At 50.8% G+C, this 69,578-nt stretch overlaps 5 protein-coding genes across 5 annotated transcripts in view; 4 read left to right on the top strand and 1 right to left on the bottom strand.

Moving 5' to 3' along the window:
- The window catches only part of KRT82 (keratin 82), an 11,961-nt gene extending 9,137 nt beyond the window's left edge, over positions 1–2,824 (top strand). The window contains exons 7-9 of the mRNA XM_006192751.3: positions 502–722; positions 952–983; positions 1,510–2,824. Coding sequence (XP_006192813.1) covers positions 502–722; positions 952–983; positions 1,510–1,730 — 474 coding nt within the window. The 3' untranslated portion in view covers positions 1,731–2,824. The remainder of the gene's footprint in view (positions 1–501; positions 723–951; positions 984–1,509) is intronic.
- Positions 2,825–10,723: 7,899 nt separating this feature from the next.
- Positions 10,724–18,300, top strand: KRT84 (keratin 84). The gene is made up of 9 exons (XM_006192749.3): positions 10,724–11,319; positions 12,527–12,735; positions 13,345–13,405; positions 13,887–13,982; positions 14,915–15,079; positions 15,203–15,328; positions 15,780–16,000; positions 16,485–16,516; positions 17,249–18,300. The coding sequence occupies exons 1-9, from the start codon at positions 10,768–10,770 to the stop codon at positions 17,539–17,541; spliced, it is 1,755 nt and encodes a 584-aa protein (XP_006192811.1). The 5' UTR covers positions 10,724–10,767; the 3' UTR covers positions 17,542–18,300.
- Positions 18,301–28,452: 10,152 nt separating this feature from the next.
- On the top strand, positions 28,453–35,368 carry LOC102507299 (keratin, type II cuticular Hb5). The gene is made up of 9 exons (XM_006192748.3): positions 28,453–28,957; positions 30,605–30,813; positions 31,381–31,441; positions 31,584–31,679; positions 32,342–32,506; positions 32,771–32,896; positions 33,313–33,533; positions 34,287–34,318; positions 34,778–35,368. Exons 1-9 carry the CDS (start codon positions 28,538–28,540, stop codon positions 34,969–34,971), a joined length of 1,524 nt encoding a protein of 507 aa, XP_006192810.1. The 5' UTR covers positions 28,453–28,537; the 3' UTR covers positions 34,972–35,368.
- Positions 35,369–36,780: 1,412 nt separating this feature from the next.
- Positions 36,781–54,218, bottom strand: LOC102507048 (keratin, type II cuticular Hb5). The gene is given in 10 exon segments (XM_006192747.3): positions 36,781–40,186; positions 40,875–40,906; positions 43,425–43,645; positions 46,900–47,025; positions 47,265–47,429; positions 48,187–48,282; positions 49,174–49,234; positions 50,705–50,814; positions 50,816–50,914; positions 53,703–54,218. Coding segments are annotated over 10 exon segments (1,485 nt in total). The 5' UTR covers positions 54,126–54,218; the 3' UTR covers positions 36,781–40,034.
- Positions 54,219–66,333: 12,115 nt separating this feature from the next.
- LOC102506783 (keratin, type II microfibrillar, component 7C) overlaps positions 66,334–69,578 on the top strand; it is a 6,761-nt gene continuing 3,516 nt past the window's right edge. The window contains exons 1-3 of the mRNA XM_006192746.3: positions 66,334–66,792; positions 68,229–68,437; positions 69,512–69,572. Coding sequence (XP_006192808.2) covers positions 66,409–66,792; positions 68,229–68,437; positions 69,512–69,572 — 654 coding nt within the window. The 5' untranslated portion in view covers positions 66,334–66,408. The remainder of the gene's footprint in view (positions 66,793–68,228; positions 68,438–69,511; positions 69,573–69,578) is intronic.

The following is a 69,578-nucleotide window of genomic DNA, read 5'->3' as shown; positions in this document are numbered from 1 at the left end:
TCTAGACAGGAGAACTGGTCCCAATCCCCCGAAGGAACTAGATGTCACAATCCTAGGGTGAAGCCCCAGCAGATTGGAATCTGGCCCATAACCATGACTGGAGGAAAACCTCAGTCTTCCGCCTGTGTCTCTCCTTTACTCTCACACAATTACACTCCCATTTTTGACATCAGTTGTATGGGGGAGTTTCCCACATCAACCAGTTCTGCAACACCAGCTGGGCGTTCTACCATTTAACTCAATTCTGACACTCTTTACCTAGAGATAGCATGAGATCCCACAGGTCAGGGGCTGCCCACTAAGTCCCACAAGACTGCTGCCACTTCAGATGCCCATCACAGGTCCAGGTGGTGCTCCTGGTGGTGCCAGGAACCGGGAGCAGAGACCAATATGATTATATATTTTTTCTGTTATCTCACAACGACCATGCTCTGCCTGTTCTGAGACTCAGTCCACGGCTCCAGGGCCCCCAGTAATGCCTTTCTCTGCTCTGCCCCCCAGCGCTGCAAACTGGAAGGCGCCATAACCGAGGCGGAGAAGCAGGGCGAGGCAGCCCTCGAAGATGCCAAGTGCAAGCTGGCGGGGCTGGAGGAGGCCCTGCAGAAGTCCAAGCAGGACATGGCCTGCCTGCTCAGGGAGTACCAGGAGGTGATGAACTCCAAGCTGGGCCTGGACATCGAGATTGCCACCTACCGGCGCCTGCTGGAGGGCGAGGAGCACAGGTGAGTCAATGATGAGCACCGGGTGTGTATATCCCCCCCGCCCTCGGGTTGCTGCTGCTGTGGCTGCTCATCCTGCTGTCCCGGAAAGCCTAAAACAGCACACAGCCTGCAGGCCCTCCTCATTGACAGGGTCCATGGTACGGGCAGATGGAGGGGGGGCCGCACGTTTCCCGGCCTCATTCTCTGATGCAGTTACCTTGTGTCTTCCTTTTCCTCTCCCCCTCCCCAGGCTGTGTGAAGGCATCGGGCCGGTGAATATCTGTGAGTAAATGAGCACTCCTCAGGGGCTCTGCGGTCTTGGGGGCTGATCAATCCAACACAGACAGAGCACCCTGCCGGGGCCCAAACCTCAGCGTGCCTGCCCCACCCAGAGGAAGAGTCCTGTCTGCTGGAGCTCCTCGGGGATGGAGAGGCTCTCCCTCGGAGCTGTCCATATGTTTGGCAGTCAGAATTAGGAGCAGATATACAGCATGATCCCGGTGCTTCAGGGCCCAGAAGCTGCCAGGAACCCTCCAGACAAGGGGATGCTTTTCTGGAGAAGGGTGTTAAAGTAGACTCAGACAAGTAGAAACAGAGAGGGTAAAACAGAAGCTAGAAGAAAGACATGTGGGGAACTTCCAGCACTTTACATGGATGGGGTGGGAGACATGGAAGTTGGTAGCTGGGGTAGGGGTGTCCTTAGAGGTGAAAGGCAGCAGGTGGGGACATGGCCTGGCTCAGATGTTTCGGAGCAATGTCCTTAGCGCCACGTGGTGCAGGGCCCTGAGCATCCCTTCCTGTTCCGCAGCCGTGAGCAGCTCCAAAGGCGCCATCCTCTACGAGCCATGTGTGGTCAGCACACCCATGTACTGTCCAGGGGGCACCAGTCTCCTCAACAGTAGTGGGGGCTGCAGCGTCGTGGGCACCGGTGAACTCTACATCCCCTGCGAGCCCCTGGGCTGTGGGAGCGGGCGGGGCTCTAGCCTGAAGCTAGGGGCTGGGGGCAGCTCCTCCTGCCACAAATGTTAGTACAGCTCCAGAGGCTGGAAGCCCAAGGGGCAGGGCACCAGCCCCCAACCTGGATGTTGCCCCCACCCACCCACCCACCAGAGTTGAAGACAGGGCTATTTCAAAATCCCACCATCCTGTACTAACCAAAGGTTTCCCTTGGGTTTACACTGGGAGCTGCCCCATAGGTATCTTCAAGCGTCGTCTTTCACTTAGGTGTGTGCAGACCCTGAGCTAGACCCTGGGGTGCGGGTGGGATGCAAAGAAAGAGAACGCATCCCCGTATCCGGGGACGGCCGGCAATCAGGCCCCAGTGTGGCCAAGAGAATGGCCGCAGCCCCCAGACACTTCTCTTCCCCATGAGAAGGCCAAATGGGCACATCACAGTTCTGCTTTGTGGATTATCCCATGGAAATTTCCCCACCACACCAGACTCCCCTACCCCCGGAGGTTCCCCACCTGTCTTACCTCTGGCTCTCATGCGCCTAAGAAAAGTAAAGTTCTTTTAACATCCACCTCATACATGCACATTTGCAAATATCAAAAAGAGACAACCCAGAATCCCATTCTGAATTCCAAAGCCAAGGGCCAGGATTTCAGGATCACTTAGGATCTGTCAGTGGTCCTCAGCTAGCACACAGAATCAAGAGTTGGTCTTTGGGCCTAGATTTATCTGCTCAGGTGTGTTGAACTTGCACTATAGAAATCCATCTTTTCCCTGAGCTCACATTGGCAGCCGATGGCTGAGAAATGCCTAGCACAAAGGCCAGGAGACATGGAATATTTCTCAACCAAGGGAGACTGACGTTGTCTGTTCAAAGGGAATCAACCCCACCCCTGCCCGTGTACATAGCCACACCTGTCCTGCTCCCTCTCGAGTTCTGCTTGCTTTGGGTCTAATATGAACATGATTTCCTGGCTACAGTGATGAGGGGCTGCCTCAGCGGACTTGGAGGCTCTGGTTCTTGGAGGGGCTGTGAGGAAGAAGGAGGTGCTCACCTGCCCCCCATCTCCCTGTAGTGCTGCATCTGCAGAAACCCAACCACCCAGGGATCCACCGTTCAGCCATGAGCCTCTGGGCTCTTCTGCCCCCAATAAACTGACTGTTCACAGGCTACAGGAATCAAGATTATTCACCCTTCTCTGTGGAGGGCAATGACGTGGAAGGAGAACCTATGAGCCGCTTTTGGGGGCTGGGGGCCAGGGGCCAGGGGAGGGGAAATGGAAGTTATTATACAAATGCAAAAACTACATATGAATGACTGGCAAGTAAATGGAATAAATGTGGATCTGTAAAGATTCCAATGAAAATCTGCCCATCCCACCCCAATAGTTGGTGAGTCACTTGCCATGTTAAAAGCCATGGGCCTCGTACCCATAAGACTCCTCACCACGTGGTCCCCTGCATATGTCCTAGGGAAAGGCCATGGGGCCCCTATCATGTCTGTACTTAGCGGCCTCCAAGCCTGGGCTTTGCTTCCCCATCCTGGACTATGTGTCCCAGGTGCTCGGTGCAGGGCCGCTGCAGGCCTGGGGAAAGCAGGGAAGATGGGTGGCTGCTTGGCCAAGGAGGAGCACCCCCATCCTCCTCTCCCTCTCAGGAGCCCCAAGACCTGGAGATGAGACTCAGTGGCAGCAGTGCCACCCTCTTGTTGCCTCACTGATTCCCCAGGACAATGCCCCCACCACAAACTCCCCCTCGGGACTCCCCTCTCCTGAGCATTGGGATGCAGCTCCCCTTCTCCCACAGCCTCGCACAGGGCATCTCTTCTGTGCCAAGCCCTGCATTAGAAGCTGGCGATGCCACGGTGACTATGACACCTTCTGAACCCCAGAGGAGCTCTCTGCCTCTCAGGGGAGTCACAAGTCATGAGAAGCAGAGAGGACAGGAGTGACAAGAAAAAGCATCTCCCGATTAGGCCCGGCAAGGGAATCAGAGACAGGTTCACAGAGGAGATTGCAAGCACAGGATCTGAACGGACAGGGGTTTCAGATTGGCAGGCAGCATAATCAAAAGAACCCACACACTCACTTTTTCATTCACTCAAAATATTTATCAAGTACCTGCCATGGGTCAGCTCTGCCCAGGGGCTGACCACACAGTAGTGAATAAGGCAGACCCAGCCAGGGCCCGCCTACCAGTGGGGACAGTAGACACAGTATCTAGAGGCCGTGGTAGGGACTGTAAACTGGTGCGGCCACTTTGGAAAACAGTGTGGCAATTCCTCAAATGTTGAACATGGAGTTACCGTATGACCCAGCAATTCCACTCCTGACTTTATACCCAAGAGAAATGAAAACACGTCCACACAAAAACTCATATGTGCATGTTCAGAGCAGCACTATTCACAATAGCCAAACGGTGGAAATAACCCAAGTGTTCATCATGGAGGAACGGATAATCAAAATTTGATCTATCTATACAATGAAATAATTTATGGCCATAAAAAGGAATGAAATGTTGATACATGCTGCAATATGGATGAACCTTGAAAACACATGGTAGATAAAAGAAATCAGACATAGGGACCACACATCCTATGATTCCATTCATGTGAAAGCTCAGAATAGGGAAATCTGTAGAGATAGAAAGCAGGTAAGTGATTGCCTAGGGCTGGAGGAAGGAGAAGATGGGGTAGGGGTGAGAGTTAAAGGTTTCTTGTTGAGGTGATGAGAATATTCTAAAAGGGACTGTGGTGATGGCTGCACGTATCTGGGAATATACTAAAACCACTGAACTGCACATTTTAAAGGAATGAATAATATGATATGTGAATTATATCTTAATATAACTGTTTTTTAAAAATGGGGCCCTGGCCTGAATCCATGCTTCTAGGGCTTACAGCCTAACCAGGAGTACAGACCTGGAATAGGAAATTACAGGTGCAAGGCTTTTTGTGAAGGACGACATAACTGAGGGGCCCACCCTGATCCCTGGGCCTCAGGAAGCTTCCTAGGAGGAGGGACAGGCAAGCTGGATCCCGAAGGCCAGCAGGACAGGGGGGACTGAAGGAAGCAGGACGGGGGCTCCAGGCTGAGGGCTGAGCAGCCACCATGATCCAGAACGCATGGCATCTGACCAGTGAGAGTTGGTGATTCTAGGGACGTACATCCACACCTGGGGAAGGAGAGGGCGGAACGAGGCCTCATGACCTCCTTCCCACTAGCCCTGTGACTCTGGACTGGGCCCTAGAGCCAGCTAAGCTCCTTGCTGATTAATAACTCAGAGCTCTGAACAGTACAGGGATGCTCTGGAGTCAGCAAAAACAGAGATTCCAACAGACCTCCCACCTCTATCCGCAAAGACGACTACCCAGAGCCCAGGAGACAGCCAGTGGAGGGAAGGAGGAGAGGGAGGGAAGATTCCCCAACTCTCGCTGCTAGGTGAGCTCAGGCATGGCAACCATCCCTTTGGGGATTCCCATTCCAGAGTGGCCTGGGCCCCGGGGGAAGGAAGGCTTGTCTGGAACAGTCCACAGGCAGACTCATCCCAATTGGGAGGGCGCCCAGCTCAGTCCTGGACGTGAGCTAGAGGCCGGAGCACGTCCCTCTGGAGCTTTCACCAGGGGACCCCCTCAGTGCTGTGCTGGGCACTCCCATTCTCCCTTGAGACCCAGGGAGGAGGCAACTCTAGGCAGGCGGGACAAAAGTGCCTCCTGGTGGTGGCCCAGCAGCTCACCTCCATTCACCTGGGCAAACATCTGAGCTTCTCCCAGGACCCGCCCCGCGCCAGGTGCTGGGATGCAGGGAGCATCAGGCCCTGGCCCTGCCCTCGGGAGGCCAAGAGAACAGCCTGTGTGAAACCAGGGCCTCAATGCATTCCGTTCCGCCTGGAGAATCCAAATTCCAGCCACTTCCAGAGCGCCCCCTAGAGGACAGGTGGGGAATGACCCCAGGAGGCCTGGGGAGGGTGAGGACCAGGAATGGAGCCCCTTGTTTCTGGGTCTGTCTCCCCAGAATGGCTCCCATTCCCTTGTCCCTCTTCTCCCCAGGAGGCCCTTCCTTGCCGCACCGCGCCCTCCCTCAGGAGCTGCTGCCTCTCCCCTAAAGGCCCTCATCTCACCCAGATCCCTCCCTCATCCCAGTCCCATCAGTGGCCCCAGGCAGACCCTCTCCTGCCACTCTCCACTTGGTGCTCGGATTGGGGGAAATGGGGGCAGAAACGGAACTGTGAGCAGAGTAGGGGAACTCAGGATCACTGAGTCTGACAGAAGGAAGCGGGCAGCGCCCAGCAGGCACCCCAGCACCGAAACGCGATGCCGGGCACACATCATCTCCCAGTGAAGGTGCAGTTTTTCGAAGCGGACTGACCTGCACACCCATAAGGAGCATCACTCCATCCCAGCAGGTGATAGCTGTGTAGGCAGGTGAGGAATTTGGGTCAAACCTGGAAAAATCATCCTGCCTGAAAGTGTGGGGATGGGCCCAAGCAAGAGGGGTGTTTTAACCTGGAAAAATCATCCTGCCTGAAAGTCTGGGGATGGGCCCAAGCAAGAGGGGTATTTTATCTCTCCTGAGAGGTGTTTAGATTCCCTCCACTCATCATTAGTCTGACAGGGCGGAGGGGTGGAGGGCCTCAGCCTCTCCCATTGTCCCCCTCCTTCTGCTAGGGGACTCCTGAGCTTCTCTTCCCACCAGGGCAGGTCCCAGCATGAACACCTCCCAGTGAGTACCTCTCTTCAGCACAAACTTGTCCCCAGGCAAAACGGAAAGCATTCTGAAGAAGGCGGCTTTTAGCAAAGCCCTCTCATCATCTGGGATTTCCCTGTCACCCTCTTTCCCTCCCACTCACTCGAACTCTGACAGCCACACATACACAGCCACAATGTGCCCAGGGTTCTCAGGCTCTGCTCAGCCAACCGAGATGGCACCCTCCCCTCCCACCCTCTCCTCCCCATGCAGATAGCATCGTGCTGTGAGCCAGCAATGGTCCTACAGTAGCGCAGTGAGGAGCTGGGGCTGGGCTCAGTCAGCAGATCTATCTCAGGATGACGACCAGACCGACTCCTAACAGGAAAAAGAAACTGTCAGAGCAGCAAAAACCCCAGCCCAGAGTTTCCAGGACAACTCCTCCCCTCTCCCCCGCCCCACCTGCCACCCCCCAAAAAATGGCTGAGGGTTGTGTTATGCACCGACTGGCAAAATAATGCCTCAGAAGTATAAATTGCTAATGGTGACAGCTCATCCCAGAATGGAGGTTACGCTTGACTGGTCTCAATTACCCCCACCCCGCCCGGCCGGTTAGGGTTGAAGAAAGCTGAGACGCAGGGCGGCCCCAGGAATCGCTGGTGAGGCAATGATGCCACAGCCACTAGAGCTGGAAGGAGGTGGGGTGCTAGGCGGGAACAGGGATGACTGCTTGCAAGTGAAAGGAGGACTATGCAAAAGAGAGGAGAAGGGGCAGAGAGAGAAAAAGAGGGAGGGAGGACAGCAGGGGAAAGAATGGCCGACAATAACCACACGAGGCTCCCCACACCATACACCCCAAACATTTGCATATGTAACCCTCACAATACTGTGCAGTAGGTATAATTCCATTTTACAGATGAGGAAACTGAGGCTTAGAGAGGTTAAACAGTTTCTCCCAGGTCATTGGTCTCACATGGAGGGTGAGTGTTTGCACAGTGATAATAAACAGCAGACTTTTACTTGGGTGTATCATTGTTTATAAGTTCTTTACAGATAAGCACCCTTTCTGTCTATACCTGGAGAGTGCCACGACCGTGCCCTGGGTGCACCACCGTCCAAGGTCACACTTGGCAGCTGGCAAAACTGGGATTGCTCCCACGTGCATTTGATTCCAAGGCTGGGTCAAGCCTTCTGTCCCCAGCCTGGCACACTCACTGGTGTCCTCCATGCCATCCCCACTGCCCTCCTCCCCACCTTCTCCTTCCCAGTCTCCTGGATCCCCTTGCCTGCCCTCAGAAGAGGAGGATGCCCTTTCCTGCAAGGGGCCAGATTCACGCCCCAGGAGCTTGGAGCTGGAGGGCAAACAGCTGGTCCCCTCTGAGCGCTTGGATTTCTATACCCCACCATCCTCAGAGCCAGAGTCTCCTCTTCCTGAAGTACCTGCAAAACCAAATTCCTCTTTTTTCTTTTCCCACACCTTGCTCCTTTCCCCTTTTCCTCCTGCTTTTAAACTTTGAAGTGTCTTCATTCATCCAACAAAACTATATAGTATGCCGCTCACCCCCGCCCCATTCTCCTATGCAGGGGACGAGGAGGAGGTAAAACACACACAACAGCGCCTGCCTCCTGGAGCTTATGTTCCAGCCTGGAAAGACAGATGAGAAATAAGCGAATTTGTGTAGGAGAGGCTCTCAGATGTTGAGAACAGTGAAGGAGAAAAGGAGAGGGGGTGGGAGATAGAGAATACGTGGGGGAGGGGGCTTCCAAATGGAAGAGAACCAAAGTACAAAGACCTGGAAGAGTTGACAGACCAGGCCATGCAGCTACTTCAAGAAAAAGAGTTCCCAGCAGAAAAAAACAGCAAGTGGGAAAATGTGTGAGCAGGAGTTTTCCTGCCTGTTTGAGGGACACATAGGAGGCCAGCGTGGCTGGAGCAGGGTGAGCAGTAGGATGGGTGGAGGGGAGTGAGGTCAGGGAAGGGGAGGGGGCAGGCTATGTAGAGTCCCACATGTCATTTACTCTGGGTGGGATGGGAAACTACTGGAGGGGTCTGAGCTTAGAAATGGCATGCCCTGCCGTGTTTTTAAAGGACCACTCTGACTGTGGTGTTAAGGAAAGACAGAAGGGGCAAAGGAGGAAGCAAGGCTACTAGCTAGGACCTAGGACACTTCAATAGACCCTGTGAGGAGTGATGGGCTTGGACCAACATGGTAGCAGTGGGATGCTGAGAGCCGGTAGAAGCCCAGATATATTTTGAAGGTAGGCTTTGCCAATGGATTGAATGTGAGATATGGGAAAAGCTGAGGAACAGGAATGGATGAATCCTAGATGTTTGGGCTGTGCAGGGATAGTGAGTCTGGCAAGTAGAAAGTATTTTGTAGGAATAATTAATCGGGAGGACAGTTCTGGATAGATTAAGGTTGAGGGGCCTAACTGATACCCAAATAGAGATACTGATCAAAGCATACATGTGGGGCACAGAAGGGATGTCTGGAATAGAGATACACCTTGGCGGTCATCAGTGGATGGGTGGTATTTAAAGTCATGACTCTGTATGATGTCACCGAGGGAACTAGCATGGATAAAGATGTAAGCAGGTACAAGGGCTAAGACCAAGGGTGCTGTGGTGTGTAGAGGCTGGAGGGGTGAGAAGAAACTGGCTAAGAAGACAAAAAAAGAAGTAGCTAGTAATGTGGAGAGAAAATTAGAAGAATGTGGTATCTGGAAACTAAAAGAACAAATTGTTTAAAAAAAAAAAAAGGGGGGAATGATCAACTATGCCAAATACTGCTTAAATGAGGGCTGAGAACAGACCACTGAATTTAGTGACATGGAGGTCACTGGCAATCTCCACAAGAAGTATTCTCTTTTTCTCCCTTTAGACATACACCTGACAGCTGGGTCTATGGAAAATAGTAGTAAACAAGGAACAGAAGGAAATGTCCTCAACTTTATTTAAAAAAAAAAAATCTGCAAGAAACTTACAACTAACATCATTAGTGAGAAATTTGAAGCTTTCCCACCAAAAATCGGGAATAAGGCAAAGATGCCCCCTTTCACCGCTACTTTTCAGCATCATGCTAGAAGTCCTAGATAATACAGTAAGATGAGAAAAGGAAATAAAATGTGTGGAGATTGGGAAGGAAGAAAATAGTGAAGACCTGGGCTGGATAGTTCCAAGCAAAAGCACACATCCTCTTCCAAGTAGAATCCCGGGCAAGCATCCAGTCAAACACAAGCCCCCAGGCACAGACAGGTAGGGCAAACCATGTCCGGGTTTGGCCACGACAGGGTCAACACCTGTCTCTGGGTCCTGAAATATCTGCACTGTTGGTGACAATGATGACGATGCCCAGTGGCTGAGAACTTCTCATTTTCTACCCAGATGCTTATTGCTTTGTGTCTCTCTGTCCTAACCAAAGATTCACCAGTTATGTGAGGATCTTGCACAGACAGGACTATACATGAGCCCTAATGTGTTCTGGGGGCTCAAAATCATGCGGTTAACTTTCCACACAGATCCATGGCCAAATTATTGGCAAGTTTTGGTCTCAAATTATGCCACAAAATGTTGACTGGTGGAAGTCCTCATGGTTAATCTTTCCCCACCACCATGAGAGCCTACCTTTTTTTATCTCTGTACCTTCAGCATCAAGCACCTAACCTGAGACAGAGGAGGCATCTGGTTAATTGTTGAATGAATGAGTGAATGAATGAATGAATCTCCTTTAAGTGTTTCAAGTCAGACATGTATCTACACTAAACCAAAGGAGTTTCACTGAAGATCCAACACTTATGTAAACAGTCAACCCAGATCATGGAGGACAGATAAAACACTGCAAAAGGTTTTTGGACTGTTTAATCCATCGATGGGGATATAACAAACTGTATTCTCACCTGATCATTTCTTACTTGGAGCTCTGTAGATCCTGCCTCTCTTCCACACATCCTTCATTGTTTAGGGGCTTGTATCTCTACAGATATATCCTTTGCAAGCTTCTTGCTGGAGCTGGTTCCATCCTAACTTTCTGGTGGTTAGCCACCCTTGCAGCAAAAGTCTATTGGATTTATGACCAAAGCAAATTAATGTCCCCATAATGGCAATTATGGTGGACTTGCGGGGAAAAAATAGGACCATAATGTTTATGTGTTGATGTGTTTTTAATATTTATAGATTTGGTGTTGTGGGCCTGATCCTGAGGAGAATAGGTGTGTCTGAGATTAGCTAATTATAAAGGAGGTTATAAGCATGAAGAATTTTTGCTAACTACCCAAGCTCATAAATGCTTCCAAATGGCTTTTTTCATTTTTATGGGGCCCGTCCTCAGATCCACACGCACATAAAAGGGGTGAGAGGGATCCAGTCTCCTCAGAGGGACTCCGGCTCCAGCTCTGCAGTCGCCGCATTGCTCTCACCCCAGAAGCCAGCATGTCTTGCCGCTCTTACCGCGTCAGCTCCAGTCGCCGCGTGGGCAACTTCAGCTCTTGCTCAGCAATAAGCCCCCGGAACCTGAACCGCTTCCAGATCAGCTCTGTCTCCTGCAGGAGCGGGCCCAGCTTCCGAGGTCTTGGCGGCTTTGGCAGTCGGAGTGTCGTCAGCTTTGGATCGTGCTCACCCCGGATAGCAGCTGTGGGCCCTCGTCCCATCCGCTGCGGAGTTGGCTTCAGTGCTGGCAGTGGGATGGCCTTTGGTTTTGGTGATAGGAGTGGTGCTGGTCTGGGCTTTGGGCCCAGCAGTTGTTTGGGTCTGGGGTTTGGAGCCGGCAGTGGCCTTGGCTATGGCTTCGGTGGCCCTGGCTTTGGCTACCGAGTTGGAGGAGTTGGAATCCCAGCTGCCCCATCTATCACAGCAGTGACTGTTAACCAGAACCTGCTGACCCCTCTCAACCTGGAGATTGACCCCAATGCACAGAGAGTGAAGAAGGATGAGAAGGAGCAAATCAAGACCCTCAACAACAAATTTGCCTCCTTCATCGACAAGGTACCTATGACAGCTCAGTCTCTGGGTCTGGGATGATGAGAACCAAAATGCACTGAGGTGTTCTTTCCCTTTAGAAAAGCTGGTCCAGGCCTAGGGCATCGACCTTGACCCCAGATGCTTCAGGCATCAACCAAAGGCATGGCAGCATGATTTCTAGGTTGCCCTGCTGCAGAGCAAGGGCAAGCCTGAGGAGGCACTGCACAGAGGGACAGAATAAGACAGTGGTGCTGTCTTTTGGAGGAAACATCCAGCCAAATCTGAAGGCATCTGGACAAACTAAGACCTACCACCTAGTCACTTAGAAATACCTCCTGCTAGCAGTTCCACCAGGTGTGGGCTGGTACATGTTTAAAAGGTTTTATCCTTTGAGATCCTCATGCTCTCTTTGAAGTTTTCATGGTTTCTGGGACTGGGTGGCCACACCTGTTCAGGCTTAAGAAATGGAGAATGGATTGAGTAATTTTTGTACAAAACAAACAAAGAATTCCTATCTGCCCCCATGTGGGGTACCCAGGTTCAGCTGAGCTGCCTAGATGGAGGGAAATGGTAGCAAATGACCACTAGTGGTCACTGACCTTCAGGTTGATGAGGTGAATAGAGATGTGGGACTGACATCCCAGAAACCATGTCTCCACAGAGCACGGATGTTCTGATTGTGTCTGAGATTGGAAATTCACCTCTGTGAGCTTCAGTTTCTTCATCTCTGAAATGAGGCGCTGGACCAAATAGTCCCCTAGTTCTCCTCCAGCTCTATGAGTCTCAGAGAATGGGATATCTGGGGTGATGTGTATGACCTCTGACCTGAGAATTCCCACCTTGTAATGCCACATCCCACCCCAAATGTACTTTACTCTGCTCCTTATCCCCTGCCAGGGATGGCTGACATCAGTGTTTAGATGTAAGCGAACCCCATCTTGGGCAGAATCAATCTCCAACTTCCCAGTGAACAAGCCCTCACCTTTCTCAGAGGGCAAAAGGGGAAACGGTACTGACATGCTTTGGTTCAAAAGCTTCTGTCTATAACTAAGCTGGCTGAGCATGAGGAGGGGACCCCAGACTTGCTCTTCCAGGTTCTACTGAGTTAGAAGAGGAGTGAAAGTCAACAGAGGAGGGAACAAGTCACCTCTGGCCATCTGAGCAAAGGGTCGACATGTAGGTGATTGTATCGAGCACTTCAGCTGCCATGTCCTTGCCCCTGTGGATTTAGGTGCGGTTCCTGGAACAGCAGAATAAGCTCCTAGAGACCAAATGGAGCTTCCTCCAAGAGCAAAAATGTGCCAGGAGCAACCTGGAGCCCCTCTTCGAGAACTACATCACCAACATGCGGAGGCAGCTGGACATAGTGAACAGCGACCGGGCTCGGCTCGAGGCTGAGAGGAACAACATGCAGGATGTCCTTGAGGGTTTCAAGAAGAAGTGAGTAGCATCTGGAGTGTACTGACCAAGGATGGGCATGGGCTGGTCCTTAAATCAGCAGCCAAGCTCAGATGAGAGCAGCTGGAAGTGGAGAGCAGCTGGAAGCATCAGGGTGGAATGTGGGTTTCAGTCCTCAGCTGGGAGGCAGCAATGGGGCAGTGATGTGTATGGGAGGAGGAGGCCCTCAATGGGTCCTGAGGGAAAAGGAGACTTGGAATTGGGCATGATTTCTCCCTAAGCCTGCTTATTGGAATGGATAAGCTGACCCCAGGAAAAGGAGCCCTCTGGTTTTGAGACCCGCGCCCAAGTTGGGTCTTAACTTCCTCTAGAGTCAAGTGCAATGACCCTAAGGATTTTCCAGCAGAGAAGCATAACAAAGGTCCAGGTTTTCAGACACCACATGTAATTTGAGAAAGTAAAGGGGATTTGGAGAACCTGAGGGCTATTGACTCACAAAATGCGTTAAAGATGGACAGAGGGGATGAAGGCATGTGGGTGGCAATAGGGAGCCAGGCTCTGAGATGCAGCAAAGAGGTCGTGACTGGGGAGCTGGGGTAATTGGTGCTCAGTTCAGAGGAAGAACTCACCCTCTTCATCCTTGTTGTCCAGGTACGAAGAGGAGGTGGGACTCCGGGCCAATGCTGAGAATGAGTTTGTGACTCTGAAGAAGGTAAGAGAGCAAACAGGTCCAGGCAAACTTCTCCTCCAGACAGGCAAATATCCTCGAGACCCCCAGGAAACTGCCTGAGCAGCCCTGTGAATACTCACATTCAGTGGAACCCCTAAGGTCACAACAGTTTCCCTTCAAAGTTCTGACTTGGCTTCCAATTACTTAAAATTGGATCTTCATGAGAGCAGAGGTCTGAAGAGATGACATTTTAAGAGTCTTGGATTATACAGATTCTCTTTGCCTCTAAATAAGCATCGGGAAAAATTCAGCATCCCTAGGGGTTTCGTGTTGCAGGAAGGAAAAGAACAAGAGAAGAACAAGAGTCACTAAATTTCCACCCAGTGACTTTCCCATCAGTCCCAGCTGACCCGGCCCTGGGGGGATAGGCCCAATCTTCCCACCCATCTCCAGACCCTGCCAAGATGAAGAAGTTAAACAGTGTACAAGAAATGAGCATTTTCCCCTTCTCTCTTTTATGCAGGATGTGGATACAGCTTTCTTAAATAAGTCTGATCTAGAGGCAAATGCGGATGCCCTAACTCAGGATATCGACTTCCTGAAAACCCTATACATGGCGGTAAGGGCTCATCCCCTCCAAGCAGCCCCAGGAGATCAAGGCATGGCCTGGACTCCTGGGAGGCTTCACTGGACTGGCATATTTTCTAACATTTGGTACCATATGTCTTTCTTCCCACTCAAATCTATGTCCTCTCTATGTTGATCTGTCTGTAAGTGGAGAAGGTAAGGGGAGGAGGCTTGTCAGAAACCTGACTTTTGTCTATGAATAAGCTCCTTGGATCAATGATCCAACTTCTTGTTGGCCAATCCAAAGACTGGGGTCTAAGAATGTCACTTCCTATCTACTGATGAGAAGACTCTGGCAAATTGACTTGCTAGGAGATGTAAGAAAAATTGAGTCACCCTAATTAGTCAAATGAACTAGATATCTGTTGCTTCATAAGGTCTGTTTGGTCTGGATAGACCTGATCAGAGCTGTATGTCTGCCTCTGAGTGGAAAGGCTGAAAAAACTCCCTCTGGGGCCCTCACCATGCTGGCCAGTTCCCAGCTTTCCCCCTCCCTACCCTGGTTCTATTAAAGACTTGGGATGTAGGAATTCCTAGATCACTATTTTCTAAAATATTGTCAGCTCTCAATAAGCCGTGATTGGCACAGACACTGTGCAGATCATCCAAAGAAAAGTTTAAGCTTTAGCATGACTCTTACTCCCCGCCACCAAGTTCCTAGGCCCCCATGGTTTTGATAGTCACCTAAGCAAGTTAGTGGGTGTTAAAGGATGTCTCCAAGTGTATAACAAAGGTTTAAAGTCAAATCAAGCAGTTCTGGGTCACATCTTTCCCCTCCTTGATTTGGATGGTCTGCTCCTTTGCATTGCCCGGAATAAATAAGCAATGTCTCTCTCCTGACTCTGCATCCTGGGAACCCTGTGGCAGAGCCCTGACCACTGATGGGACTCTGAGCCCATCTGTCTCGCTCATCCTCCAACACAGGAAATCCAGTTGCTGCAGTCACACATCTCAGAGACATCGGTCATTGTGAAGATGGACAACAGCCGAGAACTGGACCTTGATGGGATCATCTGTGAAATCAAGACCCAGTATGAAGAGATCGCCAGGCGCAGTCGGGCTGATGCTGAGGCCTGGTACCAGACCAAGGTGGGCAGGAGGGCGCTGGGGAGGGGGTGTGGTCAGCCCCAGGAAAAGACCCATGGACAACGGAGTGGACTGTGGTCTTGACCCAACCATTGAACCCTTGGAACATCCCCTTCTCCCTTCCAGTATGAGGAGATGCGGGTGACAGCTGGCCAACACTGTGACAACCTGCGCAACACTCGGGATGAGATCAATGAGCTGACCCGCCTGATCCAGAGGCTGAAGGCAGAGATCGAGCATGCCAAGGCTCAGGTGGGCAAAGGAAAGGAAAGCCCCAGAGGGAGCAGAAGCAGGGCACCAAGATTTGAGGAGCCAGAGTTGATATGGGGGAGGCCACCAGGACCCAGAAACAGAGGAATGGAGGAATTAGTCCAGGAAGACTTCCTGGAGGAGGAAAATGTGGAAGAAAAGGAGAGTCTCCCATATAAAAGGGAAGTCCTGGGGCAGACTTACAGGGGCAGGGGAGGTAGAAAGAACAGCTTTACTCTCTGGACCCCATGGGCAACAGAAACCAATAAAGTGTAAAATCAGCCCCTGGTGACATCAAACTACAGGGTGACAATCCTGGGAAAGCAGCCGCCATGGGCTCATCACTGGCTTGGCACCAGGCTGTGTCCGCACCCACAAGGGGCAGTGTTTCTAGCTCCACCTGGGGATCCCCTAGTCCCTGCCAAAGCCCACCTGCGAACTGCCCTCCCTGCAGCGGGCCAAGCTGGAGGCCGCGGTGGCCGAGGCGGAGAAGCAGGGCGAGGCGGCCCTCAATGATGCCAAGTGCAAGCTGGCGGATCTGGAGGGCGCCCTGCAGCAGGCCAAGCAGGACATGGCGCGGCAGCTGCGCGAGTACCAGGAGCTAATGAACACCAAGCTGGCCCTGGACATCGAGATCGCCACCTACCGCAAGCTGCTGGAGGGCGAGGAGAGCCGGTGAGTGCTGTCAGCACAGCAGGAGGGAGTGGGGTCAGATCTCAAGATCTAGAAGGACTAAGTGGGGGGAGGGGCCCAGATGAAGAATTGCTAAATGAGCCATCTCTAGCGGCAACTGTACCTTTTCTGCAAACCTTACTTGGCTTGCCCTTCGCAGGGGATTAGAACATGGCTCTAGATCTGTGTCTTCTAAGTGCAAGTTTGTAGGCAGGCTGTACCAAAATCACAGGGAGTTCTGTTTGATTGGTTAGCTTGTTAAAAAAAAAAATTAGAGACTAACACACTTCCTCAAATATTTTGATTCAATAGTTTTGAGGCAGGATCGAGGAACATGCAGTTTTATAAATCTCCCCGGATACTTGTGCAGCCAGGGGTGAGAACCGCTGGTCCACCGATCCACTCAGCCAAGAAAGCCCTCCGATAGCACACAAGTTTTCAGGGAATGACACTGCTTGTGAACTGACTTGCTTCTTTCTTTCTCCAGGATCTGTGAAGGTGTTGGACCAGTAGACATATGTAAGAACCTTAAGTTTTTCCCTCTTCACATATTTCTCTCCCGGATCCCTTCGAATGTCCTTTAAACTTGGGTCCACATTGGGGCCAGGAGCCCATGGCTGGACTGGCCATGACGGCCAGGGGAGCAGGGTCCCTCTGGGCCCTGGACTCAGAGCATCCCCTTAGCTGAGGTCTCAGACGTCTCCAGATCCTGCTGAGCAATCACAGAGGTCTGCAGGGCCTGGTAGGTGAGAGAGGGTTCAAGAAGAGAGGCAGCCTTTTTGCTTTGAGAGGCCTTGTCCTTCAAGGGCAAAGAGCGGGGAAGGAATGGAAGGCCTGTGCCAGGGAGTTCCCTCCCCTCTTGATGGGAGGGGATGGGACACAGCCGAACAAAATTCCCCTGCTGCTTCTGCTGCTGCCGCTGCCAGACAAAGTATTGGTTGTACCCAAAGCACGCGGGCCTCCACTGGGCCCTGCAGGGTGGGGACATAAAGAAGGGCGAGCCCCAGACCCTGCTCTTCGGAATCACAATCTGCCTGAGACGAGTCCTATCCACTGGCCCCCTTCCATTTTAGCCTGAATGTTTGCCTTTAATGGAGTCACAGCCTTTGAGTCACCCAGACAAGGGAACGGAAAAGCGGGTATTGACTAGGTAGATAAGAGGAACCAGTTTTCCCCTGATGCCACTGGCCCATCCCAGGGGGGAGCTTGGAGGACAGGCAGCCCCACTGGTACCGTTTCTTCATCCCGCAGCCGTGAGCAGCTCCCGGGGCGGCCTGGTGTGCGGGCCTGAGACCCTGGTCACCAGCTCCAGCCTCTGCCGTGGCGGGGTCACCTTCTCCGGCAGCAGCAGCATCCGGTCTGGAGGCTTCTGCGGCTCGAGCCTGGCCGCAGGTTCCCGAGGGGGCTCCGTGCTGGTGGCTGAGGCATGTGCCCCCAGCATCCCCTGCCCGCTGCCCACCGAGGGCGGCTTCAGCAGCTGCAGCGGCAGCCGCAGTTCCGGCGTCCGCTTCGTGTCCACCACCACCTCCCGCCGCACCAAGTAGTGAGAGCCGAGTGCCAGCCGGCCGCTGCCCAGGGAAGAACCGTCTCAGCGCCTCCTGCTTCTGCCCCCAAGGGCATCCAGCTACCCCTCCTGCCAAGAAGCCAGGGGCTGCTGTGCCTGGCCTGTATCCTCTGAGGGAACTTGCCCCCACCCCCACCATGCGCCATCCACAGGCCCCAGGGGACTGGCTTCTCCCTGACTCCCAGTTTTCTTCCTTCGATCACTCCTCACCATCCAGCCAAACAGCCTCAGGAAATGCAGATTCAATACAATGACAAAAATCAGTGTGTCGGGAGGAACAGACTAATTCAAAGCCGAGAATGCGTTTGGGCACCATCGCCAACCTAGCTTTGGATTGATTAATCTGGACAAGGGAGAATGTCCACACAGCAGGTGTCCTCAGCCCACCCCTGCTTCCCTCCTCTTCCTTTCCCTGGCTACAGAAGTTTCCTTCCTTCTTTTCCTCATCCAGAAGGATCCACCGTCTTTGGTGGCCAAGAGATGGTTCTTCTCAGAGTGGCAATGTCCTGGCTGCTTGCTTCTCTTCTTGGGCTGTTGGTGTAACCCTGGCACGTGGGTCCACAAGGTGGGTGGGTGCAGTAGAGAAGCGGGCCCCGCAGCACTCCACTCCCCTGCTGGTGGTGTGAGGGGGGCCCTGCCCTGTCCCCTGCAGGAGGGCTTATGTCTGCAAGCTCCAGGGAGGCCTGGGCTGGGGTGGGAGCCTGATTGTACCGCTTTTTGTGTTGCTGGGTTTTCAATAAACTTGTGAAGCTAACATCACTTGGATTCTGGCCTCTCCTTCCAGATCATGCCAGGGATGGGAGACATTGCCTCCTAGACTCCACTAGCCCACCCTCCTGGGGACTTGCCAAGGGCAGAGACTGGTGTCCTGGGACAGAGGAGATACTGGGGAAAGAGGGTTCAAGCCCTTCCCTGGGGGGGCTCACGGTTCAACAAGGGAGGGGAAACATAGAGCAAAAGCTCTGAAAACACATGCCAGGCAGCCCACTTCTCTCCGGGCACTGCCCGCCATCCTATAAGTATGCTCCTCCCAACCAAAGCAAACCCTTCCACTTGTCCCCAACATCCCACCCCACCCCTCACTCCTCTGGGGTCATTGCTGGGGCCTCCTGATCTTTCCATTCCCTTTCTTGTCCCTATCCAATGCATTTCCCATGTTGCTGCTATACAGATCTTTCTCACTGAAAAACAGATCATGGCTCTCCCCTGCTTATAGCCCTCAGTGGCTCCCCAATGCCTTCCAGAAATAGTCCAAACTTCTTAACATGGCATACAACCCCTGAGTATACCCTTACAATTCCCCACATATGCCACTTTCAGCCTCTCATCCTTTACTTATTCAGTCAACAAACAGCTGCTCCAGGCTAGGCATGAGGCTGCAAAAATGGCACTAAACAAGACTTGGTCTTTGCCCTCAAAGAACTTACAGTCCAATTGCTTGATACGTGGACAAACAGTTATATGACTTGACGTACTAAGTGCTGTGTTAAGAGAAGAATCGATGCCGCAGTCCACAGAGGAGAGGCTCCAACCCAGAATTAGGGCACCATTAAAATCTTCCTAGAGGATATGATGTCTTAGCAGAGATGTGAAGGATGATAAACTAGCCATACTAAGAAGGAGAAAGTGTCCCAAGCAGAAGAAATGGCATGTGCGAAAACCAAAAGGATGGAGAGAGCATGCGCAGTTCTGGGATCGGCCCAGAGCTGAGTCTGACTAGAGTGCAGAGGGCAGAAGTAGCACAGGCGGGGGCAGGAGTCAGCCGCAGTGCAGTCAGTGAGGTCTGGTCCCAGCCACGGCTCATCCCTGGGGCCTCTATCACAGTCCAAAAGGTGGCAGCTGTCCCTTACATCTGTCCTTTCTGTACTCTTTAGAGGTCTCTTGACTTCTCACTAGCCAATCCCTCATGGCTCCAACCTCCAATATTATCTATATTAAATTTCCCCTGTTCAAGTTACCATGGGGAACCATGATACGGACGTTGGAATTAATACACAAAGACTTTAATGCACTATTATAACTGTGTCCCATGAGATAAAGGTAAATGTATTCAAAGTAAATGAAAAGGGAGATGTTCTTAGCAGAAAATAGAAACTATAAAAACAGAAACCAAAAACTGGCTCTTTCAGAAGCTCAGTAAGATTGGAAAAACTCTAGCCAAACTGATCAAAGGGGAAAAAAGAGACAGAGGATAAAAATTATCACTATTAAGAGTGAAAAGGGGGACATCCCTAGAGTATAAAACACTACAAACAGCTTTATACCCATAAATTTGAGAACTTAGATGAAATGGATCAATTCCTTCAAAGACACAGATTATCAAGTCTCATTCAAGAAGAAACAGATAACCCAAACACAGGGTGGCTTCATGGGCATGTATGATATTGACTTATAATAAGAAATATATATTTGGTTTTCATCCCCTCCCTGGCACAGAGCTCCTACAAGCCTTGGAATTTCCTAAGTGATGAATGAAAGCATCTCTTTTTATATTAATAAAGCACTTTTTAGACTTCACTTAAGGATGGGGCTCATTGCCAGGGAACCCATCCCTGTATTTAGAAGATTAGAACTTTCAGTCCCACACCTCCCCCAACTTCAGGGAGGGGAGAAGGGTTGGAGGTTGAATCAATCAATCATGACTAAGTAATGAAGCTTTGTTTAAAAAAAAAACCCAAAGGGACTGGGTTCGGAGAGTTTCCTGATTAGTGAACACACAGAGATGTGTGGGGGCAGGAGGTGGCATGCCTGGAGCGAGCACGGAATCTCTGTACCCTTTCCCCATACCTTGCCCTATGCATCTCTTCCATCTGGCTGTTCCTAACTTATGTCCTTTTATAATAAACTGGTAATCTAGTAAGTAAAATGTTTCTCTGATTTCTGTTAGCCACTCTAGCAAATTAATCAAACCCAAGGAGGGGTGTTTGAAACCTCTGATCAATAGCTGGTTGGTCAGAAGTCCAGGTGATAATCTGGGCTTGCGACTGACACCTAAAGCGGGGTGGGGAGGGGGCAGCAGACAGTCTTGTAGGACGGATCCCTTAACCTGTAGAATTTGATGCTATCCCTAGGTCGATAGTATCGGAACTGAGTAGAATTTGTGGGACACTCAGCTGGTATCCAAGAACTGCTTGTTGGTATGGGAACCACCCCCCACACATCACACACATCAGAATTGTGACCAGAACTCTTAGTGTGCGTCCTGGGCAACCACACAGGGTCCCGCACAACAAGAAGTCTCCATACATGGTTTAATGACTATTGTCATCATCTTGAAATTCTTAAGAATTTTTAACAAGGGGCCCTGCATTTTTATTTTACATTAAGCACCATAAATTGTGTAGCTGGTCTTACCTGAATAGCTATATTTCTACTGAAGGAATTGAACTCGTAGCTTAAAATCTTCCAACAAAGAAAACCTCAGGCCCAAATACCTTTGCTGGTGCATTCTGCCAAACATTTAAGGAAATATGCAACCCAGATTCTTCAAGAAAATGTAAAAGGAGGGGAAAGTTCCTGACTCCTCTTATGAGACCAGCATTTCCCTGATACTAAAACTGGGCAAAGACATAATAAGAAAAGAAAACTACAAATCAATACCTGTCATGAATGGAAATGTAAAAATCTTCAACAAAATACTAGTCAATTGAAGCCAGCAACAAATAAGAAGATAACACATCATGCCAGGTAGAGTTTATTCCAGGAATGCAATCCTAGGAATGTTCAACTTCCAAAAATCTGTTAATGTAATTCATGATATCAACAGACTGAAAAGGAAAAATCATATGATTATCTTAATAGATGCACGTAAGGGATTTGGCAAAATTCAACATCTATTCATGATAAAAAAAAAATCCTCAGTAAACTAGGAATAGATGAGAATTTCCTTAACCTAAATGATATCTACTAAATAAATAAATACACACACAAACAAACAAACAAACAAAAAAACACCCTACAGCTAATAGCATACTTCATGATGAAAAACTGAATATTTTCTGCTCTAAGATTGGGAGAAGTTAAAGGTGTCTGCTCACACCACTCTTAGTCAGTGTTACATAAGCTGGCCTGCCAATGAACTAAGGCAAGAATAAAAAATAAAAGTCATACAGGTTGGAAAGGAAGAAATAGCACTGTTTCCATTTTCAGAAGACATAATTTTCTGTACATAAAATCCCAGAGAATCTTTTCTTAAAAGACCTCCTAGAACTAGTAAGTGAGTTTAGCAAGGTTATGGGATGAAAGGTCAATATGCAAAAACTAATTGCAGTGGGGAGGGATAAATTGGGAGTTTGGGATTAGCAGATACAAACTATTACATACAGAATAGATCAAGTATATATCCCTACTGTATAGCGCAGGGAACCATATTCGATAACTTGTAATAACCTGTAATGAAAAAGAATATATATGTGTGTGTATATAACTGAATCACTGTGCTGTACGCCAGAAACTAACACAACATTGTAAATCAACTATACTTCAGCGGGGAGGGTATAGCTCAGTGGTAGAGTGTGTGCCTAGCATGCATGAGGTCCTGGCTTTAATCCCCTGTACCTCCATTAAAAAGAAGGAAAGAAAGAAACCTAATTACCTTCCCCCCTAAAAAAAAAAAATGCTAAAAAGAAATAGAAAAAAAATTAACTATACTTCAATAAAAAAGCAAATTGCATTCTAGATACTAGCCAAGAACAGTTGGAAATTACACATTTTAAAGTATCACTTACAATAGCACCCCAAAAATTAAATACTTAGGAATAAGCCTTTTTAAAGGATCTGTATGCTGAAAAACATAAAACAATAATGAAAGAAATCAAAGACGATTTAAATACATGGAGACACACACCATGTTCATGATTTGGAAGACTCCGTATTATAATGACTGTCAGTTCTCCCCCCAATGATGGCATAAAGTTCAAACCTGCGGACTCTGATGTAGGCAGATCCCAGTTCAAATCCCAGGTTCTCTACTTAATGGTGGTGTGGCCAAAGGCAAGAATAATACTTAACCCAGATTGAGCTGAGCAGTGTTCCAAGTGCATTTCGTGTTTTAACTTACTTAATTCTTTCACCAATCTTATGCAGAAGGCACTTTAATTATTTCCCTCTGGGCAGACGACAAAATCAAGCCCCGGTGGTCAAAACAGAGCCAGTCTGACTCCAGAATCCACACACATCACCACCATGCTGTTCTGTCTGTCACTTAATCTCACTAAGCCACTTGCCTCATCTGAAAAATGGTGAAACAGTTCCTATTTCAAAGAATTGTTGTGGAGATTACATACAATGGCATTATGACAGTGTTTAGCACATAGCCTGGCATACACTGGGTGCACAATAGATGCTGTTGTTTTAATGGTGATGGTGGTGGTGGTTCTAGTTTTACTACTAATGGAGAAGAGCTATGTTCGGCAGTTCAGTCACTTCAATACCAAACATGGGTGGATGCTGAAGTGTCAGCTGACTGTTCCAGCGTCTGCAGCTGAAGCCCTGTAGGCAGGCAGCTCCCTACCCTTTCCTGTTCCTGCAACCAGGACCGAGCCTCCGCTGGGCTGCCGGTGGGGGTTTGCTGCCCTCTGCTGGCTGCCAACTTCCCAGGAGGCACTGCACAGGGGATTTTCAAAGTATTCCCTCGGAATATTGTGGAGAGAGAGGGGAGCTAAGAGTCCTTTAAAAACAAGTTTTTTCCCTCCAAAATTGTGTTTAGGACACAAACATCACAGCAATGAATAGAAAACTTTAAGAAATCCACCCTCTCACTCACCAGCCCTCCACAGCACGGTTTTCATCATTCTGTGTTCCCACAGATGCTCAGAAAACCACAGCCTTGAAGCAGGAAAGAGCCATGTTAAAATCCCGCTGCCACTAGGAGCGCTTCTTGGATTTGTCCAAAGATGGCGAGCGTTGACACCTTCCCGTCTTGCCCTGTCTGTCTTTAGAGCTGCCTGTTGGCCCTTGCAGGTTTGTATTTGTCGCTGCCTGGGATCTCAGGGACAGTCTCTATCTTTCCTAGCTGACTAGTCGTCTAGGACTGACCCTGACGGATCCCCACAGACAAAGGCTGTTCTGAGCAGACCCTTGGTAGCTGTCCACACAGTTCATTCAAGTTAGGCATCCTTCATCATTTCTGCAGCTTTTCTCCACACTTATTATGGGCCCAGGTCTATGCCACCTCCTGGTGCTGCGACACAGCTCTTGAAGGATCTGTTAACCCCAGGATGCTTTCTCTGGCTTTTGGCAAGACTTGGGCATGACAGAGACCCCATGTGAGAGGAGTGAGGTCTGAGCAACAGGGAGGCCCTGGATGAACCCTGGACCGTCCCCAGCGCATCTGGGGCTGGGCCCCTCATCCAGCTGGCAAAGCTGCTCCCTGGGCTGCCGCGTCTTTCCTCTCATGGAACTCTAGACTTTCCTCCCAACCCTGTCCACATGCCTTCCTGTAGGCAGCTTGCCCTGGTGGCTTTGTTGCTTCCCAAGGCTGCACTGGGCCAGAGCAGATGCTTGGTATAAACAGAACCCCTAGTTGCAAAATTGGATCATATTAGTGGTTTTGCTATTTCCTTCTGCTTTCTTCTTCCTTCCCCCACCCCCCACCAGTAGAACCATCTTTCTAAATCTTGGGAGGAAAACAGGGACCATCAGCAGTGGGTGTGATCTCAAGTAACGAGGCTTTTGAGGAACTCTAGGCGATGGACTCCAGGAATGCAGCAGATTCAAAGGGAGTTGAGGAAGTTGCCTAGGGCTCCAGGGTGGAGTAAAAAACCTGCCTCACCCAATTAGCTCTAGAAGACTTCCTGGAAGAGGCAGCCTTTTCAATTATGGGAGGAGCATTTTAAATTATGGGAGGGTCATGGATTCTCGAGTGAACATGCCCAACAGTGGGTGTGGCCTTCGAAAGGTGTGGGGGCAGGAGGGGACAGGATCAAAGAGGGTGACGAATGCCAGCACCCAGGACAAGAGCGTGCAGAGGGGGATTGGGGACTTACCAGGGGAGCCAGGGAAAGGGCATTTAATGTACTGCCTGCTGAGACAAATGAGGAGAAATCACAGCCTCCCTTAGACTAGTCCATAAAGGCTTCCTGGAAGAGGTGGCCAGCTATTCTGGGACATTCCAAGCAAAGGTGTGGCCAGGGAGAAGGCTTAGGGGTAGGGAAAGGGGTACGGGAAACCAACAGGGCACATGTGGGCAGTAAATGAGAAGGAGGCAGTAAAGGGAGGTCCGGCTCCCACCCCAGCACTCAGACAAGGCTCTGGTCCCACTAAGCCACATGCCTGGGTGATGGGTAGACATGGGCGTGGGGCTGTGGGTTCTCTGTCCCTCCCTTGGGTAGAACCAGATGGCAAAGACCCAGGTCTCATGTGTCTACACATGGGGCATTGTGCCAGATTGGCCTGGTCTATGAGTTTCTGCCCTGGATGACATGGGAACAGCTTCATAAGGACTCAGCCTCCCTCTCCAGCTCAGCCACTTCAATCCCAAGCACCATGTGGATGGTCCTCCTGAGCAGCCCCCACCAGCCCTGGGCTTAGCTGCCACCTGCAGGGATGCACATTTCACACAGGGGCAAGAGCATGTCCCTGTGCAGGGCTGGGCCTGCCCTCACTCCCGGCACACCCGCCCAGGGGCTCACACCCTTGTTCTGGATAGTCCTCCTGGCCCTGGGTGGGTATTTTCTTTCTGAAGGCAGTCGGAGTTTCCCACGTCTCCTGAGTCCCCGGGCTCCCATTCCCCATCCTCAGTGCCCAGAACCAATTTGAGGTAGAGGTTTGGGGTGTGTGTGTGTGTGTGTGTGTGTGTGTGTGTCTGTGTGTGTTGGGGGCACAAGGGAGCAGTTGACACAAGACCCTTTGAAGCAAAGCCTTCACTCACTCCTGCTACCAAGAGGCAGAAATGGGTCTTCCATCCTCTTCAGTAAGGATAAGGATGAGCAGAGGCTTACAGGAGTGGAGAAGAGGGTGAGGTTTTATAGACTCTCCAAGCTGCCAGAGCAGTGAGTCCACCCACCCACCATCCACGCTCAGCCCCCTCCCTCCTCACTTTCAAAGGGCCCTAGTCCCTCTTGGCCCACACCACACCGCTCCAGGTCTACACCACCATCAGTCAGTGAGCTCACTGTCCAAAGCACAAGAATATAGCCCTGGACCCAGGCCCACAGGGCCCCCACCTAGAAGTGGAGGCTGGGAAACCCATCTCCTCTGCTCCCCAATAGATCCTCCTCTCTCCACCCTGGACTCCACCCTAAATTTTTATACTGGTGAAATCAGGCTAAAGAACACATTAAAAGCAGCCTTGAAATGATAAAGACCTCCTAAACGGGCAGAGGAGTGGAAGACTGTGGGTGGCCAAGGAACCAGGGATGCAGGGTGTGGTGTTTCTGAAAGGAAGCAAGAGACCTTTTCCTTTATATGGAGTGTTTTGATCCCCAAAGCACATTCCTGTATATTATCCACTTAATCCTCCCAGCAACCCTGGAAGATAAGAATGAATACCACATTGCAGTCAAGGAAATAGAAGCTCAGAGAGGTTAGGAACTTCCCCAAAGCCACACAGCTAGGAAATGGCCAAGCTGGCACTTAAACTAGGTCTCCCAACTTGGATTTCATTGCCCAGTTGCTAAATCCCAACTGATTCACCGTGGGTGACTATGATCTGAAGATTATCTGGGGCCAGCTAGTGAGGCCACCTGCTCCTCCCCTACCAGCTGCCCAGGGTCTCTCTGCCCTACTCGGAAGGACAGGTGTGGGATGTGGAGATAGAAACCAGTCAGCCTGGTTCTCGGCAGAGACCTGCGGTGGGCCTGGCCGTGGAGACAAGGGCACACCCAGGACAGAACATTGGGTATCTGAGAGGGAATTCAGGGAACGGTGGCACAGTGACAGCATTTGGTTCTGGAAAGCTCCCTGGAGGGGTTGTCACCCTCTGAGGAAGTTCCTCTGCTCCTCTTCCTGAAGTTCCTAACACATTGGGTGACTGGCTAGCCTCCCTGGGGCAGAGACCACAACCTCAGGCCTGTGCTCAATGAACGTTAAAGAATAGCAATCATTATCCTAGTAAGGGGCCCCAGGACACACAGGGAAGCAGGGATGTTAGAAGGAGCCAGGATTCCAGAGCTCCCGGGAGCCAGAACTCACAGCATCCTCAGACAAGAAAAGCCACCTTCCCAGCTGGTCTCTGCACAGAGCAGTCTGTGAACATTCCTCTAGGGGTGACAATTCCAGGGCTAGCAAACAGGATGAGTACCTCCTCTGGCTGATGGTCTTGGAAGGAAGTGAGACTCACAGGACCTGTTTCTTCTTAAAGAGCCAAAGGGAATTCCATTCATGGGCATAATATTCACAGTAGCCAAGACATGGAAACAACCTAAATGTCCATTGATAGGTGACTGGATAGAAAAGATGTGGTATATATACACACACACACACACACACACAAACACAATGGTGGTCACAAACTCAGCCATAAAAAAGAATGCAATAATGCCACTTGCAGCAAAATGGATGGACCTAGAGATTATCATACTAAGTGAAGTAAGTCAGACAGAGAAAGGCAAATGTCATATGATATCACTTATATGTATAATTTTTTTAAAAAATGACACAAATGAACTTATTTACAAAAAGAAACAGACTCACAGACATAGAAAACAAACTTATGGTTCCCAAAGGGGAAGTAGGGGGGAGGGATAAATTGGGAGTTGGGGATTAGCAGATGCAAATTACTATATACAGAAAAGATAAACCACAAGGTCCTTTTGTATAGCACAGGAAACTATATTCAATAGCTTGTAATAACCTATAATGAAAAAGAATGTATTTATGTATAACTGAATTACTATGCTATATGCCAGAAACTAACACAACATTGTAAATCAACTATACTTCAATTTAATTGACACAACATTATTAACTGACTATATGTCAATAAAAATAAAAATAAAAACTAAAGTAAAAATTATTATTATTATGTTTTTCTAAATGTTAAAAAAAATAAAGATCACTTAAATTGGGTTATTCGTGGACAACAAAAAAATTAAAAATAACTTTTTAATTAAAAAAAAAACAACTATACTTCAATTTTTAAAAAGGACCCAAGGGAAGATACCTAAAGCAAGTTCATAGAAGCTGGGTTATCTCAGGACTGAGTTCTCCCTTCCTTGAGCCAAGTAGGAGGAAGTGGCTAAAGAGGAGGCTCCCCATTACCCACCAGGGGCCATTACTGTGGCCACTGAGAGTTGAATGGTTTGCAGTTTTGCAGGTAAGAAATGAAGGCTCTGGAACAAAGCCTTCTGGGCTGGAATCCAGAAAGTTCTAAGAGACCATGTGCTGCAGCCAACTGTCCAGCACGGAGCATAGTCAAAATGGCCCCTCTGGACCCAAACCACCTTCCAGGCAATGCTGTCTGAGTGGGTTTGGACTCACCTGCTCTATCAGCCCCTGAAAGACGATTTAATTGACAGTGCGTCCTGTGTGCAGCCAGGAGGACAAGCTAATGACCTCTGGTGGTCTCACCCAAACTGGGACCCTAGAACTTCCCCATGCGGACTGTGGCCCCAGACTCTACCCCACACCCAGCCACCTCAGACTGTTGTGGAGTTCAAATCCGTCTCCAGGTGTGGGCTGAGGCCATCTCGCAGGGAGACTGAGAGAAAATTAATTACCTAATGTATGTAAACGAGCTTTGAAGATGAAAAGTGCAAACGCACAGTGTCCCTAATAACATCTTCAATACTTCTCCGGAGCCCCAGAGTCGCCACTGAGCTCACCTTTAAGATGAGTCTTTGGGGAGTTGCTGGCAAACTCCCCAAGCCAATAAACAACATAAAATGGCTTTTCACTCCTTTCATGCTGCCAACCCCAGCTTTCCCCAGCAATAAAAGGACCAGGGAAGATCAGAGGGGCCAGAAGCATCTTAAGCAGCGCACCTGCCACCCTCGAGACTCCCGTGCGCTCAGCCTCTATCCGCTCAGACTCACACCATGTCCTGCCGCTCCTACAGGATCAGCTCAGGATGTGGGGTCACCAGGACCTTCAGCTCATGCTCGGCTGTGGCCCCCAAAACTGGCAGCCGGTGCTGCATCAGCGCCGCCCCCTACCGAGGGGTGTCCTGCTACCGGGGGCTGACGGGCTTTGGCAGCCGCAGCGTCTCCGCCCTGGGCTCCTGCGGGCCCCGCATAGCGGTGGGCGGCTTCCGCGCCGGCTCCTGCAGTCGCAGCTTCGGGTACCGCTCTGGCGGCGTGTGTGGCCCCAGCACGCCCTGCATCACCACCGTGTCGGTCAACGAGAGCCTCCTGGCGCCCCTCAACCTGGAGATCGACCCCAACGCGCAGTGCGTGAAGCAGGAGGAGAAGGAGCAGATCAAGAGCCTCAACAGCAGGTTCGCCGCCTTCATCGACAAGGTCAGTGAGGCCTGAGATGTCCAGAGTCTGCCCCAGTCCTGCTCTCTGGGGAGGGTCCCATTGGGTAGGAGAGCCAGCATGGCAGCCAGCAGCCGGAGAGAGATGCAGATCAATATGGGCCGAAGGATTCGTCTTCTTGTTTAATCCTGCAAAGTGCAGAGAAAATCCCGTGTGGTCCAGAAATTGAGCCTGTGGTTCAGTCTGTGTGTGCTTCCTGAGACAACATGAGAACAGCAGAGCTGTGGAACAGCTCTGGGTGCTGGGAGAATGGGAGATGGTGGGGAGAGGGAAAGGCATGTGCTGGGCAGATGGCTGCTCAGAGCCGTCCTGCCTCCCCATCCCGGCTCTGCCCCTCAGCATTGCGAGACTGCAGGCCTGCTGCTTGTCTGCATGACAAAACCCACCTCTCATGTTAGGTGTGAGGATTAATGGGTACATAAGCGCACAGTGCTGGCATATAGTAAGTGCGTGACAAATGTTAGCTGTTAGCATTCTTTTCCAAAGACAGTAGTGGGAGAGGAGGTGACAGTTAACCAGGCTGGGCAGCCTCCTTCATGGATGCACAACTAGGAATGAGGAAGGGGATACTGCCAGGCTGGCGGAAGGAGACCCGCCCGCGCAGAGTGTGAGAAACCTCGCACTGCTGTGCGGCTGCCTCCCCAAAAGGCCACCTGTGCCCGTCCCTCCATGTCGGCCCCTCCTGTGTCCAGGAGGCCTCATCCCGGCAGAGGAGATAGGACTACGCTCTGTAGTCAGGGATCAGGGGAGACGGGGCGACCAGGGGACCTTCCTATTACCACTTCCTCTTTAGTGATCTCAGTTAATCCTCAAATGAGCCAATGGGTTAGGTATCATCATCTCCATTTTTTGAATAACAAATTGAAGCTGTGAGTTTAGTGTGCTGCTTAGATAGACTATGTTGGTGGGCGGGCAGGCAAAGGAGCCTCAAGGGACATCAGATCCTGACTCCATCACTTACTAATTACGAGATAACGAGCTAGTCATTTCACAGCTTGGGGTCTCCTGTTTCCCCATCTGTACCATGGGAGAAATATTAACTCCCTGCAGAAGGATGAAATTGATTGATAGCATAGACATAGACAAAGGGGTGTGTGTGTATGTGCGCGCACATGTGTGTGTCTTAGCACAAGCCCTGGCAGCACCCAGTAAATATTCAATAAATGTTTGTTGCATAAATGAATAAATGAAGAGCAACTGGTAATTAAAGTCATAGTTAAATTGGTTGAACACTTACTGTGTCAGAAACTGTTCTACGCACCTTACATGTAGTAACTTGTTCGATCTTTGCAACTTTAAGGAAGGTACTATTATCATCCCTGTTTTGGAAATTAGAAAACCAATTACCCAGAGGTTAGACAGTTTGCTGTTTACAGTGGTAGATCCGGGACTTGAATCAGAATTTTGACTTACAGCAGGGGCTGGGGGACACCTTCCCTCACACTTACACTGCCTCCCTGAGGGACTGAGAGCAAGGCCCCCTGAGTCACAGACACTCCGTGGCTCAGCCCTTGGCTGGCCCTGAGTATTCATGGCTGTTCAGGCAGCATCAGGGCAGAGAGAGCTCTGGGGAGCCCGGCACCTCCCCGGTCTCCTCCTGAGTTCTCTTCCTCCCGACCTGGGTGGCAGGTGCGCTTCCTGGAGCAGCAGAACAAGCTGCTGGAGACCAAGTGGCAGTTCTACCAAAATCAGCGCTGCTGTGAGAGCAACCTGGAGCCGCTGTTCAACGGCTACATCGAGACCCTGAGACGGGAGGCTGAGTGCGTAGAGGCTGACAGTGGGAGGCTGGCCTCAGAGCTCAACCATGTGCAGGAGGTGCTGGAGGGCTACAAGAAGAAGTGAGTGCGGCAAGACCCAGGGATAGCAGGGGAAGGTGGGAAGGCTCCACCCACATTCCTTCATTAAGATTCCTGCCTGTCAACTGAGAGCTGCCTGGGACCCAAGGGGATGTCCAGTAGGGGCCTCAGTTTCTTAAGATTCTTTGGCTCCACCTCTAACCCCTGGAGACCTGAGGGTCTTAGAGCTGTTTTGAGAGGAGTTAGGAAATCCAGTGGGGTTCTACAGCTCTCTTGTTCCTCCTCTTCCCAGCTCACCTTCATGACACGGGCTCCGCGTCCTCCCGGCCCGTGGCACTAGGTCTCTGGATCTAGGAGGCACAGATGACTTTAGACTTGGGGGATGGATTGTGGATTCCCTGATCTCATCCCAGAGGCAGCAGGACTAGGGTAGAATAAACCAGGATGGGGACAGGGCTGGCCATTGAACAAGTCACAGAATAGACCAAGAAACAGACAGGAGAACGTTTACAGAGTTAATTCCTTTTAACCCTGAAAGAGTTTGTCTCAGAGCTGGGATGGTGGCCAAGCCCTGAGCCCTCAGCTCCAGCCCCTCTCCCCTACAACCAGGTATGAAGAGGAGGTGGCTCTGAGGGCAACAGCAGAGAACGAGTTCGTGGTTCTAAAGAAGGTGAGGGGGCTGGTCTCGGGGCTGGGAGGGAGGGGTGCCCTCCGCACAACCTTCAGTGGGGCACAGTCACCCCCAGACCCAGAGGCACCTTCCCCGGGCCTCCTCCCACACGCACACCCCCTTCTCTCTGTTCCACCACCAGGACGTGGACTGTGCCTACTTGCGGAAGTCAGACCTGGAGGCCAACGTGGAGGCCCTGGTGGAGGAGTCCAGCTTCCTGAAGCGCCTCTATGATGAGGTCGGGGGCCCCTGCCAGCCAGCCAGGAAGGGGGGTAGGGGAGGCATGGAGATGGGGGGAGGGCAGACTGGGGTTGTGTGCATGTCTGCCCCCAGGTGATGTAAGCATGAAAAGAACATGCACACATATGCCAAAGGGGCGTGTTGTGTGGCTGTCACAGACACGTGTGCGTTAAGTGCCAAGGACTGTGGCGTGTGCGTGTGCGTGTGCCTGTGGCGGGGCTTCTCTGTGCCTGTGAGCCTCTGTGGGGCAGAGTGTGTGCCTGTGTGCTGGTCTTTGTGCACTCTGGTCTCTACATAGATGTGAAAGTGTATATGTCAGGGAGGGGGGGCCAGGGTGCATTTCCAGTCAGAAAAGGGTCTTAATTTAGGGACAGATCACTAGTCCCGGCATTCAGACCCCAGCTTCCCTGCTGAATGACTTTCAACCAGGCTTTCATCACATGCTGGGCCTCAGTTTCCCCATTTGTTGTCAGGGGCTGTCCCCAGCTGACCTCCAGGGCCCCTTCCAGCTTTATCGTAACTGTGTATCAATGAAGGGGAACAGGAGTCATGTACTGCGCATGAGCAGTGCCCCTCCAGGGAGTGGACACTGCCCTCAGGGTGGAGCACATGGCCCAGACCAGGCGCCAGAACCAAATGCATTGGCTGTTGGCCCCCCAGGAGCTCCAAGTCCTCCAAGCCCACATCTCAGACACCTCAGTCATTGTCAAGATGGACAACAGCCGGGACTTGAACATGGACTGTATCGTCGCCGAGATCAAGGCTCAGTATGATGATGTTGCCAGCCGCAGCCGGGCCGAGGCTGAGTCCTGGTACCGCAGCAAGGTGAGTAGCCCAGGACACCTGCCTCCTAGACTTGGCGGTGGGAAGGATGTGAGGTGTATATCGGAAAAGGCTTCTTTTGTTTGGGGATTGTGATCTTTAGGGATGGTGAGAAAAGAACAGACAGATTCAATTTGAGTGGCAGAGTGGGGCTGCCATGTATGGTTGCACAGGCTGAGCACTGCACAACCTGCAAATCATCTGAGATGTCCTGAAGGGGCAGGACGTCCCATTCTGAGCCTCAGAAGCATCTCTGCTTCCCCCTAGTGTGAGGAGATGAAGGCCACAGTGATCCGACATGGGGAGACCCTGCGCCGCACCAAGGAGGAGATCAATGAGCTGAACCGCATGATCCAGAGGCTGACGGCCGAGATTGAAAATGCCAAGTGCCAGGTAGGGGGTTCCAGGAGGGCCTGAATGCCTAGCACAGGCACACTCCAGCACCAGGTCTTTTGCCCCCAGGATAGCAAAGGCCTGGCCTTAAACAAGCCGTACAGTTTCTCCGTGAGGAAGCAGGGGCCCAGGGAGAGGGCAGGGGCTGTGGCACCTCACACGGTCCTGGAGCTGGGATGAGCCACATTACTGATGTCCCCCTCCCTGGCCACCCTGCAACTGCCATCAAGGAGAGATGATGAAAAGCACCCATCTCCTCCCTTCTGTTTATAGTCCCAGTAACTCCCTGGCCATAGGTGGTTAACCTGCCTTCTCTCTGGGATCCTCCTCTCCCTGCCCCAGCCCCATCAGCTTAGGTGGGCCAAGCTGTGCCTTCTCTCTCTCTAATCCTCATCCTCACATCTCCTTCTCCACAGCGGGCCAAGCTGGAGGCTGCCGTGGCCGAGGCAGAACAGCAAGGTGAGGCAGCCCTGAATGATGCCCGCTGCAAGCTGGCTGAGCTGGAGGGCGCCCTGCAAAAGGCCAAGCAGGACATGGCCTGCCTGCTCAAGGAGTACCAGGAGGTGATGAACTCCAAGCTGGGCCTGGACATCGAGATCGCCACCTACAGGCGCCTGCTGGAGGGCGAGGAACACAGGTGGGGCTAAGGAAGACTTTGAGGGACCTAGAAGGAGGCCCTGGTCCTCTGGGAGTGAATTTCCCTGAGCCCAAGTGTGAGCTGCATCTCTGCCCACTGCCAGTACAGCTCAAGCTTCATAATAATAATTTCCTGAATGCTTATTATGTGCTAGGGCTGTGCTAAGTGCTCGTTTTAAATCCTTACAATCCAGCAAGGTAGGTATCACTTTTCCCATCCAAAGATAAGGAAATAAAGCCCAGTGTTCAGTGACTTTCTTGTGGCCATGCAGTTAATAAGCACAAGAGCTGGGACCTGCACCCAAGACATGTACCTCTAAAATCCATTCTCTTCAAATAGCTTCCTACAGGAGGCTGCACCTTGGCCAGCCCGCAGAGGCACATGCATTATAAGGACAATTCACTCCATGTGCATGGCGCTCTTCATTGGCACTAAGCCATTGCACACACACTGCTGCATTCATTTGACTCTCCTTTCTGGGAGCCTGATTGCTCTGACCAAGGTGGGCTGGAACACTCAAACTGAGGCAGCAAGTGGAGTTCCTAATCTCATCCACCTCTATCATAAGGTATTGTCTCCATGGTCAGAAGGCTAAGAAAGTGAGCATCTAATGCAGACTCTGAGGGAGCATTTCCTGCCTCTTAGGGGTTAGATCTGTAGACCGCTGGTCTGTCTGCTCTGTGCCCAAGCAACCATCTCCCTCAAGGAATTCAGCTCAGTGCCCAGAATTAACAGAGGTTTCTTCCTCCCTAGGCTGTGCGAAGGTGTGGGCTCCGTGAATGTCTGTAAGTACCTGCTTGAAAACCCCCTAGAAAAATGACTTTGTTGATGGGAAAATCTGAACCTGACAGCCTAACCCACTGAAGCTGGAATGTTCCTGGTCTGGGAGAGGGCCTTCCATCCCCCTACCCTACTCCACCCCAACTCCTGCTCCTGGAAGCATTGAGAAGGCACGATTGAGCGCGCCCTCCACTGGTGGCGATGTGAACTGCAGGCCAGAAAAAATGGGGAAAGGCAGCTTCGCCCCCCCCTGGATGGGCGGACAGGGGGTTCCTTGCTTCCTTCTCGCCCCAGTGGTTTAGAGGGGTTGAGATGCTGAGAGGAACAGGGCCTGAGTTATGAACTACTAAACCCCTTGGAGGAGGAGGAAGCTCCTGCAGTGCAGAAGCCCCTTAGGGCCTGTCCCGGGGTTGGGGACATCACGGCAGGCCACTCAGCTCTCTCTGTCCCCTCTCTTCCCACAGGTGTCAGCAGCTCCCGCGGCGGAGTCACCTGTGGGGGCCTCACGTATAGCACCACCCCGGGCCGCCAGATTGCCTCTGGCCCGGTGGCCACAGGGGGCAGCGTCACAGTGATGGCGCCCGACTCCTGCGCCCCCTGTCAGCCCCGCGTCTCCAGCTTCAGCTGTGGGAGCAGCAGGTCCGTCCGCTTTGCGTAGAGTCTGGGTGCCACCCGCGTCCCCCACCCCCCCAGCATGAAATGCTGTGTGAATGGAAAATGTGTGCTTGCTTCCAGAATCTTCCACGGGTTCCCACAGAGGGAAAGACCCTCAGCCTATCTCCGCCACCTTCTCATTTTAGGGAGTTGTTTTTCTGGTTCTCCTCTGGGCTTCAGTTAGAGAGTCATTCCCAGCCCTTTCACATTTCAAATAAAACTGCATGGTTGCTCCAGATGGCCCCCTGCCGGTGCAGAAGGGATTTGTCCGATGCAGAGCTGCTGGGTTGGAGGTTAGGCCACTCCCTGGGTCTCCCTCTTGTTATGGCTGTCTGTGGGTGTCTCGCCTTCTGGGTTGTCTCAATCTGTGTTTCAGTAAATGCTGCTGCAATGCAAAGATATGTGGTCTTGTGAACGATGGTGTCTCCTCCCTTCCAACGTGTCTGACACTGAGCACCCCCTTACAGTGTTTCCCCAACCCTCCAATGATTCCACCTCTTCCCATCCACTTCCATAACCTGATTCCAGCTCAGTCTCCCAAAGTTCACTCAAGCCTGGACCACAGCTCCAGATCCCCACATGACCTCTTTCTCCTCATCCCCACCCCACACACCCTTAGCAGCCAGAATCTCAAGCTCATCACTCCCATCCCCTGCTGCCTGATTCAAGCCAGTTCCCAGCATAATGCGTGTGCTCCTTATGCCAAATGCAGGCTCCTCTTTCCCCACCTGCTCTTTAGCCCTGTGCAACCCCTCCACCCGGTGTTGATCTTCCCAGATGCAGGCTCCACCCCATGGAGCCAAGTCCGTCCTCTGAGACTGCCCAGCATCATCCCACATGGACACACAGGCCATCCCACACCCCTCCTCCAATTTGCCTGTGCTCAGTGCTCCCTCTGCTCCCCGCTCCCTACCTTCCCTCCCACATGCACACATCCCCCTCTCCCTGCCCCATGGTGTCTCAAACCCTGAGGATCCTTGATTCTATCTTTGTAGCTTGGAGCCAGGGATGTGGTTGGGTGTGTATGGAGCCTGGATCAAACTGGGAGTTCCTAGAGGGCAGGAAGTGTCTCCTGGCTCTGACCCTCAACTAAGTCCCAGGTTGGGGCTCCAGAACTTGTCAGGCCTGGGATGGTTGGATGAACTCAGGCAGCTGGTGGAGCAGGAGGTATAGACATCAGCTCCCTTGGATGCACCTCCATTTCCCCATTAGGAGAACAGGTAGGCTGTGAGGATTCCAGGCAGATGGCCCCCTGACAGCCTCCTCTGCTGCCCCATCCCCTGGAGAAGTTAAGGTCTTAGTGCATTCTGATGAATCCTCACTTCAGGCCCAAAGGGCTGTAACTCCACTGGAGGCTGCCAGCCTCTCCTGAGTACTCAGGCTGCTGGCTGACACCAGACAGACCTTCTTCAAGTGTCTTGCCCCTCCCCTTCTCCTCCCACCTCTCAGGGCCTTGAGCACATAGTCATGATCACAATAGGCAAGCGTTCAGTTTAGGGTGCATCATTCAGCCACGGGAAAGGCTAACTCTCAGGGACTGAGAAGGCAGGAGATCAAAATTTGAGCATCAACTCTGCCATGTCTCAGTGAGACGTTGGGCAAGTGACCTTCGTGCTCTGGGCATCAGCCTGGGGACCTGTGAGACGAGACTTCCAGCCCTGCCACCTCCCATGGTACTAGGTTGCTAGAATGAGTCTGTGCTTGGTGAAAACACCTTGATGTTACCAAGGGTCTGGGCCAAGTGTAACTAAAATGCCAAATCGGATACCAGAAAACACAACACCATGCGTTGAAAAGTCAAACCACCAGGAGCTGGAAGGCATCAAGAAACTTTTTAATAAGTAATAATTCATGATTTGTATGCAAAAAGCAGTCAACCAACTCAGCCAGCTCGAGGCGCCATCAGCTTGTCAACATGAAACTATTCCCCCAGCCCTCCTTGCAGCCAACAGCAAAAATGCAGAGCAATTTTTGGTTCAAAGGATTTTGGGACTCCCATGGTCTTCTGCCGAAAAAAGAGCTATGCTCTGCGGAAAGCAAAGGGTACACTCCAAGATATCTGGGGATTAAAGTTTTTATTAGAAAAAAAATTTTTTTAAGGAGAAGTCAAGTGATCTGAAATCGGGAGGTCAGGAACAAGCCACAGAGCAAGAGTCTCAAATAATAAATGAGGCCCATGTGGGTGGGTCCAGAGCTCTTTCCCGGGCGCCCTTTACCTTTGAAATTCCACAAACTCAGCTAAGACCTCCATCAGAGAAAATCAGACCTTCTTCCATATTCTAGTCTTATGCAGACATTCGATGTTCCTCCCCAAATACACAGGATCTCCAAAGGATGAAAACAGATAGATTATAGTGCTTTCAAAAAATCAGGCATGCTTGGGCTTTGGAGTCTTCTCTGTTCCTCTCCAAGGCCACAAGCCCTCCTCCATCACGTCTCAAATCCCCTCTGCTTTGGAGCATCCGCACAAATACTCACTCCTAGGCCACTCCCTCTCCCAGTGCTGTTGTTGCCAACTGTCCCCTGCTTCAGTCTTTGAGATCTCAGGAAATACAAACTGAAGCCGTTACCCACCCAAGCTGAGCATAGTGAGAAATGCAGATTTACCACATGATCAAGGAAATCACCAACTGCATCCTTTTTTGAAATGGACATGGACATGGGGGAACCACCCCTTGTCTGCATACTCTGCTGTTACTCCCTTGGTGCTAGGGGACAGCACAGTGGTAGCCAGGGAAAGGAGTGGGAGGAGGCAGGACTCAGAGGATGAGCCTTTGAGTTAAAAATGGAGGAAACGCCCCCCAAGGCACAAATGTGCATTTCACACCCTCCCACCACCACCATCAGAAAGGAAAGGCAGACCCTCCCCCATTTTCACACCCCCTGACCCCATCCCGGGGTAGCAGGTGCCTGGTGGGACTCCTTCCCCTCTCAGAGCAGATCTGATGCCCTTGGAACCTGATTTTCTCCCTGCTCAAACTTGGCAGTATCCAGACTGAGATGTGCCCAGGATACAGCCCCTGTGGGACCCTTAACGACCAGAAGGCAGAGAAAGACTAGGAGGGCACTATACTCAGAAAGATCTCTGGCCTCCCAGAGTCCCAGGGGGACACATTTTGAAGGCATCAGAAGGCCTGCATTACCAAAGAGAACTACTCAAAGTGTTTTTTTGTCTTGAGATCAAATATGTATTCTTGTGGCAAAATATCTTCTACCCAATTTTTAAAGATTTTAAAAAATTTTTTAAATTTTAAAAAAGATTTTTCAACTTCTTTTTAATTCCAAATAACATAAGGTGGGAAGAGTAGAGCTCTTCTTGTAAAATAAGTGAAAGAAAGTTGTCCACCAGAAACCCCTCGCTCCCCCTCATCACATCTGGGCAAGGAGGGAGGGGGGCGCCCTTGCATCTGAGGGGACTTTGAACTGACTTCCCTGGTGGGACTTCTCGGGGACTGTCAGTTCAGAAATAGGCCGGAGATAGAGTTCCACGGTCAACTGCCCCTGTCCAAGCCATCAGAGGAAGTGCCCTCCAACCAGAAGTCTCAGCTTTAATTCTGGATTCCCAGAATGTGTTAACTGCCCCATAATAAGATCTGTCCAAGGTTCCTGGAGAGCAGAGGCCATGGGGGAGATGTTTCTACAAATGCTTTCAGCAGGTTTGTTTATGTCACATTCCACCTCTTATCTCTGTCAGGCTAGTAAAGTAGGATCTGTTAGAACCCCTCATCCAGGAGCATTCTGATGAGGCAAGATGCTTATTCTGAAGGAACAACTGAGACAAGGCAGCGGAAAGTATATGAACATTGGCATTCTCTAGACCTCAGTTTGGATCTTGGATTGGCTGTGTGATCTTAGGAAAGTGAATTAACGTCTCTGGGCCTTGATTGCCTTATCTGTAAAATGAAGATACTAATACAATAGCTGTGAGCAATGAATGAAACATCAGACACTTAGCTGGTGCTTGTGAACACAGGCTTCCTTCTCCTCTTCTCTGCCTTTGTCCCCACCCACTAGGCATGGGTGGCCCAGACTGGCTCTGACCTCTTGACAAAGTCAGAGGAGAAATGCAAAGAGATGAATCTGATCCTGTGAGAACAGGAGGGAAAGTCACCTCCACGGCCAGAATTACCTGACCTGCACACAAAAACCAGTGACTCTCAAACTTCAGTTCTTAAAGGAATCACCTGGGAGCTTGTTTCAACTCAGATTCATGGGCTCAACCCCTGAATTTTTGATTCAGTAGTTCTGGATGGAGCCCAGCATCTGCATATTTAACAAGCCGCCACCTCAACCCACCCCTCAGGGATCACGATGTAGGTGGTGGTCCACGGACCACACTCAGAGACACTTTGGGTGGGCTGGGAACATAAGGAGGGCGCGGGCATTAACTTGGTTACTAGAAGAGAACCTTTTGCCATGGACATTAAATCACGCACATCATAAGAGAAAAAGAATCCTACAGGAATCACCCAAATACAATAAAATTCCAAACCACCACCACCAAAAACCCAGGAACATTAGCCTCAGCCAATCCTGACATGTGCATAGTTGGGGGGTGCTCTGGGAACATCCAATCTCTTAGATCAAGTGAGGGATCTCCCAGAGTCCCAGTTCCACGTCCCCCGCTGCCCCCTCCACACTAAGGGGACATGCACAGCCCCTTGTCTGAGGCCAAGCGGAGGGTGTACCCACGCACTGCCATCCCCTACCTGGGTCCCCACCCACGGGGCCTAGCACATGGTCGGTACCTAGCAAATGTCTGCTAACCTGAAGTTAGTTGGGGAAAGAAAATAGCTAAGCAGTTTATATCATAAAGCCTTTATATCCTTTCCCCGACAACCAGAGGAGAGAAATCAACAGAGCTGGCAAGCATGCCAAATCCAGGGTTTGCACTCAAAGGGTAAATCGTAACTCCAATGAGAAGGAAACTGGAGAGTTATTTCTGGGTTCCCAGGAAGGGGCAATCCCTACACTGACATTTGAGCCTGAGAGAGAAAAGCTTTCCCCACACCCTACTTTCCACCCTCACCCCCGGCAGACCGCATCCGTCCAGAGTCCCACCCCCCACTATGCAAACCGCACAGATCTCGCACTGGAACAGGCCCCCACTATGGAGGGGGAGCAGAGGGCACTGCTGCTGGTGGCCACGCCACCCAGGCCACGAGGGACGATGGAACCGAGGTCCCCACAGACCACGCCACCTTGGGAACGGCTCACACCTGTAACAAGACACCGGGTCAGAATTCTCTTCCATGCCAGACGTGGTGTGACACAGAATTTTCTTGGCACCAATGATGAACTCTTCTCATGTGCTTAGGGACCCAGCGACATGATTTTCAACTACAGGAAAATCTAAACCCATTGCCGTCTTCCCCTTGAAGGAATGTGGTTAGCAAGTCAGACCTAACTCTACTTGACTAACCTTGAAATGTTGAAATCTTTAGGCAAAAACTGACTGATCACAGGAGAGGAATCATCTAGAAATATGGTTGCTAGAAAGGTGAGGGGAACAGGTAGACACCGAGGGTAGGGGCTGTATACACACTGGATTATTAAAGATGTAGGTTTAAGTGTTGCCTTCCGTGGCCCCAGCTGATCAGAATATACATCTCGTGTTTTTTTCTTACAAAATATGCTACCACTTGAGAAGTATTCTGTGTCTTCTGACTTGGGCTACTTTTTACTCTTGCAGAACCGATCAGTGGGTCAGAATTTGTCACGGGCATAAGCTTAGGCTTCATGGATGTTCCAGAGGGGCCCAAATATTTGGGACCATCCGTTTCTCTCAGCTCCTAGCTCCCTCATTCAGTGCCCTGTGGACAGAGGCTCAGTCACAAATTAGATGCCACCTGATAGTAAGGCCACCGACACCCAGAGAACCACGCCCACACACCCCGCCAAACTTACAGATATTGACAGAGCCCACGCCTTCACACAACCTGTAAGGGAGAGGAGAGTGAGCAGTTAGAACCCAGTTCCTCTGCTCTCCAGGGAGTCCTGTTCTCCTCTGTCCTGGGAGAGGGGGTGGGGAAGAGGAGGGGTGGAGGCTGGTTGCAGAGGGCATCCGTGCTGGCACTGCTCCCTGGGACCCCCAAAGGACAGGGGGATGTTAGGTGGCAGGATCTAAAAGGCCACTTTATGCTCTGTTTGCTTCTCAGCCATGGAAACTTGGGGTACTGAAATGTAGGCGTGGAGTGTGGATGGGGTTACCCTCCCGGTCCCTCTGCTAAAAATTCCAGCAAAGCCAAAGAATAAGTGATGGGAGCAGCTACTGTCTAACTGGGTAGCACCTCTGGGTAGAAAACGGCTTGCCTAGCATCCAAACTGATCCATTTTTAATTGCATGATTTTAAATGCTACCCTAGACATACACTGGGCTTGGTACATTCAGAAGAAGGCTGGAGGATGTGGTGGTTAAGAACCTCGACCTGAGAGCCAGGCCAACCTGGGCTCAGATCCAGCTGAGCCACTTACTAAGTGGGGACCTTGAGCAAGTCACCTAACCTTGCCATGCCTCAGTTTCCTCAGCTAGAAAATGGGGACGATAATGTGGTTTCATAGGATTGTCATAAGCTCTGTGTGTAAAGGGCCTGCAAACAGAGCCTGGCCCGCAGTAAATCCAGTGTAAGGGTTGCTGTTAACACTATAAACATCTCATTAGAATGAGACATTTATACCAGAACTTGCGCTCTTCATAAACTCCCTTTCTGTTCTATGTCTCCCCTTGTCAACTTCCAGCTTCAGTATTTTTCCTCCAGGCAAGCTTTACTCTCATTCATTCTGCCCAACTCAGAGCCCTTCCCCCCTCACACTTCTCAGGGGAAATACGCTTCCTGCTCACCTTGCTGCCACGTGAACCTGGCTTTGCCACAGCCTTGGTACTGTGCCCTTCTGGCAGATGCTAGCCGGTGCCCATCATGGTGCCTGTTAAGCCACAATGCTGGCAGCAGCTGCCTCTGAGTTGAGTGATTATGCCTGCTTTGGTTTTCTTATTTCTGTATTTTCTGCAATAAGCATGACTTGTGTAATCCAATTACACATGTTATATGCAAGAGGACAAGGTCTATTAAAAGGACAATGGCCACCATATGCAAAGCACAAAATGCTAAACCACTTTTTAAAATCTCATATGTCGGGGACAATGCATCATTCATTATATGGTGGAGATATTAACATCCTAATGATTATGATTGTAATGAAAGTTAAGTTTCACGGTGCAAATGCCAAGTGCCTCACTGAATGTTGGTGAGCAGGTTAGGGGCTTATGAGTGCAAAGGGGGAGACAGCTCTGGTGGCTTCACCCAAAGGCCTGCAGAAATGGACAAAGCAAAGTTCACCTGCTTTGGTCAGGCACAGTCAGCTGCCTCGGGAACTGCTCTTGTCAGATTTCTATCACTAACCAGGTTAATAGGGAGCCTCTCCATGAGCGTAGTGCTGCCTGGCCATCCTGGGTAGAGATATTCTTATTCTGATAATAACCTGTTCCTCCTTGCACTTACTATGTTCCATTAACTCATTAAATCCTTGCAACAGCCTGAAGTGGTGAATTTTAGGATTATCTGTTTTACAGATTAGGATACTGAGGCATAGAGGTTCGAAGCTACTAAGTGTCCAGCTGGGGTTTGAACCCAAGGTGCTCTGGCTCACAGCCCGTGACCTTAACCTCTATAGTCTACTCCCCGTCTAGTCTGCTCCCCCTCCCCTGTGGGACCCAGCTCAGAGGCAACAATGAGCAGCCACCTCAAGGCCAGACAGAGGCCCATGTACCGTGCGCATTGCTCCCTCCCATGCCAACTTCACCCGGCCCCGATTCTTGGCTCAAACTCTCAGTGCAGTCTGAAATGTCCTGTCCTTTTCCCGCCCCCTCAACTCTTCCACCTCTTCCCCTGAGAAGCCTCTGACAGCCTTCCTGGGACACTACGCCCAGTCACCTGGAGGATGGATTCGTGTCTGCCCCTGTCTTCCCTGCTGGGCAAGGATGCTGTGCTGTTCCTTTCTGTTCGCTGGTCCTGAACATCAGGCTATCCAGGTTGATAGGATCCCTTGTCTGTTTATCCCAAATCAAATGGCTTTAATGAATTTTCTGAACGATTCCAGCTTTCACAACCCACCGAGATGGGAATGTAGAAATAACCCCTCAGCCACCAGGTAAAGTAGCTGCCTTGGAATGAACTTCAGGTGCCGCTGGAGGGGCAGTGCAGGAGGAGAGAGATCACTGGAGTGCTAGCCAGCAGGCTGGCGTCATTCTAGCTTACCCACCAAATAGATGCGATTTTGGATAAGCTCTTCCCCTCTCTGAGCCTCAGTTTTCCTATCTGAGAAGTGGGGAAAGGCTGGACTCCAAGACCTCTAGAGTCTTTCCCAGTTTGAACGCTCTCTGCCTGGAGATGAGAGTCAGGGAGGCTGCTATTCTAGCCCCGAGTGGAGATGTGAAGTGACTCTAAGCCCCGTCCTCACCGGCTCTCCTCGCCCTCCAGCAGCTTGCGGTAGGTGGCGATCTCCACGTCCAGGCCCAGCTTGGAGTTCATCACCTCCTGGTACTCCCTGAGCAGGCAGGCCATGTCCTGCTTGGCCTTCTGCAGGGCTTCCTCCAGCCCCGCCAGCTTGCAGTGGGCATCATTCAGGGCCGCCTTGCCCTGCTGCTCCGCCTGGGCCACAGCGGCCTCCAGCTTGCAGCGCTGCGGGGCAGAGAGGAGGGAAGGAGCTTGAGAAGGGCGCAGGCTATGGGAACCCTCAGGGGTCTCCCGTGGCCTTGGTCATCCTAGTTCACCTCTGTTCAAAATGGTCAACTTCTAAAATAACTAGAAGGGGAACTCACAGCCATCCTGGAGCGTTCTTCCTTCCTTTTTGTAACCAATTTTATTGCAAAACTCAAGTCCATGGTGAGCCATACGAGGAAGGGAATGTTAGCACTAGAACAGGACTAATGCTAATATAATTTATGATATTATCACATATTTTTATACTGTTGTTAGTTTACAAGGCACTTTCACAGGTGTTGTCTTGTTTGACCTTGAAGTTACTCTTGAGTGCATCAGAACAAACATTGTTATTCCTATTATGCAGATGAAGAAATTGTGACTCAGAGAGGCTGTGACTTGCCCTGAGCTACCCGGTCAATTAATGCCAAGCCCAGTGGTTTTCAGAGGCCTCTGTACGGGGCCTCATTCTTTGGCCTGCAGGGGTCAGCATGCTGAGGGATGTTGCCTTTACAGCACCCACACACTAACACAGCTCCTCCTCTCTTCCCAACCTAAGAAAGTGTAAGGGACTCCTACGACTAAATAGAAAAATTAATAAAAATAAATTAACCCAATTTTTAAAAAGGGTTAAGGACTTCAATAGACATTTCTCCAGAGAAGACATATAAGTGGCTAACAGGTATGTGAAAAAAATGTTCAACACTGCTAATCATAAGGAAATGCAAATTAAAACCACAATGAAAATCACCGCACATCTGTCAGGTTGGCTAAAATTTAAAGAAAAAAGAAAAACAGAGAGAGAGAGAGAGACAACATGCATTATCAAAGCTGTGAGAAATTGAGCCCCTGGCACACTGTTGGCGGGAATGCAAAATGGTGCAGCTGCTATGGAAAACCAGCGTGAAGATTCCTAAAAAACTTAAAAAATTGAACTACCATATGATCCTGCAATCCCACTTCTGAGTATTTATCCAAAAGAATTGAAAGCAGGATCTTAAAGAGATACAGCACTCACATATTCGTTGTAGCACTATTCACAATAGCCAAGATATGGAAACAACTTAAATGTCCATCAACGGATGGATAAAGAAATCGTAGCATATGTATACAACGGAATACTATTCAGCCTTAAAAAAGAAGGAAATTTTGCAATATGTGACAACATGGATGAACCTTGAGGATATTATGCTAAATGTAATAAGCCAGACACAGAAAGACAAACACTGCATGACTCTGCTTATATGACGTATATAAAATAGTCAAATTCATAGAATCAAAGAGTGGAATGGTGATTGCCAGGGGCTGGGAGGAGGAAATAGGGGATTACTAATCAATGGGCATAACATTTCGGCTAAGCAGGATGAATAAGCTCAGAGAGTCACCGTGAAACACTGCCTAGAGTCAACAATAACGTATAGTACAGTTAAAACTTTGTTAAAAGGGTAAATCTCATGTTAAGTGTTCTCACTACAATAAAATAAGTATTTTTAAAAAGCATATCAGAATGCAAGGATAACTTCTAATTTTCTCCAATTTTACTTCTAGAAAAGAAACCATTCTCATGTTCCATTACTTCAGTTCTTCGTAATAACAAATTACTTCGTAACACATCTCGCACAGTAGCTGAGAACAGCTACACAGAGAGGAGAGGACAGAATTTGAGCCAGGGGGGATGTGGGAACTCAGTGTTATGATAGAGGTTGTACCACAAACCAGTGGATAAAGGATGGATTATATAATACATTTTCTTATTATATGGAGACAATTTAATTAAACCCTACTCCCTGTATATACAAAAAAATAAAGCTCAGATGAGTTTAAAGACCTAAATGTGAAATGTAAAACTACAAAACTAGTAGAAGACAAAAGTGTACGAGGAGACCTCTATGGCCTCAAACGTTCATAAGTCTTAGCCATTAAGGTAAGAACTGATGGATTTGGCCACATGCAGGTTAAAGATTTCTGTTCAATAAATGAAACCAGAGCAAAGCAAACAGACAAGTGACAGACTGAGAGAAGATTAATTGCAACATGTATAATTGATTAAAAAGTTATAATCTAGATAGAACGGACAAGGGAATACTTACTGCAAATCACCAAGAAAAAAACAGAAATTACAGTAGCAAAATTGGCAGATAATATGAACAGGCAATTCTTAGAAAGGGAAATGCAAATGAGTAGTAAGTGAATGAGGAGACATTTGTTATAGTTAAGCCGGAAATGAAAATTAAAGTAACAGTTAGATGCTGCTGGCACCTATTAGATCCACAAGGGCTCAAAAGTCTGATAATAAATTAGCAAGTGCAGGAGCAGAAGCCCTCAGTTGCCAATAATGGGAGCACACACTGGCACGGTACTCCGAGGGTACTTATGGAAAGTAAATAAGTGACTATCTTACAACTCAACAGTTCCATTTCTTGCTTTATACCTTCAAAACGTCTCTCATGCAGGTGCACGTGGAAATATACATAAAAATATATTAAAATGTTCATGCGACAACTGTTGTAGTAGCAAAGTCTTGGAGGCAACCTCAGTAAATATCCATCAATAGGGGAACGGATAGGAAACCATGGTTTATGAGTATTACAGAAGTCAATACAACAGAAATCATGAAACAGACCATCCATAGTGATACGCATGGATTTTAAAGACTTCCAGCTGGCAAAGGAAAGAATCAGAATGAGATGAGATTTATGGCATAATATCATTATGTAAACTTAAGACACTAAAAAGTTTATGCGAAGTTTATACATACGAAGTGTGTGTGTGTGTGTGTGTGTGTGTGTGTGTATGAAAGAGGGACTATATTAAGTACATGAGAATGAGTGCTGGGATGGAGGGGAATGGAATTGAAGACAAAAGACAGTTTTAAATGAGGGACATGCAGATGTTGTTAGTGTGCCCTTGAACAGAGTGGCGTGTGACTAGTTCAGGTCTGTGCACCTCAAGTCCAACAAGAGAGGTGGGGAAAGAGAGAGAAAGCAGGACACAAACAGAACATCAGACCATAAGGTCTAAAGTGTGTTTAGAGGAGAAAAAGGGTGAAGGGATACAGAGGGAATGAGAGCAGTATTCAGAGAAGGTAGACAGACCAATTTGCTCCCTAAATGTCTTGAGCACTTTAACTACCTAGATGCAAGTAGTTAAAATACAAGCCTCTCCAAAGACAGCAGGAGCCCCTCAAGGCAGGAGGAAAGCAGAAAGAGGACCAGAAGCAGCAGCCAGCCGACCTGCTGCTTGGCGTTCTCCACCTCAGCCGTCAGCCTCTGGATCATTCGGTTCAGCTCGTTGATCTCCTCCTTGGTTCTGCGGAGGCTCTCGCCCTGCTGCGTCACTGTGGCCCTCATCTCCTCGCACTGCGGGGTGGTAGACAGACATGCAGAAACCGCCCATGATAGCAAGGTGGCTGGAGAGGGTGCTGGGATGTCGCTAAGGAGAGCCAGCCCCCTGTTCTTTTGGGATAGTCCCACCTCCTGCCCCTGCTCTGCTCGGACCTCCACCGTAGCCCCTCTGAGCACAGGGGTGCATTGCCGGGGGAAGCTCCAGGTTCCGGAGATCCTCTCTGCCCAGTGGGCAACCCGGCCCTCCAGCTCACCTTGGTTTGGTACCAGGACTCGGCTTCGGCCCGGCTGCGGCTGGCCACGTCATCATACTGAGCCTTGATCTCGGCCACAACCGAGTCCATGTTGAGCTCCCGGCTATTGTCCATCTTGACCACCACCGAGGTGTCAGAGATTTGTGACTGAAGGAGGCAGATTTCCTGTAGGAGACAACACCCAGTGTCCTCAGCTCCAAACCCCCTCCAATTCCCGTCTCTGCGGGGATACCAAAAATCAGTCCTAACTCTGACTTCAGGAAGTGAATTACCAAAACTACAGGCAAGGCAGGAAATTTTTTTAAAGTGTCACTTTAAGAAGAAGAGTCTAGAATTTGAACCATGATCTGAAGGCAATAAATACGGTAGAATTCCAGTAGTGCCTGGATCAACAGAGATAGATTTCTATGGACAGAGACAAACTGGGTCACTCCACTTGGGGTCTGAACCATCCAGATCAGCTGTGACTATTTATAAATCCAATCCACCAAATAACAGATAGGTTTAGAGTCTTGGGTTTTCTAATTGGGTTTTCACCTGAATTAATAAGCTATGATTTATATATAGATATAGATATATAGATATATATTAGGCTATTTACTACTGCAGGATCCCTAATTCTGGAGGAATCAGAATATATCATATATACACCTATATCTGTACTGTCAAATCTCCACTTTCTATTAATAGGCAATGAATCAGAGTCAAATCATTATAAAGGAAGAGCATCACCCATTTCCATTTTAAAAGGATATCTGAACAAGAGAAAAATCTCCTCTGGTCACAAAAGGAAAAGATGTGGGGGCCCTCAAAGACTAAGAAATGCACAACGCTTCCTAGAACCAAGGAACCAGAGCTGAAAACCAAGGACAACCCTCCTCTGCCCCTTCCCCCACCTGCTGTGAGATGGGGAGAGACTCACCTCATTGTAGAGGGACTGCAAGAAGCCCGTCTCCTCCTTCAGGGTCTCCACATTGGCCTCCAGATCGGCCTTGCGCAGGTAGGCACAGTCAATGTCCTAGTGGAGACACACAGGAGAGTGGGGCACAGGGGCGACTGGCGTCCCCGGACCTCTGCATTCTGTCGGGGGCCCTGAGGCCATCTCCTGGCCCACCCCTCTCCCACCACATAAGCATCAGTGGGACCACCTGGGATAGGAAGTGGAGAGAAGTCTGACCCCTACAGACTTCTTTCCGATTCCTCCAGAATTAGGGATCCTACAAAATTAAGTAGCCTAATAAGACAGTCCAAAATGTCAGGTTGCTGTTGCTAAGCCAAACTGGCCCACAGAGTGTGACCGTGTGGTGGCCACAGAGCCGGCGGAGGGAGTGGGGGGGGGGGGCACCTCCCCAGCAGGTGGTCCTTGGTGCCCAGGTCAGGCACCACCCAACACCCAAGCAGCTGACTCTCCTGCCTGAGACCAAGGTCACACCTCTCCTGGCAGATTTTCTACCAGCCCTCTCTCCATTCCGTGATCACTAACAATTAAGGTGTCTGGTAAGCACAGTATTTTTTAAAGAGCATTAGCATGCACTTCAACACACCCATCTGAAACCAAAGGGAAATCATTAGCAGTTTTTTCCTCTGATTTTTTCATCGTCGGCACTTGCACTGAATGAGGGCCATAGTTCACAGTCACTAGCAAGTTGAGATCCAATACCACTCGATTCTGGGAGGTAACGTCCACAAGAAAGTGAAACTGATTGGAAGGTGACCATTTCAGCAAATTAGGGAGTTTACAAAAAGCCAAATAGCAGCATGATGAGGTCTCTTTTTAAGAAGCCTCCCTCTGCAAGGGGACTGGAGGGCCTGGCCACCACAACTGGACTGACACGAACTCGGTAAGATGCCCAGTCTCAGAGTACCCAGAAAGATTTACTTCCTCCCCTGTGTGAAAAAAGCCACTCACCTTCTTCAGCACCACAAACTCACTCTCAGCCGTGGCCTTGAGAGCCACCTCTTCTTCATACCTGAGGAGAGAGAGGATAGGTGGAGAGGCCCCCGGGAATGAGGGTCTTGGGCTGGCCAGCCAAGTCCTAAGTTTTCAAGGCTCCTGGGTCTTGCCCTCAAATTTCTGTGTGTCTTAAGAAAAGAGGCTTAGCCTCTCTGGACTTCTGTTTCTCAGCCACAAAGAACCCACCAAAACAACACTGATTATGGAGTCCAGGTTTCTGGTTTCTGGTCCAAACTTAGGCTGAAGTCTCTGCAAAACTTCTTCATTTAATCTGGCTACATCCTGGGTTAACCTGCCTGGTGTGCGGTCAGGCACTCAGTAAATATATTTGTGAGGTGAATGAAAGACAGATACTCCAAGGGACCTTTCAACCCTAAAACTACAAAATGTAGAGCTCCGTGAGGCCACTCCATGACATTCCCTCCCCTCTCTCCCAACATCCAAAGCCTTGAAGTCATGGAAGCCACCCATCACGCCTGGACTGCTGGGGGCACTTCCACAGCCCTCCTCCACCAGCCGGGCCCGTTCTCTTGCTCTTGCCTGTGAGGTCTTGTCCCTGGAGCAGCCCCGCCCCAGCATGACAAGGAGGACCAGGGTTTCCAGAGCATGGTTTCCACAACTTTTTAATAACAAGGTAATTGGGGCTACTATAAACTCTGAGCTCTATAATTACCGGCCCTCACACCCCCAGAGTAGGAGACGGACCTTGACGCCTGCAAACAAAATTGTGTCTGCATTTGCATCCCCCCGGGGGAAGTGAAACCCCATTGTTGGGTCCATCTGGATGTTAAAATCTGCTTTTCCAAGACCAGAATACAATTTCTTCCAAGTAGAATTACCAGGACTGATTACATCAAAATCACCCTTCATTCTGTGCACACCTACCAGGTAAAGGAGGAGTTACTAGTGAACCAGCGAGTTTAAACTAGGTAACAGCCAGGCTAAACAAGCCAAGTTAAAACAAAGATTTCCATGGGCCTTTGAATTACAGAGCCTTGCAGAACAAGAGCCCAGTGATTTATCTGCAGAGCAAATGAAAGAATTCTCGAAGTTGACCAGATACCTTGAATGGCATCAGCCAGATCATCTTCAAGATATCTCCCCAGGGACATCTCCTCGCCTGCCCATCCTAGTGCTGACTGCTTTCAAGTTCTACTCTACAGCCCTGCTCATCTCCATCTTTCTGCTTCATTTGTTCCTCTCTCTTCATCCCTGGGTCAGTCAGTGCCCTAGATGTGTGACCCGCCTCTCGCAGAATGTAAGTTCTTCCCTGCAAATCTTTCCCCAGGTTCCCAGAATGAGGCTGCAAGAGCTGGGAGCTGAGACAAGATGAAGCAGGCTGATAAAGCTGAACCGTCTTGTAGGTAGCCTGGGATGACCCTGAATTTCAAAAAAGTCCATCTCCATCTCCATCTCCGGAAAGTTGTGTGAACCCAGCCAAGACCCACCCCACACCCATAACCACTCCTGGCCTGGCCACACTCACTTCTTTTTGTAGCCCTCCAGCACCTCCTGCACGTGGTTGAGCTCCGAGGCCAGCCTCCCGCTGTCGGCCTCCACGCACTCGGCCTCCCGCCGCAGCGTCTGGATGTAGCCAGTCGAACAGCGGCTCCAGGTTGCTCTGGCAGCACTCGCGGTTCTGGTAGAACTGCAGCTTGGTCTCCAGCAGCTTGTTCTGCTGCTCCAGGAAGCGCACCTGCCACCCAGGGTAGGAGAAAGAGACTCAGGAGTAGCCCGGGGAGGTGCTCAGTCCCCCAGAGCTCTCGCTGCCCTTGGAGATGACTTTTGATCTTCAGCAGCCCGTGATCTTCCCCCAAGAAGCCAAATTATTTGGCCAAGTCAGAAAATTCAGGTCACAGTTGTTCTCCAAAGAACTTCCCCTCATCCCATCCCATTTCCCAGGAAGAGGACGCAATTTATTTGTGATTTATTTATTCTGCACAGAATGCTGTAACATCTGTTCCTGCAAAAAATATCCCAGACCATGTGTGATAGGCTGAAAATGGCCCTTCAAAGATGTCCATATCCCAATCCCTGAAACCTGTGAATATGTCACGGTACCTGGCAAAAAGGACCTTGCCGGTGGAATTAAGGTTATGGACCCAAAGATCAGGAGATTATCCTGAATTACCCAGGTGGCCCCACCGTAGCCACATGGGCCTTTTAAAGTGGAATAGAAGACAGAAGAGTGAAAGATGCTGGGAAGCAGGACTAGAGGAGGGATTTGAAACCTGAGACAGCGCTGAACCACTAGCACCTTTGAAGATGGAGGGAGAAGGGGCCGTGAGGCAAGGAATGCAGTGGCCTCCAGAAGCAGAGGCCAACCCCTGGCAGCCAGCCAGCAAGGAAACAGAGACACCAGTCCTCCAGTCACATGGAACTCAATTCTGTCCAAAGCCTTCATGCCCCTGCAAGTAGGTCTCCCCTAGGGCTTCCGAAGGAAATGCAGCCCTGCTGACACCTTAATTTCAGCCTCATGAGATAATATATTTGGGTTGTTTTAAACTGCCAAGTTTGGGAGCATTTTTATGGCAGTGATTTTAACATGCACCCGCCATGACTCTTCCTCACTCTCACCCTGGGGAGAGGAAGCCCTGGAGGGGGACTCTGGACCAGGAATTTGGAGATTTCTCATTGCCTAACTCTGCCACTCACCAGTCCACTGGGCCTCTATCTGTCTGAGCCTCACTGTAAACTGAGGCAGTGAGAATACGTCGGCAATGGAACGCTGGCAGCCCCCTAGGCCCTATCTGGCCCACCGGCATGTTTTATTTGGCCTGCACACTGTTTTATAAAAATTTGATTCATTGCCAATATTTAATAAGTGAGTGATTTCAGGCAAGAATCTGGATTTCCCTGACCCAGACAGACCAGCAGGTTGGGCAACAGTTGGGCCGGTATGTGGAGGTGAGTCTCAGCAGCGCCACCTCTCGGCAGGCAGGCCTCTCCGCTTGGCTGCATTGGCAGCACGCAGTTGCCAGCCCGAAAGTAGGCAGTCTTCTCTCAAGCCCTAAATTTCTGGTATAGAACAGCTCTCAACTGCCTGTGCTTGTGGAAAAAGGAATCAAAACCCTTATTATTGAAAAGGCATTGTCCTTGGGCTTCCAAACCCTCTGGCTCACCTGCTTCTGCACGCTTGAACCCACCACAGCAACGTGGTTTGCAACCTGGAGTTCATCCTAAAGGAAGGACGCTGGAACAAGGTGGGCGGCTGTCTGCACCCCTAGGGGAAGAAAAGCCAGCCGGTGTAGCGGATGTGAGTCTCTCTCCAGACTGGAAATGACCCCTCACAACAGAGGGGGCGGGCGGCATCCCTGGTGATGCCCAAAAGGCCACGTGCAACGACTCCTTCAAGTCTGCATGCTCAGGGCCCTCACCATGCTGTTGAGCAAATTAGAAACAGATGCCGCCTCCAGGTAGATGCAGCCCCCCTGCCAGGGCACACAGCCCAGTGAGCAGAGCATGGGCTGGATTTCAACCTCCCCCGTCCCTTGGTAGGTGTCCCTGTGTAATGAATGATGCACGTGATCCTAAGCCCAGCATCATTTTGCCGATGGAAGGGAAGAGTGGATTGGACAGCAAGCAGCATGTTAGGAGGGATGTCCAGCGCCTTGGCTTGCCAGGTGTGCCTATTCCCGCTGGTGATGTTTGTCTGGGAACAAAGCTTCCACCACCCCCACCCCCGTCACCCTGGTGTGTGCCTTATTATGAAGTTCCTGGGTGGGGATGTGCACACCGTTTAGCTCTGGGAGGTGAGCCCTTCCTCCAGTGGACCTCGGTGGCTGTCTTGCCCCAGAGATCAGACTGCGGGCTCTCAGGAGGGCCATCACTGGGTCAGAGGAAGCCAGGGCTAGGTACCCCACCAGAAGGCAGGCTCAGAGACTGCAACATCAGAAAAGTGCAGTTCGACAGCCCCTCCACGACGCTCTTCTTAAGTTTCTCATCTTGTGGTCTTTAATCCGTGTAAATGTTGAGTTGGGGGAGGGCATCTGGGCCAGAAGTCCTGGAAATTCTCAGCCTTTCCCATGACATCCCCCAGCCAGGGAGGAACAGGACAGGAGCTTCTGGCTCCTCCTTATTCCAGCTACCCTGTCCACACATGGGGACACTGAGGGTGGCAGCATCTCCTCCAGGAGGGGTCAGACACCAGCCTAAGCAGAGATGCCCATCCTACCCACCTCCCTCACTGCGTGATGGCTGAGATCCAGGAGATGGGGCCATAGACACACACTGCACTCTTGCTGGGCTGGGTAAGCCTCAGCAATAAATCTTCCTGTTCTGTCTGGTGGTTTCACATCCAGCACTACTTTTGAGTCTCATGGCAACATTTGAAAACCATGCCCCTGATTCAGCCATGTTCCCAGGGCCACGTGCTAATTGGTAGCCAGGCGGGACTCCAAGAATCTGAACCCAGCTCATCACTGGGTTCCAAGTCCCTTGCCCCTTCCTAAGCCACAGCCCCAGGGAACAACCCAGAGACCCACCTTGTCGATGAAGGCGGCGAACCTGTTGTTGAGGCTCTTGATCTGCTCCTTCTCCTCGTGCTTCACGCACTGCGCGTTGGGGTCGATCTCCAGGTTGAGGGGCGCCAGGAGGCTCTCGTTGACCGACACGGTGGTGATGCAGGGTGGTCTGGGGCCACAGAGGCCCCCTGCCCGGTAGCCAAAGCTGCTCCCACTGAGGAGGGGCCGCACACAACTCACCGCGATTCGCGGGGACCCCGTCGCACACAGGCTCCGGCTGCCAAAGCCCCCGAGATGCCTGTAGCCTGGTCGCCCAGGACTGACCCTGAGGAAAGCCAGGCCACTGGCAAAGCTGTGACCCCCAGGCTTGGGCACAACGGCCGAGCAGGAGCTGAAGTTCTGGACCCCATAGCCGGAGCTGACACGGTAGGAACGGCTCGCCATGGCTCAGCTCAGCAGACCAGTGCCCGGGAACGCAGATGTGGGAAGACCAAAGGACACCGGGGCCCACGTCGGAGATCGCTAACACGCCTGCCTTTTATCAGGCAGATGATAGGCCTGCCCGACAACATAAAAGGCAGGAGAAAGTTATTAGTGCCATTTATGAGCGTGGGAATCTCCCGCAAGGCAGGCAGTGAGGAAAGCTGGAACTTGCCTCCTTTAATAGGCGTAATGAGGAGACCCCCACATCACAATAAACCTGCCCCTGCCCTCTCAACCCCACAGGCCTAGACACATCTGCGGAGCCCCTGATTCCCCCACAGCCCCGTGAGCAGACCTGAGAGCATCATCCCACAGAGGCAAGTGGAGGCTTGGGCCAGCACAGTCCTGAGACTCGAAGGGTCCGTGTCCCGCTAAGGTCTCCGGGCCCGTCCTTTTAGGCAGAGCATACCTTTCCCCCTAAGGCTGCAGGGGCGCCTGGCGCATCCCTCAGGGTGAGCATGCATGAATGGTCATCTTCAAGCCTTTCCCTGCTGTTGCTGAAGGTGCCGGACATCCCGCTGCTGGGATGCTGTTGGTTGTCCAACCGCTCTTCCCTTCCATCAGCGCAAGAAAGCTGACCGCGGAGTCACACAGGTCATTCACTGCAAAACTGCATTCCGTATTAAAATGGATTTATCAGAGCTACTACTGCCCCCTTGATTCAGAAATCACGCCTTATCTACTTCTCTACTCCTCGTGGCACCCAGCATGTATTAGGCCCTCAGGAAGCATTGCTTGAATTGAATATACTGACACAGGAGGGAACAGCCAGTAGGTGGAGAGGTTCTCCATCTCCTGCATGAACACTGATTGACTTCACTGTGGGCCAAGCCTGGGAGCCAGCCTGGAGGAGGTGCCTTCATTCTCGGGCAAGTGCTCAAGTCCCACCAGAGCAAGATCTTGATCTAGATGTTGAGGGAAATAAGGAGAGTGAACAGAGTTTGCCTTGAAGAACCTGGACCTCATGGGGAGGCCAGACAGAGGCAGGAAAGATCGGTGGCAAGAGAAAAAAAGATGATTGATCAGGCAATAGGAGTCCTCCTGGCTTTCCGAGGAGGGCCGCCTACTCAGGGCTGGCTGGGTTCACAAAGGAGGTACAAGCCAAGGCAGGTCCTAGAGGATGGTCAGATTTGGCAGAGAACAGAAGCGGGGATGCCAGGCAGAGCCACTATGCAAGCCTGACACCGAAAGAAATTGCCCAGTGCTTGAGCTCCCTCCAGAAACCAAGGCCCTTGGCCAGTGCTGCTCACCCCCTGCCTCCTACCCCACCTTCCAAGATGCCACACAGCCCAGAAGATGGGGACAGAAATGGGGAAAAGTGCCTGCCTTTTTGATAGAGTGCCGTTGGCAGCCCCAGCTACTGTGATGCCAAACCCCCAGCTCCCCAGGCCCTTAAGCAATGCTCTCATTATAGGAATCTGCACACAAAGCCGAGAACAATAAATAATCTTCCAGAGCATCCTCTTCAGGAAACAGGCTCGGGTAGGGAGCATTAGAAAAGAGCCAAAGTAAGGGGGGCTTTCTGCTCGCGCGCGCGCTCTCTCTCTCTCTCTCTCTCTCTCATACACACACACACACACACACACACGCACGCATACAGCTCATAGCAGGAAACACAGAGGACAGAATCCCACTCCACGTGGGGAGTTTAGGGATCAATCAGAGGGAACAGGACCCCCAAGAACACCGGTGTAAGACAAGGGCTTTGTCTCTGCATCTGGAAGACTGGGCTCCAAGGATGAACCAAGTCACGGGGTGGGATGAGGAGACCCCTGCGAACTGAATTCCTGCAGTTACTCCAGGCTTACTCCAGGCTTTTGCTCTCGTGGCCACAGAAACACAGCTCCACACTAATCCTAACTGGTGGGGAAAAGAGTTGCATGAGCCGGAAGGCGAGGCAGCTCCTCCGTGCAGATTCACTGAGCAAGGAAAGCGAAATAAAAACTGGAATTCAAAAACTGATGCTCTGGAAGGGGCCTGTCTCATGCTGGTCTCTTTCTTTCATTCAACAAGTTTTTACTGAAGAACTACTTTGTGCCGGGCACCATTCTCTGAGCTTGGGACACACATGTGAAAAAAACACACGAAGTTGTATACTTTTGTGGGTTTCCATTCCAGTGGGAGAGATCAACAATAGACATATAAATGAATAAATTATACATCAGATGGTGATACGTGTTATGGAAAGAAGAAATAGAACAGGACAAGGAGAATCAGGAGAGCTGGGAGAGAGCTGGGGTCCAATTCTAGCTGGGTGGTCAGAGTGGGCTGCGTCGAGAAGGTGACATGGAGCAAAGATGCTGAAGAGGGGAGGGGATGAGCCACGTGGACAGAGAAAAGAGCCAGAGTGGCTGCCTCAGGTGCAAACAGGTCTGGTGTGTTTTTAGCAACAAAAGTAAGTTCCCAGTGTGGACGAATCCGAGAACTACATGGAGGGAGGGCTCCATGCCCATCATGGGGAACAGTAGGCATGTGAGGACTTCAGCTCCCATCGAGGGCAGGGCAAAGCTTGGGGGCTTGATGCAGAGAATGGACGTGAGCTGACGTGTTAAATGATGGGACGGCTGCCTGGAAAGCAGACTGCCAGGGAGGCAGTGGTGAAAGGAGGGAGAAGGGTCAGTGGGTCCTGCAGGAAGCGGGGGGAGATGGCAGAGGCTCGTGCCTAGGGAGTGTGGAAGTGGCCAGCTTTGGGTGGAATGTGAAGAAAGGACCAACCAGATTTCTTAATAGATTGGATTCAGGATGTAAAACAAGGTAGGAGTCAAGGATGTCTCCGCATTTCGTGTTAGGTAAACAGCCCACTCAGGCAGGACCCTGGGTCTCCTAAGTCCCACACCAAGCTGGCTGACTGTCCCGAGGAAGCCTGACGTGACAGCCAGGGGCACGGGCAGAGACTGGGAGTCCTCAGCTGTCACTATTCCTGGTTTAATGACAAGCACTCAGCACGTCCCCCACATGCACAAGGGTGACAACTGGCACGTAACACCTCCGCAAAAAGCTTTCCAACTGAGCATCTGGTATAAAGAAAACTCCGCTTCCCTGGAGGTCTTACGTAAAGCCATCTCGCCAAGCAAGGCAAGTTTTGCATCAGGAATGAGCAAAAAAGGCCATAGAGTGGCGGAGAGCGTGTCAGCTGCCCTTCCGTGATCAGCATGACTCACTGAGCCCCAGTCCCAGTCCTGCCCGGGCTTGTCGAGGAAACACAGTGAGACAGCCATCAAGGGACTCAGCACAGCGAGCACCAAGCACTGCACGCTCCAAAAACGATCGCCTTGCTGTTACCTCCCCCTGGGGTCCCACAGGCATCTCAAGCCAACGTGTACTAGGAGACAGCACAGGCAGTGGGTCCTTCAGCGCGGGGACGAGTTACTCCACGCGTCACGCTCCCTCTGGTGTGCTACACAAAGCTGGGGTTGGTGTGCAGGTCTCATTAAATGTGACTGTGAAACAGTGTCACGCTCAGGTGCTGTACCAAGGGACATGGTCCCTCTTCTGCTGGCTGATGTGAAACCAGGCAGCGCCACATCAGGGAGAGAGCGCTGGCCTCACAGCAGGAGCTGGTGTCTCTGGCTCCATCTCAGCCTTGAGCTGACCGTGGGCAGGAGGCCGGCCACTCACCCTCTCTCTGAGCCGTTCACTGCTCTGTGAGACGGACTACACAATGGCCTCTGTGACCCTGAGCTACTGGGTCAGCCTCACATCACATCTGATGCATGTCAGTGCCACAGAATCAGTAAGAGATTTTAGGAAAGTTTCCATACGTGCAGAAGTTTGGAGTCAAACTTAAGTATTTAAAGTTTTACTGTAACACCGCTTTTGCTTACCATTCCAGATCAACCTGCCTTCAGATTAGATCCCCGCTTCTAAGACAGTTTCAAGCTAAGTGAGACATTCTGAGACAGGGAGAGGACAGGCAGCCCCACGCAGAGTAAGAACCTGGGACCACGACAAGAAGGGCAGGGACACAGTTCCATCCCAGGCAGGTGGGAGGCAGGAGCAGAGCTTCTGGGGCGTGGGGTTATCAGAAGAGCATCACATTAGTGAGGAAGAAGGTGGGGGATCGGGACAACATTTCTGAGTCCTCTGCATCTGATGGGAAAGCGAGACACAGGCTTTTCTATGGTCAAGTAGCCACGAAAAAGCCATGAGGCAGACATACAATAAACCAAGGTAGCCATCATGGTGGTGAAGAGCTAGTGAGTTTTTCCTGTCATCCCAGAATGGCAGCCAGGTCCCAAGGCTGAGCACAAAAGGATGCCAGTCCCTTTCCAAGTTCCAAGAGAGCTACACATCAGACCCAGCCACCACTCCTCACAGTCACAGGCCCCAAAAATGGTCTGGAAGGACGGCTGACATGGAAGGGTCACAGTTTTGCCAGGGCGCAGCAGCGTGGAGGGCAAGATGTGGTGAAGTCTTGCAAGGCAGCACCAGTGTTGGGAGACCTCGTGGGATTCAACCTTCAGACAACAGCCTCGTGGGGCCACCACCCAATTTTAGAGGTGGCCACGGAGCCTGCCCCTCCCCCCACCAGCTGTCACCTAGGCAGAGCCCTGCTCTACGATGCTTCCCCCTGATGCAACACATGCTGAAAATCTCCAAAAAGAAGGTGGAGGTGGGTGATGAGAAGACCCAGCCCTACCTAGCCAAGCTGTTAGAGCCATAACCAGTTAACCAGTCTAGCCTGGCATCAGGAAGAGGTAGTTTAGGCTTGGGGAGAAAGAAGGGGTTTGAGCAGAACTTAAAACTGAAATTTTACAATGAATTTAAAATGTCTTAAATTCTGGAATAAGATGATTTTATTTTTTTAACATTTTTTATTGATTTATAATCATTTTACAAAGTTGTGTCAAATTCCAGTGTAGAGCATAATTTTTTAATTATACATGAACATATATATATTCATTGTCACATTCCTTTCTCTGTGAGCTACCATAAGAATAAGATGATTTTAATAATCAAGAGTGGTTGCAGATTATGGAATCCAGTCAAGATGTCTGTTCCAGTAACTACGGCTGTGTAATAAACCACCCCAAAATTAGCAGGTTTAAAAACCAATATTTGTTTTACTTGTGAATCTGTGAGTTGGGCAATGGTCAGCAGAGACAGCTCATTTTTCTGTCTCAAGGAGCTCCTGGATGCTCAGGCAGCATCCACAGATGCAGGTGTCCAGAGCGGTGACCACCCTTGTTCTCTGCTACTCAGACCACATGGGAGGAAGGGTCCCCAGTCTCAGCCCCCTTGCTGCTTCCGGTGCTGGCCAAGACAGCACCTGCCTGGGTATCAAAGACTCCTGGGATCCTGACAGCCAGCCCTGGGAGGAGTCCTGAAGAAGAGGAGGTTTGGTGTCTGTCTTGCTGGGGGAGAGGGGAGGGGACGTGTCAGGCAGCTGTACCCTCATGCACTGAGTAAGGAGGATAGGGCTGATGCCGGGGGATGCTGAAAGAGGTGAGAACACCAGTGGGCTGAAGTGACAGGGGACTCAGCTCTGGGCTCCACCTAAGGGCCACTTCCAGGGCTGTCCAACCTGGTCCATGAGACTGGGAGGCAGTTAGCTGCCTGGAGGGTGCAGTGGGACGCAGTCGAGAGTTTCAATTCCAACAACTCAGAAGGCTGGCCAGAGAAGGAGAAATTTCAAGAGTCAAACAGGAAGAAAACTTGATCCAGAAACACTTATCATTACCCCTTTCCTGTCTAGTTCTAGGACCTCATCCCACTGCATCACACCTGCCTAACGTGCAACCCATTTCACAGACCAAAACCCTGAGCTCTGTGGCTCCAACAAGAACATGGGGCTGTGTGAGTCACTGCTCTGGGACAGATCCCTGGAAGAGAAGATGCTCCTGGACTGGCAGGCTCACCATGCTCCCTCACTAGAGGGCACACTAGCCTGGCTGCTGAAGGCACCCAGGGCCATGATGGGGAAAGCCCTTTTCTTCCAGGAAGCCTGCCCAGGTTGATGGACACAAAGTGTGGCTTCCCTGGCTCTTCCCAGGCTGGATTTGTCACTATCCCAGCAGCTTCCATTAGAGTGCTCAGCACCCCAACGTGTTGACTTCCTAACAGGTCTTACATACCAGGCTTTCCTCCTCCCATCCTTCCTTTGCCTTGACAGTTTCAGCTCCCTAAAAGTCTGCTTCCGAGACACATCTATCCAGGCATCCACGGCTCAGCAGCAGATGTCTGAAGGCTCTTCAGCCCAGTCCTCCAGCTGACCCCAAGGAAGCGCTCTAACTCATCTCCTAGGTCCTTCCCACATTCTTTGCTTTATTTCTGGTTTTTCTTTTGGACTTCCTGGGCAGAGAGCTGAGTCCTTCACCCTCTTCAGTTCTTGGAACCTTGTCCTCAACAGCCCACTGAAGCCCCTTCTCTGTTTTATTGATCTGTTTCCCCCATTTCTCATCCATCCTCTCATTGTCCGCACCAAAGGCATCCACTGAAGTGCATGTGACATCATCCCCAGACACGTACACATCCATGTAAAATAAGCAGCAGTGCTTTCGGGGGGGCGTCTGTTTTATTTACGTAAACAGTATGGTTTTGACATTGTTTAATTCAACGCTATGTGGTCTGTAGGTACATCAACTTCTTGCTTTCAACTTCCATAATACACCTTTATCATCTTGTGTGCCACCTCGGCTGCTTCCCACTTCCTTCCGCTGCAGATAATGCCACCATGAATCGTCTTGTCCTTGCATGAGAACCGCTCTCAGATATGGGGCTGGACTCCTCTCAGGAGTGGGGTTGCTGGGTCATATAGAGTTTACACATGCCTAAATCCACTGCAGAGTGCTACATTGCTTTCCGGAACGCCTGCACCAGCCCTCATTCCCACCTCCAGTACACCAGGGTCCCCGTCCTCTCAACTCTCCACCCATAGTTGGCAGCACCCACTTTCTAATCCTTGCCATTCTGATGGTAGAAAGCTGCCTCGTGGCTCTGGTCTGCATCTTCTCGGGACTGACGAGAGCATCCTCTCCTTACGCACGTGTTAGCTGCTCGTCTTTCCCATGGGGGGACTGTCCGTGCAGACATTGCCTAACATCGCACCAGGCTTCCTGTCTTTCACTTGTTGTTCTGTAGGAACTCCTTACGTGTTGTAGTTATTAAGCTTTTCCCAGGCTATCAAGTGTCTGTTAACTTTTTCTCCATAGTCTTTCATCGAACTGGAATTCTTAATTTTGATGTGATCATGTCAATCTTTTTTACCTTGTGGTTTTGATTTTTAAGGTTTGCTTAAGAAGCCTTTCCCCACCCCTAGGTTGCAATGATATTCTCTGACATAGTCTTCTGTTTGTTTTACACTCTCATTTTTCATGTCCAGGACTTGCATTCATCGAGGTCTCCCACGGCATATGGTACAAGCTGGAATCCAGCCCTACGTTTCCCATATAGTGAGTCTATTTTTACTCATCTCACCAGCTGAATAAATAGCCCTTTGCTTTTTGCCACCTTCATCAAATACCAAGTTTCCCTTACATTAAAGGGCCTGTTTTGAGCTCTCTCCTCTGTTCCAGTGGTCTGTCCACTTGCATCTGAACAGATACCCGACTTTTTTTTTATTACCATGGCTCTCAAATCCTCACACATCCTCTGTGCTTTCCTTGTCACAACTGACTTTACTGTAATTAGCCTTTATTCTTTTGTATAAATATTAGATTGATTTTATCCAGTCCCTCAAAAGAAACTCAGCTGGAATTTTTATTGGGTTTGCATTGTGCTTATAAATTAATTTAGAGGGAACTGATATCTTTAAACATTAGGTCAAATTATTTCTGAATATGATATGATTTTACTTAGATTTTCTTGTTATTTTTTTAACAGTAGAGTTTTACATAGTCTTCCAAAAAGATTGTATGACTATCTTGTTATATCGCAACTACTCCACTGTCTTTATCACTCTTAGGGATGGTAATTTTATTTTTCTATTTATTTTCTAATTGATTGTCACTGATATAGAAAAACACTTTCAATTTTTGTAAGCTGACCTTGTAACTAGCAGCACTGCTCAACTCATCCTATTATTTCTAGAGTTTATTGATTGATTTTTGTTGGGTTTTCTATGTAGCTAATCCCATTGTCTACAAATAATGCCCATCCTATCTCTTTTAATACTTGCACATATTTATTTCCTTAGCCAGGAATTCCAGTATGTCAAGCATGGCATTGAGAACAGGCGTCCTTGACCTGTTCCCAGTCTTCACTGGGATGTGCCTGAAGTTCACCCTTCAGGTGTGACACCCTCTAAGAGCCACCAGCGCTCATCCGCTGCCCTTTGAATATTTCTGTGTTTTCCTGCCATCCTCCACCTGGCAGTGCCTCCACCCTTCCAACTTTCTCAGGCCCTTCCTGTCCTTCAAAGCCCAGCTTAATTCCAACTTTCCCCACATAGCCTTCCTGATTACACCAGCCCGCAGTAAGCTCCTCCCTCAACCCCTGAAACAGACAAGACGCACTCCATCAGGTAACTGACAGTCAATCATGAACTGCCTTAAAAAACTATTGTATCTACTCCCCGTTTAACCTGTGCCTATTTACAAATCTACCCGTCTAAGCATACAGCTCCTGGAGGACAGAGATGTGTGCTAAACTCCTCCTCAGCCCCTGCAACACATAGTACCTGTTGAATAGACAAGTTGTGGAGTATGTGAAGGTGCCACGTTTTATCAGTTCCAGCCCGTTGGCCTCAGTGTGTTGCAAGTTCAAGACCAGCTGGTGCAACTGGAGGCGGCAAAGTTGCAGAGGAAAGCAGGCAAAGGCACGGCAGTCCCCGTCCTGGGCAGCAGGCAGTGCGGGCTCAGCCTCGGGGCGCTTTCACACAGACCACTTCGTTTCATCCTCACGGAGGCCCAGGAGGCCAACATTCTCGTCTTCAAATTACACATGAAGAAACAAAGGCACAGAGATGGACTAACTTGTCATGCAGCGAGCCAGAATCAGAAATGGGATCTGCATCCACATTTCCTGACTCTCAAATCCTCTGCTTCACCACAGCAGCTTCCTTGATTCCATGGCCAGACAGGCAGCAGACAGGCACACCACAGGCCAGGACAGTCCTCTTGAACCCAGTGATTCTACCTCCAGTCACTTATTTTAAAGAAATTTGTAGAGATGTGCACAGAGATATATTTAGGGGTGTCCATCGCAGAGTTGTTTATCAGAAATCCATGAAGAAGGGACAAAATTTTAAAAGACCCGTAGATATTAAGGCAAGAAGAAGTGACAAAAAGTCAGAGTATCCGCAGGTCAGAAGCCAGGCAGACAGGCAGGTGATCACCAGAAAACACAGTTATGAGCAAGGCCTGGTGGTGCTGGCAAGCCCAGGGAGGAGGGCAGGAGTGAAAGGACCAGAGCTACAGGGCTGTCTCTACAGGCAGCAGGGGCGGGCCAGCCCCGAGGCCGCCCCAGCCGGGCCAGCTGTGTGAAGGGCAGGCCCAGGGCCCAGGCCTTGTCGACTGAACCAGCCTGGGGCTTGATCCCAGCCTTTATAGCTTGTGGTGAGGGCAGGAACGAGTCTAGCCCGAAACCCAGGTGGAAGGAAGCAGCCTGGCAGGTGGCTACTGTCCCTTTGTCAACCTCCTGTCTGTGTCTGTTTTCATGGGACTCACTTGGTCTCATATTTCTTTGTTCTGGGCCATTGATAAATAGGTGCTCTAATTAAAGCTTTTTTTTTTGAGGTGGCCACAATTGCCTTGTAAATGTGCTGGGCTGTTTCCTGCTCATGCAAGGATGACACTTCACAGCCTGTGCTCACTGTCCCTTTGCAAAGTCCTGCAGCGTAAAACAGACCAGTCACCTAGTCGGTATGCAGTGGGTGGGGGTGGCCCCTCCCGCCTCCAGGCACTCACTTAATCCTCTCAGCTACAGTAAGGGACCTGGGGAAACGTAATTTGTCTCAGGTCACAAAGCTAATAAGTGGCCATTTAATCTCCAGAGTCCTCGCTATCATCATCTCCCATCAAGACAGGAGCCTGCGGGCACTAGTGGCGTCTCCAACCCAAAGAGGCTGGTGTGGCCACACAGAGACCCTCAGTGGAGAGTCCAACTTGATACCAAGCCCGCTGGGTTGAGACAGATGAGCGATCAAAGGACAGGAGATGCCAGTCATCATCATGGTCACAGAGAAATGCTTCGTGGAAGACCCGCCACCTTGCCTCCCTCAGCATTTGATCAAGAATTCATCTCACATAACCATTGGATATGCAATGAGAACCTTCCTGAGGCCCACCAGTTCCAGCTGAGACAAGAGGAGAGAAACATCTGGTTCTCTCTTGGCAGATGTTGGACCCAGCCAAAGCTGAGCTTGAAAGTACCAACCAGCCACACCTTCCACAGAAGCGCTCCAAAAATCCTGCAGGCCATTCAGCTGGAATCAGCCAACTTTGAGCCCCCAGGCCTCGCCTCTCTGTGTGTCTCTCACACCAGAAGCCCCTATCCCATAGCCCACCCCAGACGCAAGAGTCTGTGGAAATCTATCCACAGGGCTCAGGAGGAGGGGCTGGTAAGGTCCTTTCTTTAGGATGCACGTGGGCATTGCCCAGTCCCCTGACATCTCCACAGCCCTCTCATCCCCTGACCTTCTGGAAAAGATGGGCCCTCCCTCCCCCTGGGACATAATTGGCCCACTCGCCCCAAGAGGCAGTGGGAAGGGCAAAAGGTGAGGCTCTGGGAGGAGGCGTGAAGGGCTATTTTTAGCCCAGCCTGAGTCAGCATTTGGTTGCAGCCAGTCAGGAAACAGGTTGAACAGAGGAGTCATCTTCAAGTACAAGGGCGGTTAAGAGACATGTGCTTGGAAAGGTTTATGGGCTCAAATCTTGGGGTTAGGGGAGCCTCCTGGCTTGGTCCCACTGTCCATCTATCAAAGCCATCAGTGGTCCAAGCCCAAAGTGGGGAGGGGCAAACTAAGGGAGCTTGGCTCTCGGGACACCCACATGAGCCCCCACCTCTGCTCACCCCACGGGTCCTCTGCCAGGAGGAAGTGACACCATTTCAGGACCCTGGTGGCCTCCCCCACCTCCAGCACTGATCATCCTTCTCTGGGGGTGTGTACACACCAGTGGTCATCACTCATCTTCCCTGCTGGGAGCCCACAGGACTCCCATCCCCCACATCAGGCCCCGACTCAGTCCGAGCATCGAGGGCCCATCTGTGGCTTCTCCCCTTTCTCCCACTGGGCAAGTACCCGGGGACCTGCCATCCTCACCTATCTCCAAATACCTCAGGTCTCTGCTGGATTCCCAGGACCAAGGAATTGTCTAGAGCAGAGTTGGCACCTGACTAGAGTGTACTGAATAACTGAGGGGATGAGTGATGACATAGCCTAGTGTCCAAATCAGAGCGGGACTCTTTACTCATCTCCCACCAACCTGTCCGCACCCTACCCCAGCCCTCCTTAAACCCACCTCCAAGAAGCCTTCCCCGATTAATCCCTGCAGCCCTGGGGTCTTCCACATCCACTCCTGTTCCCTAGCGCATCAGCAGTGATGCCTATAACTCTGAAGAATGGCCCTGGTTCTCTCCTGAACTCTCTGACTCGTTTCTCTCATGTTCCAGTGGGTGCCCCATGGCTCCTGTCTTCTGAAGAATACCCAAAATGCAGGGGCCATGCTCCCTCCCAAATCTCTCCTCCTACCCCCATCTCTGACTAAGCTCTGCATAGGAACAGGTCAGGGGAAGCTTATATGGACAGTGAAGAAAGGGACATGTTTGAGAGCTAGAGAAAAAGGTAAAGAAGCCCAGAACAAGAGATTGTTTGGGACACAGCCCCCTCGTTGGGACAGGCCAGCCACTCTACCCTTGAGGCCAAGTCATAGTTTCAGGGCCCATAGCCCACCCATCACCTATGCCCCTTCCAGAAAAGGATTTGGAGAACAAGCTGCACCCAGGTCCCTGTGCCCATTCCCTGAACTCGTAGCATGGAGTCCAGCTAGATGCTTCCAGGAGGTCTGCACTTCCAGGAGCAATGGGAGGGGGAGAGGCAATAAGGAAGCTCGTAAAGGGCTTTGAAGATGAAACAGGTCGTTGGCCAGGATTGTTGACACAGCTCCACTGGATAGGCAAGCGGTTTAGCTCTTAAGAGGCCGGGGTGATGCCAAGCCAATAAAATGCAGCTATTGTCTCTTTGCTGCCCCTTTTACTGCCAGCTGCCCTGGTGCATAAAAGGGCCTGCCACAGCCCAGGGAGCACAAGCCTTTGGCTCCATCCTCTGCCAGCTTCTCCACTGCTCAGACATCTCCCTGCCTCCAGCATGACCTGTGGCTTCAGCTCCGTGGGCTGTGGATTCAGCGGCCGTGCCTTCAGCTCCATCTCCGCCTGCGGGCCCCGGCCCGGCCGCTGCTGCATCACGGCCGCCCCCTACCGTGGCATCTCCTGCTACCGTGGCCTCACCGGGGGCTTCGGCAGCCGCAGCGTCTGCGGGGGCTTCCGCGCCGGCTCCTGTGACCGCAGCTTTGGGTACCGCTCCGGTGGCGTGTGTGGCCCCAGCCCGCCCTGCATCACCACCGTGTCGGTCAACGAGAGCCTCCTAGCGCCCCTCAACCTGGAGATCGACCCCAACGCACAGTGCGTGAAGCAGGAGGAGAAGGAGCAGATCAAGTGCCTCAACAGCAGGTTTGCTGCCTTCATTGACAAGGTAGGTGTCCTTGATCTCACCTTTCCTGAACTCCACTCAGACAAATTGAAAACACAGAAACAGAACTAAGAGCAGACAGACCCTCTAGTGAGGATACAGAACATCTTGTGAGCAAAGGGCTGCTGCGTGAGTATTCAATGCATTTGAAGCCAAACAGCTCCTCAACATGGCAAGGAGGTGCTCCCTGTGTCCAGGCAGGTCAGCTGAGTGTGATACAGGAAGACTGCCCCCTGGGGGAGCCTCCTAGACTGCACTGAGTGATTTCTATACCAGTGGTCACTTGGCCACTGAGCAGGGACCAGAGTGGTTTGTCCAAGCCACTACGCCTGGGGCTCCAGATACAGAGTTGAGCAACAGACATAAGGCCCTCTCTTGGGCCTTATGGGGAGGAAGGTGGTTTGTGGTCTGGACGTGGTTGAAACCACCTGCAGATGTCAGTGTGCAGCTCAAGTCTGCAGCTGTCTTCACTGAATTCAGGCTACTACCTACCATGTGACAGTGGTTTGAGGGGCCAGGGGAGAAGGATTCATTGAGGAAGCAGTTCTGGGATGAGGGGGGACTCTCCTGAACCAACCTGGACAGAAGTCATCTAGAAAGATACCCACCAGGAAAGACCAAAAAAATCTGGAACTCCTAACAGCATGAGAGACCAAGGATAGCATAAGAAAGGACTTACCAGGGATGTGGCAAAGTTATTACACAAAGGGATCTGAATGGGGTAGTGGGTCAACCTCGTGACAGGAAGATGGATGTGAAATTTTCCTTGGGCACAAAAGTCAGTAATTCTTATAGTAAGAGAAGTGCCCCCCTGAAGGGCAGAAGATCAAACTTGAGTTCTGCCATCGTGAGATCTCAGGCAGTCAGGGAACCTCCCCAGGCCTTTGATTCTTCATCTGTAAAATGAGGGGTTTGGAACACACAATATCCCTGCACTAATATTCCGGGTGACTATTGTTCTAATTGCATTGTCGTTGCAGGGTTTCCACAATTGGCACATACTGTATTTTTAACTTTTACAGTCTGCCTTTCTAAAAAGGTTGACCTGCTCCTTTGCAGGCTGACAATCACACCTGCAGGTGCCTTTCTGCACGAGAGCTCCTTAAACCCTCATAGCGAGGCGGGCACTCTGCACAGGGGCTAAGTGCTGTGCTCCAGGACACATTATTAACAAGCGGCAGCAGAGTCTGGCCTCAGCATGGCTTAGCACTTTCCATGACACTAGATACACTGCTTTAGAAGAGACTGAAATTAGCTCACAGGAAGGACTTTCAGGTGAGCTGATTACACTCTAATGCGGTTTTGAGGGAGATGATATAACCCCATCCTGGGAAGACTCAGGGTTGGAGATTTGGGGGACTGTGGGTCCCAGTGCTGGGACCCCCTCTTGCCCTCTGGGCCTGCAAGACGAGGTTCTCAGTCTCTGCCTCTGGCGGCAGGTGCGCTTCCTGGAGCAGCAGAACAAGCTGCTGGAGACCAAGCTGCAGTTCTACCAGAACCGCGAGTGCTGCCAGAGCAACCTGGAGCCGCTGTTCGACGGCTACATCCAGACACTGCGGCGGGAGGCCGAGTGCGTGGAGGCCGACAGCGGGAGGCTGGCCTCGGAGCTCAACCACGTGCAGGAGGTGCTGGAGGGCTACAGGAAGAAGTGAGTGCAGGAAGAGGCCGGCTCCAGAAAGAGCTGGAAGGAGGCCCCCAGTACCAGGGAGTGTCTGGACCTGTGGCGAGGGCTCTGCCTGAGGACAGGGAAGAGCCTGCACCCCCTGGCCTTCCTCGAGGCACATGGGTCCCATGGTTGGGTCCTGGGCCCCTGGGGATGGAGCTCTCCTTAACTTCCACCTGGCATATCACAGCAATGATGTTCTCTCTTTCTCCATCCACCAGACCCTTCTCTTAGGACCCCAGAAAAATTGACATTCCTAGTTCCTTTGAGTCTGGCCTTCAAAGTCCTGGACATTCTTAAGTTTACCTCTTTACTCAACTAACATTTTCCAAGCAGCTACCAGCCAGATACTGGGCTGGGTGCTAGCAACCCAGGGACAGGCAGTAGACACAGTCTCTGTCCTTGTGAGACTTACAGTCCGCTGGGAGGCAGGCATGGCCGATCACAGACATAGCCCTCCAGTTACAACGTGTGACACATGATCTGAAGCAGCACACTGGGCAGTCTAAAGGAATCTGGTTTCAAGGGCTGGCCAGCTTCCTTCAGGTCCGCTCTCAGCCATGGACTTCCCAAGCCACCATGCTCCCTGCCTCTGGCTCTCCACTGACCTGCCCACAGAGCGGGAGGAAGTGGCAGGCTTGATTCCTCTTGGCTGAGCCAGAAGGGGAATGACAGAGGGAAGACCTCACTACCTGTAGCCAAACCAGGGGCAAGAGGAGGGGTCAGAGGAAAGGAAAATGGAGACCTGGGTGAGAAAAGCAGGCACCTCCCACGCCCCAGCCATGCACATGCGCTCACGTACACAGAAAGCTTCCAGATCCTGCCCCCCACCCCCAATGAAAATCCCAGAGGTGGCATGAGAGTGGCTGTTTTAGTTCTCGCTTGTATCCCAGGAAGCCTGGACTGGCAGCCTGATTTCTTCCTGGTCCTGCCCTATTTCTTTTGGAGGCGAGGAAACGAGCAGGGGAAGGGTCTAGGGATCAGGCTTGTTGACTTGTGTGCTTCATGGCCGAGTTGAGAGCTGCTCAGATGTGGTCCTGTTTTCCCTGCCACCCTCAGGTATGAAGAAGAAGTTGCACTTCGGGCGACGGCGGAGAACGAGTTTGTGGCTCTAAAGAAGGTGAGT

Source organism: Camelus ferus, chromosome 12 (genome assembly GCF_009834535.1).
Source record: "Camelus ferus isolate YT-003-E chromosome 12, BCGSAC_Cfer_1.0, whole genome shotgun sequence".
NCBI classification, from domain to species: domain Eukaryota; kingdom Metazoa; phylum Chordata; class Mammalia; order Artiodactyla; family Camelidae; genus Camelus; species Camelus ferus.
Note: the sequence above shows the minus strand (reverse complement) of the source record. Positions and strands in the feature narration are given on the sequence as shown.

Excerpts from the sequence above, each read along its gene's own strand:
- KRT84 (XM_006192749.3), top strand. The coding sequence starts at position 10,768 with ATGTCTTGCCGCTCTTACCGCGTCAGCTCCAGTCGCCGCGTGGGCAAC. Across the intron at positions 12,736-13,344 it reads CTTGAGGGTTTCAAGAAGAA|GTACGAAGAGGAGGTGGGAC; the intron begins GTGAGTAGCATC and ends CTTGTTGTCCAG. Across the intron at positions 13,983-14,914 it reads TGAAAACCCTATACATGGCG|GAAATCCAGTTGCTGCAGTC; the intron begins GTAAGGGCTCAT and ends CCTCCAACACAG.
- LOC102507299 (XM_006192748.3), top strand. The coding sequence starts at position 28,538 with ATGTCCTGCCGCTCCTACAGGATCAGCTCAGGATGTGGGGTCACCAGG. Across the intron at positions 31,680-32,341 it reads TGAAGCGCCTCTATGATGAG|GAGCTCCAAGTCCTCCAAGC; the intron begins GTCGGGGGCCCC and ends TTGGCCCCCCAG. Across the intron at positions 33,534-34,286 it reads CTGGAGGGCGAGGAACACAG|GCTGTGCGAAGGTGTGGGCT; the intron begins GTGGGGCTAAGG and ends CTTCCTCCCTAG.